Source organism: Lynx rufus, unplaced genomic scaffold, assembly GCF_022079265.1.
Source record: "Lynx rufus isolate CCGP_SWC_20201006 ecotype Redwood Valley unplaced genomic scaffold, mLynRuf1.p SCAF_4, whole genome shotgun sequence".
Classification (NCBI taxonomy): Eukaryota; Metazoa; Chordata; class Mammalia; order Carnivora; family Felidae; genus Lynx; species Lynx rufus.
In genome coordinates this window covers 165,430,730-165,502,593 of record NW_025814856.1, presented here as the reverse complement: position 1 = coordinate 165,502,593, position 71,864 = coordinate 165,430,730, and the positions used below count along the sequence as shown (strand labels likewise).

Sequence of the window (71,864 nt, the reverse complement as noted above, 5' to 3'; positions counted from 1 at the left end):
TGACTAATTTCTCTTAGCATAATACCCTCTAGTTCCACCCATGTTGTTGCAAATGGCAAGGTTTCATTCTTTTTGATTGCCAAGTAATATTCCAGTGTGTGTGTGTGTGTGTAACACATCTATGTAATACCGCATCTTCTTTACCCATTCATCAGTCAATGGACATTTGGGCTCTTTCCATACTTTGGCTATTGTCGATAGCACTGCTATTAACATTGGGATGCGGGTGCCCCTTTGAAACAGCACACCTGTATCCCTTGGATAAATACCTAGTAGTGCAGTTGCTGGGTCGTAGGGTAGTTCTATTTTTAGTTTTTTGAAGAACCTCCACACTGTTTTCCAGAGCGGTTGCTCCTGTTTGCATTCCCACCAGCAGTGCAAGAGGGTTCCCCTTTCTGCATCCTCGCCAACATCTGTTGCCTGAGTTGTTAATGTTAGCCATTCTGAAGGATGTGAGGTGGTATCTCATTGTGGTTTTAATTTGTATTTCCCTGATGATGAGTGATGTTGAGCATTTTCTCATGTGTCTGTTCACCATCTGGGTGTCTTCTTTGGAAAAGTGTCTTTTGCCCATTTCTTCACTGGATTATTTGGGGTTCTGCGGGGGAGGTGTTGAGTCTGATAAATTCTCTGTAGATTTTGGATCCTAACCCTTTATCTGATACGTCATTTGGAAATATCTTCTCCCATTCTGTCTGTTGCCTTTTAGTTTTGCTGATGTTTCCTTCGCCGTGCAGAAGATTTTTATCTTAATGAGGCCCCAGTAATTCATTTTTGCTTTTGTGTCCCTTGCCTCCGGAGACGTGTTGAGTAAGAAGTTGCTGCGGCAGAGGTCAAAGAGGTTTTTGCCTGCTTTCTCCTCTAGGATTTTGATGGCTTCCTGTCTTATGTTTAGGTCTTTCATCCATTTGAGTTTATTTTAGTGTGTGGTGTGAGAAAGTGGTCCAGGTTCATTCTTCTGCATGTTGCTGTCCAGTTTTCCCAACACCATTTGCTGAAGAGACTGTCTTTATTCCACTGGATATTCTTTTCTGCTTTGTCAAAGATTCGTTGGCCATATGTCTGTGGGTCCATTTCTGGGTTCTCTATTCTGTTCCATTGATCTATCTGTCTGTTTTTGTGCCGTACCATATTGTTGATGATTACAGCTTTGTAATACAGCTTGAAATCTGGAATTGTGATGCCTCCAGCTTTGGTTTTCTTTTTCAGGATTGCTTTGGCTATTTGGGGTCTTTTCTGGTTCCATACACATTTTAGGATTGTTTGTTCTAGCTTTGTGAAGAAAGAGCATGCAACTCTTGGTTTCAGGGTTGTGAGTTCAAGCCCCATGTTGGGTGCAGAGATTACTTAAAAATTAAAAAATCTTAGGGGCACCTGGGTGGCTCAGTCAGTTAAGCTTCCGACTCTTGATTTCAACTGAGGACATGATCCCAGGATCACGGGATCTAGCCCTGCATCAGAATCCACGCTGACCTCCACTGAGCATGGAGTCTGCTTAAGATTCTCTCTCTCTCTCTCATTCTCTCTCTCTCTCTCTCGGGCACCTGGGTGGCTCAGTTGGTTAAACACTGGACTTCAGCTCAGGTCATGATCTCAAGGTTCATGAATTTGAGCCCCAAAGGGGTGAACTTGCTTTGGGTGAGCCCTGCTTCTCTTCTCTCTCCCTCTCTACCTCTCAAGGGATTGTCCCTCTCTCCCTGTGTCTCCACCCATTGCTCACTTGTGCCCTCTCTCTCTCTCTCTCAAAAAAAAAAAAAGATTTTCTGTCTCTCTCTCTGCCCCTCTCTCCCACTCACACACTCTCGCTCTCAAAATAAATATATCTGAAAAAAAATTTTTTAATAAAATTCAAAAAAATCTAGAAGCTGACTATCATAAGAGGAGGGTATAAATTTGAAACACGGATGCCCATTGCTTTTGTAAAACTAATATATTTCGCTTTGTACAGGTTTGCACAGCTGATATTTGATGCCCGTTAATAGAAATTGTTCTCTCCCTTTCCTTTCTCTCCTTCCCTCACCCATCGTCCTCTTACCTCTTCTGTTTCCTGCAGTCACCAGTCCACTTACAAAAGGTTTTAACGTGTTAAAACATACTGATAATTAGCAAGACTTCTTAGCGTCCACTTCTTTGTTAAGCAGACCCGAAGACTGGAATTTTTCTGCCACTCATTAGCTGATGGACCCTGATCAACTCACACGTCCTTGCTGTCAACAGGAGTAGCTAGCTAGCAATGCCTCTCTTCTCCACCTAAAAGGATTATTGGAAGGGCAGGTGAGATAATAGACGTGAAAGTGCTCTGGTGAATTGAGCACAGCGATAGAAACAACAGGTGTTATTATTAATAATTCACGAACTGGAACGCTGACTTATAGACTCCCTAACCAGAGAGCAAATTGGTTCTTGGAATTTGTTTTTATTCCATTTATTCGTATGAGGCCATAGTTTTTACTAAAACTAGAAGTGGAGGGGTGGCTCATTCTCAACAAGTTGTTTGCACGTAAGACACTATAAATTGAAGACTTAATATGTCAACAGAGACAATTAACTCAAGGCTAAAGCCTATTGTACAACATCCAAAAAAAAAAGTTGGAACAGCAGGCTTTTAAGAATCTTCTCCATGGAAGCCTTTGGGAAGGTGCTGATTGCCGTGGGGAATCAACAGTCATTTAGCGGGATTATATGACATCAGTCTGAGTCATGCTAGTATGTAAAACTAGTATGAGGTCATTGTAAGTAATCAAATGGGTGGCTGGAGAAAGGTGCCATTCACTATTTATGACCTCAACCAGAAACAAAAGGACTGGATTTAGTTAATGGAAACCAAAGGCTTAATGAATCAGACTAAACAAGGAGGGCGGTGGTAATTGTGTCATTAAGGCCTTAATAGTGAGAATCTGTCTACTTCTTATGTTGGCCCGAAGGCAACTTTTCCAAAGGTGATCCTATGGTCATTAAAAGGCTTTCTGCTTTCAACTTGTAGAGCTCTTCTTATTGCAGTCACTGAAAAGTGGTTTCTGGGTTACTGAGAGTGTGTTCTGGGTCATTGGGAATGTTCATTATTGGTCTGCAAACATGATGGTAATGCCCATCAAATTCTCTCCCAATGGCAGGTGTCTGCTCGGCCGGTTGATGTGACTATAAAAAAAAAAAAAAACAACTAAACTAAAGCTGATTATACTGAATGGCTTCTGGAAACCAGTCTCCTTCTCTTAACTGGGCCATCACGTCAGACAAGCACACGAATTATTACAATTCAAAGAAGGGACCATAAAAGGAGCATAAAGGGCTGTGGGGGAGGGGAAGACGAAAGGACATTTTGTATACCTGATTGGTGGGCTCAAGGAACCGCTCTTTGGAAAGACGACTCTTCCAGCCACTTGGAGGGCAGCTCGAAGGAGACGAGAAGGGAAGGGGGTTGAGGGCTGGAAGTGGTGAGAATCTGAGAAGGCTGGTGTTGGAGCCGGGAGAGCAGGGATGGGTGAAAGAGAGCTTCTGCACAGCAAAGGGACTTAAAACTCTGGCTCCCAGTTTGAGTGTGCAGGAGAGAAGGGAAATAATTCGCCCAAATGAAGGAGTGAGGAGAAGGGCATGTCTGAGGTGGGAAAAGATGACTGGGGTTTGGGATGTGCCCCCCTGAAGTGGCACAGTTCCCAGGTAGAGAGAAGACGAAAAGGCAGGGACCTTGACCTGGACCACTGGGCACATCCCGACGGGGGAGGAGTAAAGAGCCCATGATTCAACAAGGGACCGTGGGAGGGTCCCAAGTCTGGGTTGCCAATTTCAGGATGTAGAGAGCGGGGAAGGCGGCCCGGGATGGGGTGACGGCGGTGTGGAACAGCAGGTCTCACCCAAGCAGGAGCATGTCCCAGGAAGGGCTGATCCGCAGAGAGGACTGGGCTCCGCCTCAGAATCTCTGATTCCGTGGGTCTGGACCCGGGACTAAAAGTTGCACTTCTAATCGGTTCTAAGGTGCCGGCCTGGGGCCCACACTTTGAAAACCACTGGTGTATAGAAGGCAGCGTAGGTTTTGGATCCAGAAAGACACGAGACCAGGGGTGCCTGGGTGGCTCAGTTGGTTGAGAGTCCAGTTTCGGCTCAGGTCGTGATCTCACAGCTCATGGGTTCCAACCCCACGTCGGGCTCACTGCTGTCAGCACAGAGCCGGCTTCGGATCCTCTGTCCCTCTCTCTCTCTCTCTGCCCCTCCACCACTCACACACGCACACACACTCTCTCTCTCTCAAAAATGAATAAACATTAAAAAAAAAAAAGGGGGGGGGGGCGCCTGGGTGGCTTGGTCGGTTAAGCGTCCGACTTCGGCTCAGGTCATGATCTCACGGTCCGTGAGTTCGAGCCCCGCATCGGGCTCTGTGCTGACAGCTCAGAGCCTGGAGCCTGTTTCCGATTCTGTGTCTCCCTCTCTCTGACCCTTCCCCGTTCATGCTCTGTCTCTCTCTGTCGCAAAAATAAATAAACGTTAAAAAAAAAAATTAAAAAAAAAAAAAGACATGAGACCAGTTTCCAGCTCAGTCACATCCCCTAGCATCTCTGAAAGCTTCAGTTTTCTCGAGTGGAAAATGAAGGAAAAAACTGCTTTTCTGGGAGAGTAAAGGGCGTGTGTGTAAAGAGTCTCCTAAGAGCGTCTGGCACGTAGCTGGTGTTCAGTGTAGGATCCCGCAGTCGGGTCGGTAGGAAGAAGACTGGACGGTGGGTCAGTAGGATGACAGGCAGGCGGATAGGCGGTCACGTGGGCGAGCAGAAACCTGCCAGACGCGGGCAGGGAGAGAAGAAATGACAAGGAGCACGAGGAAAGTTGGGATCCCAAGAAGATGGGGCAGAGTAGTTCCCCAGTCCGAAGAGTGACCAGCAAACAGGTGCGTTTGTACCTGGTGCCTCGCTTTGCCAGCAGGGTAACTGTCTCAAGAGACAGCCGAGGAGCGGGAATAAACATAGTCGCTGGACGGGATCCAGCGCGTGGTGATCAAACGAACCCCGGTGATGCGTGAGCCTTGCCATCCGGGTCCTGGGCCATCGTGACCACTACAGACCCTCCTCAGAAGACGCAGGCTCCTGGTCTCAGAGGCTGGGGCCGGGAGACAAAAGATGGGTCCAGAGACGCTTCCCCATTTTTCGGGCAAGCTGTGGGGCACCGCCTGGCCCCAGGAGCACAGCATGGGCAGGAAATGGGGGGAAGAGAAAAAGAGGCAAAGCAGTCAGTTCTATCAGAGGCGGGACCAGCTAACAGAATTTGCAGGTCCCCGTGCAAAACGGAAATGTATGAAGAACGCCAAGCGGGTGTCAGCAGTGACGCTCCGCGAGTGGGCGCACCGTCGTCACGGAGCCCTGTTTGCCCAGGTCACCCACCCGTGGAGCCAGCTGGGTTAGCACCGTCGCACCCTGGTACCCTCACCCTGGGAAAACAAGCGGCCTGTATTTGCAGACTTTGCAGCTCAGTTCACAGCTCTGGCAACGTCCCAGGGACGCCCCAGTTAGAATCCTGTAAATGCAAACCGGTGGCTTGGAGCCTGAAGGGGTCCTCAGGAGTGTCCGGGGGCTCCCACGACGTGTTAAAAATCGAGGACAGAGAATTCCTTTATAAGGGACGTGCCTTGGCCAGGGCTGCTGTGATCACGGGTCTTACCTGCCAGGCTCAGGACGGCGCGTGAGTTTGTGGACTTGGTTTGAATCCTGATCGTGAAAAGCCAAAAGTCCCCTGCTCGGGATCCGTTTTGTGACTAAGCTTTTACATCCACAGTGTTTATGCTGAACAGTAAACACACACTCCTACTCGGAAAGCCCCCTCTCCAAACTGACCATGACCGACCCCGTGTCCACACGCTGGGCAGTGTCTATACTCGCCACTAGGAGGCAGCGTTGTCTAGTTGGCTGTTCGTGAGGCCACAATACGAGGACTTTTTTTTTTTTTTCCCCATCTCAGTTCACTTGCCGGAGGACTTTGAACTTTTATCTTCCAGAAGTGAAGGGACGCCCTTAATTGTCTACTTCACAGCAATTGAAATGTATTAGTTTTGGGGGGGAGGGGGACCGCAAAAGAAAAAAGGAAAGGTTGTTTTCACAGCAGGGTGCCGTTTTTACCTGGATTACAGAAGCCATTCAATGTCAACCCACCGGGTCAAATTCTGGTTTCAAGAATCCGAAAGAGAGAGAATCTGAAAGAGATGACCGTGAATAACCGTCCTGGAACTAGAGAGGAGCTCGGATGTTTTTCTCCAGGTAAACTTGCTATGCAGTAAAGCCCCAGGCACTGGGTTTGACCCGAGGGAATTTTCCATTTGATTCCTACGGCCCGAGGCTCACCAGCTTTCCTCGGTTGGCAAAACAAAGTCCAAGCGATACCACAGAAGCGAGCAATGGCCCAGCGGTTCACCGACACTTGACACAGGCCTTGGACGATTCCACCCTCTCCAAGGCTACAGATCCCTCCAATCCTACTTCCGGAAGAAGCCCACAGTCCAAATCTTCTAGAAATGCTCATTGAGTGCCCAGGATGGGCTTAGAGCTCTATGTTAGTTTCTCTCTTCTTATAGGCTCTCGAAGAAGATAACTCCTATGCAGAAATAACTACGTGTGACGCTGTATTCGAGGAAGTGATACGCACAGGACAGTCCATGACAAAGGCTTTCCAGCTGGGGCAGGGAGAGATGCCTTCAGACAGAGGCAATCTGGCTTCACAAAAGGGTGGCACTTGGGAGAGGCCTTTCTCAGAACAGGGAGAGAAAAGTGCAGTTCGGGCTCAAGAGCAGTGGGTACGTGTCTAGAGGATGCGTCTAGAAAGATGAGTGGGTTACGAGATGTGGAGGTTAACGTCCAGGTGGCAAGCCAGTCACGATGTTTCTAAAAGAACTGAGAAGTGTCTTGTGGGAAGGTCTGTAGGAGAGAATGAACAAAACAGAAGCAAGGAAGCACTTTGTGAGAAAGTAGCCCAGAAATACAGAAGACGAAGCGCTGTTTGCCTGTGAACTCCCCCTCCCTCGCTCTGGGCTGTGTGACCTTGACCAGCTAGTTAACCCTGGGGAGCCTGTTGTTCATCTGTAACACAAGGTTAATATACAGATTACACAGATCATCTCTAGAAGGCACTCGTACGGGGGCCGAACTACTTACCAGTCACTGGTGAAGGTGAGGGCCTTGTGAAGAAATGGTAGCCCCCGCAGGTCAAAAACTAACCAGGGGCCAATCTGAATGAGCCGCGTGGTCTCCTGGCTCCGACCTGGGGTTCTTCCCTCTTGCACATACCCTGTGAACATTTGAAGTCCTAAAATATTTCCTGCAATCTTTGTATTTTGAACTTTATGTTAAAGCACGAGTTCGTTCGTAAATACAGTAACTCCGTTTTCAGAGTCATGAAAATAGTTAACCAATTTCCAATTAATAAAGATTTTAGGGGCACCTGAGTGGCTCAGGCGGTTAAGTGACTGACTCTTGGTTGCGGCTCAGGTCGTGATCTCATGGTTCCTGGGACGGAGCCCTGCGTCAGGCTCCCCGCTGACAGAATGCTGCCTGCTTGGGATTCTCTCTCTCCTTCTCTCCCTCTGCCCCTGCCTAACTCTCTCTCTCTCTCTCTCTCTCTCTCTCTCTCTCTCAAAATGAATAAACATTAAAACAATTATAATAAAAATTTTTTAAAAGATTTTATTTAGCTGGGATTTCAACTGCCTTTCAGTTGAACCCATTATTTTCATTTCAATAAGTGAATTTGATAGTATCTGTACACACGCAACACAATAAAATGTATTTAAATTTTTTTCCACTTTAGGAGACACAGTCTCTCTCTCTCTCTCTCTCTCTCTCTCTCTATATATATATATATATATATATTTAAAGCTATCTTGATTTTTAAAGTTTACTTTGGCAGCTACAAAAAAAAAATCACACGAAGATCTTATTTACGCAAGTGAAATTCAGATAATCGAGTTACATAAAGTCTTCAGGAGGTAACCATGTATAAGCCAATGCTATAATGGCAATAATACATGCTATATAATGGCATAATAATGCTAGGAGGGCAAGAGCAAACCAACCAACCTTCCACCAGCAGTGATGAACTTGTTTTATTTAACTCAAAGCAAGCTTACGACTCTGAATATTTTTCTTTGGCAAGAAATACGTATAATTCTTTTGGTTCTACAACACCACAGGAGGAATAAAGAAACTCAAAACATTTTGTCTGGGAATGCACCTTGGGCAGAGGGGCGGGTGGTGGGGGACAGAGAGGGTGGAAGAAAATAAGTAGAAAGACCGCTGTTACAAACCTTCACAGAACTGTCCCTGCAGGGAAGAGTTTTGCGCATTCTGTGAAGTTCTAGAAGCCAAAACCAAGACTTAACCACTTCTGAAATGACAGAAATTCCAGTTCAATTTTAGGTACAACTTTCTGTCAATTAGAGTGCTCAAAATGGATTTGATACGAAATTATGTTGTCATTGTATTAAATAAAAAGCATGTATTAAATAAAAGCATGTGGTCCTGGTTGAAGGAAGGGTACTACAATCGTATGAATATGTGTACGTGGGGCGCCTTGGATGGCTCCGGCGGTGAAACGTCTGACTCTTGGTTTCATCACTGTCTCACGGTTTGTGGGTTCGAGCACCGTGTTGGGCTCTGTGCTGACAGTGCTGAGCCTGCTTGGGATCCTCTCCCTGCCTCTCTCTCTCTCTCTCTCTCTCTCTCTGCCCCCCCCACTCTCTCTCTCCCTTTCTCTCAAAATAAATACATGAACTTAAAAAATATACGTGTATACAAAACCCTCCAGGTACAATACCTAGAAACTTCGTAACCGTTGTCACAGGGAGGGGAACTGAATGGATGGAGAATTAACCCGCTCAGCATACTTTTTTTGTTCTGCCTATGTTTTCATATACACCACAATGAAAATAAGGAAAACGTCTTAGTCATTTTTCTGATCTCGATAGAGCCTGAGCAGAATCTTGTCAACCAGTTGACAAGAATGCTTTAAAAAAGAATTCCTGGGGCGCCTAGGTGGCTCAGTCGGTTGAGCATCCAACTTCAGCTCAGGTCACGATCTCGTGGTCTGTGAGTTCGAGCCCCGCGTCAGGCTCTGGGCTGATGGCTCGGAGCCTGGACCCTGCTTCCGATTCTGTGTCCCCCTCTCTCTCTGTCCCTCCCCCATTCATGCTCTGTCTCTCTCTGTCTCAAAAATAAACGTTAAAAAAAAAAATTAAAAAAAAAAAAAGAATTCCTGCTTTGGGTGAAGACCAGTTCACGACAGAATCCCAAGTTCCCTTCTGACTTAGAGATGTAGGAACAGGTTCCTATGGTAGAGGCAGATGAGGCAGGAGATCCAGGGAAAGTGGGGCGGGGGGGGGGGGGTGGTCCTCATCCACTGTATTTCCTTCCAGGTTCCAGGATAGAAGGGGTGCTGGCCTCTCAGGTGCCCAACAATGCAGAACCAGCAGTGGTTATCAGAAGCAGAGGGAAGCTTGCAACCCAGTCTTGATTTTTCTTTTCCTCATGTTTTTCTGCTTGCATATTTAATCTCTCTTTTAGTGTGAAATCACCACAGTGGCAGATAGCATCAACAACCGTTATCCCTGTCCTGAGGTAGTTGTCAACCCAGGAGAGAAATAGAATCAACTCTGGGGAAATACCACCTGGGCTTTGCTCCTAGAGGCCGTAATTACCTCTGTCGGGAGAGGTATAGCATTCCACTTCCCTCAGCCGCAGAAACCGGAGTGAAATTCTCTTCCCCAGCATTCCTCTGGGCTAGTCCCGTTGAGAATGAGTCTGGCTCTCAACAACAAGGAAAGGAAAGCAGATTGCCCCAGCTATGATGTCTCCCCAGATCTTTCCAGCTGCCACTGCTTCTCCAGTTCTGCTGACCTCCCTGGGGCACTGTGGCCTACTGACGGCCACCGCCATTTTGCCTCCTCTGCTGACGTTCGTGCTGGCCCAGGCTTCCACTGACATAGTTAGTATTGATCCCTGACTTGAGAGGTCACCACCTTGCCTGCACCTTTAAACCAGTGCTCCCTGTACCACTGGTGGGACATATGGTTGTGTACAACCCCAGGTCATCGGGGAAGAAAAAACAAGTTTGGTCTTATTTGACGCAATACCTGATCACTTTAGGCTTTGCGTAAAGAGAAGTGTGCTTCAGGTAACGCATAACACGTAAATGCTGAGAACGAGATTGCCTTTTACAAAGGAGAATGTCTGCTCAACCTAATTTGGGGAATGTTTCTTTTATCTGCACTGTTTAGACTAACTATACAGTTTGGGAATCAACCAGATCTTTTCCTTTATCCTGTTTCGCACCTCCCTTGTTTCCCAGTTATTTAGAAAGTGCTTTAATAGCAATGAGTAAAGAAGCAGTAAATGACATTTTAAAAAATAAAAGCTTTTGTTTTGTTTTTACTATTAGCTTATCTGGTAAGGATAAAATCTGAACAAAGATCGAATTAGGTATCTTCTGAAAATGGCAGACTGGATAATGGGGAACAACTCTTTCACTGAAAGCTATTAGAAAAGCTGCTCAAACGGAGAAAAAAATTGTTTGAAGTCACTAGAGGAACTAACAGCACAGTAAAAAATTACAGGGCTGGGATCTAGAGAAGAATTAAATGCAAGGAGTGACATCCAGCATTAGGTCTACGATTCTCCCAGGGCATCTGTCAATTCCTTGAGAAGTAACCGAAAGATTGAAAAGCTGAGCATATATTTTTTGAGACTGTGAGGGAGACCTGTAGAGGAAACACCACACACACACACACACACACACACACTGCGTTGGGAAATGCAAGGGTTAGACCCTAGGAATAAGGATGAACTGAAGCTCAGCTCCAATTATCTAAGGCCTTTATTGGATTCATCTGATCTGGAATTGCTAGTGTCCCTACCCACCTGCCAAAAGCAAATACAAATCTTCTCTATCAAAAGATAATGTTAGATTAGATTCAAATTATTTCTGTGATAATTAATATACAGTGTCTTGCACACAATAAAAAGTAAATAGGTTTAGGAGGCGTCAGGTCAGTTGAAACCTAAAGAAACAAAAGGCAATAGAAAGATACCCATAAGGGATCAAAACAATGGAGTTCTTCTTACTCTAAGGTGTTAACATAACTATGCTGAATACGTTCTGATTAAAAGACAGTTCAGAAGATAATTGGAAACTGTAAGTCAGAACCAACTGAAAATCATAGGATTAAAAAAATAGTAACTGGGGCACCTGGGTGGTTCAGTTGGTTGAGCATCTGACTCTTGGTTTCGGATCAGGTCATAATCTCACGGTTTGTGAGATCAAGTCCTGCATCGGGTTCTTCACGGAGAACACGGAGTCTGCTTGGGATTCTCTCTCTCTCTCTGCCCTCCCCCTGCTTTCTCTCACTCTCCTCTCTCTCTCTCTCTCTCAAAATAAATAAACATTTAAAAATCAGTAACCAAAGTTAATACCTCAATATATAGGTGTAACCTCATATTAGACACAGCTAATGAGAGAATTAATAAATCAGAAGTTAGGTCAGGAAAAAATGTCTAGCGTGAAGCACTGAAGGACAAAAGGATAGAAACCATAGAAGAGAAAGTAAGAGGTAGAGGCAGAAGGACTAGAATATATGTTAATTGGAGGATGAGGGAGAGAAAATAGAGAATGGGAATGAAGATGAAGCAATGTTTGAAGAGATAATGTAGAGAATTTCCCAAAACTTATGAAAGATATCAAGCTACAGATACAACCATCCTCCTGAGCCCCAAGCAAGATGAATACAAAGAAACCTTCCTGCTTAGGTCCATCACAGTAGAACATCTGGAAACCAAAACCAAAGGGAAAAATATTAAGTGCAGTCAGAGGAAAAAAACTTTCGAAAGGACAGCACTAAGACTGGCAGCAGAATTCTCAACAGAAACAATGGAATCCAGAAGACATGAAAGACCTTTGAAGTGGTAAAAAAAAAAAAAAAAAAAAGAATTAGAAACCACCTGATAAAAATCAACATTTATTAATTCACTCAGCAGGTACGTATTGTGCATGGATTGTGTGCCAGGCACTGTTAGACTGTGGGCGTACAGCAATGTAAAGGTGCAGTGGTTGCCTCAAGAAAATCAATAATGGTACTCAACCCTTTACTCAAAGGCCTACCTGACTCAAGCTGTATGACATGCTCCCATCAGTAAGAGTGGTTTCCTTATGGAGTAACCTGAAGAAGGTGGGATTCAAGGGTACACATCAGAACTTGAAGGTTGTGTCATTTTAAAAGAACCTCCCAAATGATATACTCCCTCCCCTAATCCCCCGAAGGACTCGAGAATTACTGATGCATTGGACACAAGGTGCAAACATCTGCACTGTAATATAGTAAAGCCATAATCAATCAACTTACCCATTCGTTTAACGTCATGCTATGAGTACAAAGATAAGTAAGTCCCCTATATTTTGACCTCAAGATGCTTGTAGTCAATAGGAGAGACAGCCAAGAGAAATCAGTAATTACAATACAGTGTTTATTGTTTAATATTCTTTGGGAGGCAGAATAGAGGGAGTGTGATCTCTGAAATCAGACTGTATAACCCCTCTCTGTCTCACAATCTTGCTGTAAAGATAAAGGGAATATATGGAAAACATTTAGTACCATACAGTGGTTGGCATATTGAGTAACTGTCTAATAAATGTTGGCTATTTGATTAAAAGGGCCAGGGGGCGCCTGGGTGGCGCAGTCGGTTAAGCGTCCGGTCCGACTTCAGCCAGGTCACGATCTCGCGGTCCGGGAGTTCGAGCCCCGCGTCAGGCTCTGGGCTGATGGCTCAGAGCCTGGAGCCTGTTTCTGATTCTGTGTCTCCCTCTCTCTCTGCCCCTCCCCCGTTCATGCTCTGTCTCTCTCTGTCCCAAAAATAAATAAACGTTGAAAAAAAAAAATTAAAAAAAAAAAAAAAAAAAAAAAAAAAAAGGGCCAGAACCCAAATTTATGTCAATTAAGCAAAAAAAAAGTCGGGATTTTTATAAAGACACAGGCATATATCAAGGAACTTAAGGACAATAAGACCACAGTAAAGGACCCAAATGGAATGAAGAAAATTATTAGAAACTCACAAAATACTATCTCTCCTCTTTTCTCTCTACATTCCTCATTCTTTCAGCTATCCTTCTAAAACCTGGATTTCTTTTTTCCAATAACAAGGCCAACTGTGGCTGCCCCTTAGTTCCTGAATGTATGGTTTGTGGTCCAGCCATACACAGGGACTAAGTGACAGTCTTACAGATGCCACTTCTAAAAGTCTTGATTGAGACAGACACTCATGTATGACATGATTCATTTGGGGCAAGAGATGAAGCCAGGTAATAGAAACATGATTGGATAAAAATAATAATATAGTCTTTTTCATGTTCTTTCCTATGCCTTCAATTAAATCCTGCCTATGGTAGGCTTAGCATATTCTTAGTAATGGATGAATGCAGGTCAATGATATGAGCTAGTCAAGCTTCCCTTTCCCCAGCACATCTGGAAAGTAAGACTTCGCTTTAGGAGTACATAACAGACCTCCGATAAGCTCAAACTAGAATTTAAAGTATGGGGGCTGGTCGTCTGGAGAATTCCTCCAGATGCCCTATAGGCATGAATTGGTATGAAGAGAGGTCTAGGGGCTGGTAGGGGGATACGGTGCAACGTGCACGGATACCTGGAGAGAATGGGTGAAATGAGATAAAGAAGAAGGATGGCCAGGCATACTTTCCCAGCTGCTGTTGACTGAGGGGTAAGGTCTCAATGTGGCAGAGATGTACTCCCCAAAGGCTCTGGCTGGTGGAAGTCTGGCTGACAGGTATGGGGCTCTGAGGGCCAGGTGAGAGACTACAACACAATACTGGTGAGAGGTCCATCCACCAGTCTGCACTTTTGCCCTGCGAAGGTTCAGTGTGGCCCCCTGCAGAGGACAGGTGGATCCAGTCACGTTGTCATGCAATGAGGGCACAAGTAGCAGGCCAGGGCAAGATCCTCCACAAGAAATCTGGGCGGGAAGAGCCTAACTGGACCCATTTCTGACGATATGACACACACTAGTGGATCCCAGAAATGCCTTGGGGAAAAGCAGTGGGGAGGAGGGGTAAAAGGGGGGCAGGGATTTTATGAGCATGTGAAAATGGAGGCTCATCCTATTATGGCATTCATAGTGTTCCTCAGTTACACCCTGAGTGGAACCTGGGAACTTTGGCACGACATTAAAAATAATACTTTTTTGGGGCGCCTGGGTGGCGCAGTCGGTTAAGCGTCCGACTTCAGCCAGGTCACGATCTCGCGGTCCGTGAGTTCGAGCCCCGCGTCGGGCTCTGGGCTGATGGCTCAGAGCCTGGAGCCTGTTTCCGATTCTGTGTCTCCCTCTCTCTCTGCCCCTCTCCCGTTCATGCTCTGTCTCTCTCTGTCCCAAAAATAAATAAACGTTGAAAAAAAAAATTAAAAAAAAAAAATAATACTTTTTTGGAATGAAAATGTTTCAGACATAGGTTACTCTTTTACACACATATACAACATCAAGTGTAAAAAAAGTACCCCTTTTAAATTGGGTTATTAACTTTTTTGCTCTTGATTTTATGAGTTTTTGAAATATATTTTGGAGATTTACCAGTTGCTTGATGGTTTGCAAATATTTTCTTCCATTCTTTAGGTTGACTTTTCATTTCATTGCTTTCTTTGTTGTGCAGAAAATTTTTAGTTAGAGGTAATCCCACTTGTCTATTTTTGGTTTTGTTTCCTATGTTTTTGGTGTCATATCCAAGAAATCACTGCCACGACCAGTGTCATGAAGCTTTTAAAACAATGGGCTAAACTGAGAACAAACTGAGGGTTGATGGGGGGTGGGAGGGAGGGGAGGGTGGGTGATGGGTATTGAGGAGGGCACCTTTTGGGATGAGCACTGGGTGTTGTATGGAAACCAATTTGACAATAAATTTCATATATTGAAAAAAAAATTAAAAAAATAAATAAAACAATGGGCTAAAGACTTGAATAGACATTTCTTCAAAGACACACAAAAGGCCAATAGGTTCACAAAAAGATCAGCATCACTAATCATCAGGGAAATGCAAATCAAAATCACAATGAGACATTACCTCACAGCTGTCAGAGCATCTATTATCAAAAAAAAAAAAATAGGGGTGCCTTGGTGGCTCAGTTGGTTAAGTGTCCCACTCTTGATTTCCACTCAGGTCATGATCTCACAGTTCATGAGATTGAGCCCCGGCATCAGGCTCTGCACTCACAGCACAGAGTCAGCTTACGATTCTCTCTCTCTGCTCTCTCGGCTCCTTCCCACCCCCATGCTCAAGCTCTCTCTCAAAATAAATAAATAAACTTAAAAAAAAAAAAAGCACAGCAACAACCAAACCCAAAAGATAATAAATGTTGGCAGGGATGGGGGGAAAGGGAACTCTTATACACTGGTGGTGGGAATGCAAAACAGTGCAGCCACTATGGAAAACAGCGTGGAGATTCCTCAAAAAAATTAGAAATGGAACCACCATCTGATCCGGCAATCCCACTTCTGGGTATCTAATGGTTTTTAATGTTTATTTATTTTTGAAAGAGAGAGACAGACAGAGCATGAGCAGAGGAGGGGCAGAGAGAGAAGGAGACACAGAATCCAAAGCAGGCTCCAGGCTCTGACCTGTCAACAGAGCCCAATGCGGGGCGCGAACTCACGAACTGCAAGATCCTGACTTGAGCCCAAGTCAGATGCTTAACCGACTGAGCCACCAGGTGCCCCCACTTCTGGGTATTTATATGAAAGAAATGAAATCAGGAATTCAAACAGGTATTAGGCCTCCAATGTTCACTGAAGCATTATTCACAATAGTCAAGATGTGGAAACAACCTAAATGCCCAGAGATGGGTGAATGGATAAAGAGATGTGGTACGTACACACGGTGGAATATTTTTTTTAGGACTTTATTTTTAAGTAATTTCTACACCCAAGTGGGGCTCAAATTCACAACTGTGAGATCAAGAGCTGCATGCATGTGACTCTTGGTCTTGAGGTTGTGAGTTCGAGCCCCATGTTGGGTATAGAGATTACTAAAAAAATAAACTTAAAAAAATAAAAGAGTCGCATGCTCTACTGACTGAGCCAGCCAGGCGCCCCCACACAACGGGATTTTTATTATTCCGCCTTAAAAAAGAAGGAAATTCTGCATACGTGACAACATGGGTGAAACTTGAGGATATATTATGCTGAGTGAAAAAAGCCAGTCACAGAAAAGCAAATACTGCATGATTCCATTTATAGGAGGTACCTAAAATAGCCAAACTCATAAAAGCAGGGAGAACGGGGGTTGCCAGAGGCTAGAGGGAGGGGGGAAAGGTGAGTTGTTAATGGCATCAGGGGTCAGTTATGCAAGATGGGTAAATTCTAGAGCTAGGCTGTACAACATTGTACACTTAGCCATTTCAGAGAGTAGACCTCATGGTGTGTTATCGTAATACAATAAAAAACGTTTAAATTATACTTTTTCTTCGGCGCATTTTGAAGTTTCCACTTGCAACCATACTTTATTAAAATTAGAAGGGCGGAGATTCTAACCTCAAAGAGGTTATAGTCTTACTCGAGAGACATTAAAGGGCTTTTTTTTTTTTTTTTAAGTAGCCAGGTACACCGACTACTTAACCAGCAGTGAAACTGACGTCTCCTAGTCCCCTGTTTGCATTTCACATTTCTTGACTCTAATCCATGGTGTCACTGCGCTTCCCGTTCCGACTGACATCTCGGTGATGCACATTTTGGGTTGCAGCCTAAGGACATTTAGAAAGAGTTTAGTGCTGAGCGTAAGCTGAATATATTCCCAGAATTCCTGTGCTGATCAATTATTTATCCCTTACAAATGCTAAGATCAAATACGAAGAAAAGTTATGTACCCAAGCTTGACAGGAGGTTTTGGGAGACCGGCAGGGACAAAACACTTTTGAGTCCACAGTGGGTAAAAATGAGTTTCCCGATTCAGTTATACTTTGTCTACAACAAGGCAAAGAATATTCCTTTGTTGCCAGTAGTTAAAAATTAATTCGTAAATTCTGAGGAACTTGTAATTTACATGAAATGTTGCAGTCTTCGAGTTACTGGGATTTTTCTGATGTAACTAGTAAACATATTGTGATATTTGTCACCCTTTACCCTTCATTTTGGTTTTACTACAAAAGGTGATTTAAAAAAAACCACACACTAAATTGCCATCTTTTTGTCCGGAAACGTCTCATCCTTGTGCGCGTAGTGTTTTAAATAGGCTTTATTTTTTTGAAAATGCTGTCACATTTACAGGAAAATTGACAAGCTAAAGGTACCTGGCCCCGGGTTTAGCAACGATTAGCATCTTCCATTGCTATGGTGTATTTGTTACACTTAACTAGCCAATATTATCACTCGCCTCTTGTTTGTTTTCGATTTGTCATTTGCTTTCTTACCCTCCTCTCTCTGCCTTCAGTGGTGCCGGGTTCTGCCTCGGGCTCCACACCCGTGGCCCTCCCCGTGGCACTCTGTGCTTGCCGGAGCCTCTGACCACCCCTCTTCCTTTTCACCCAAACAACGCTGGGCTCCCATCTCCTCCATAACCCTGTAGGCAGCTCCCTCCTGCGAGGAGTGCTGTGAGATATCCCATGACGTGGAGTACCGTAATTATTAAGCCAATCCCAGTCATTTGTATTATTCTCCAAACAAAGCTGCAGTACTTAATCTTGCCACATATTTCTTTCTGTACCTGGGCTGGTATTTCCGAGGGATGGATCCTCAGAGGGGAATCGGTGGGTCCAAGGGTATGGGCTGTGCCCTTTTAAACCTTTTAGAAATCAGGATTTCACAGTAGTGAGTGTTTTACCGGTCCACTCGTTTTCCCATCTTATTCACAAACTATTAAACGCTTGGCTTAATCAAAAGATATCATATTTATGGGGCGCCCGGGTGGCTCAGCTGGTTAAGCATCCTACTTCAGCTCAGGTCATGATCTCGCGGTTTGTGAGTTCGAGCCCCATGTTGGGCTCTGTGCAGATCGTCTGTTTCCCTCTCTTTCTGGCCTTCCCCCGCTTTCTCTCTCTCTCTCTCTCTCTCAAAAATAAATAAACATTAAACAAATTTTTAAAAATATGTATCATATTTATGATAATTCCATGCTTTAAGAGACTTACTCATTTTTATAGACACCCTCCTCAGCCCTATTCACTTTTAAATTGTCTACCCACAGGGTTATATCTTTTTTTTTTTTCCTGCTCTGAAATTCTACTATTCTTAGGTCTAAGACATATCTGACTGCACCCATGTTTCCTCTAAGATAACGCGGTCATTTTCTGCTACTGCCTTTTCACATGGTCAGAGTTAAATTTTATGCAGCAGTTCCTCTCATTAAATATCTAAATTTGAGCACTTTAATCTCCACCAAAGGAGGTAAAGGACATATCTGAAGCTCTGCTTTCAACAGAATGAGGCTTCCATCAGCGAACAGACAGTCCAAACCTCTCTACGTTTCCTGTGCGGGTTTGCATCTCGTTTTGGGAAAACATGACTCATTTTCTCAGTGTGGCCTGGCGGTCTGTGGTCTGCCGTCCCTCCAACAAACCTCCATCGCCCTTCCCCCGTTTCTGCTTTGCCGAATGCTTCCCGCCGTCTTCCCCCCCGCTGCTGTGGGTATTTCCACAGTAGGCGTGCACATTTTGGAGAGAGTTCCAGTTCGCTTCTCTGTTTTTAGGCAGTACAACCTTGGATTGCAAGTGACTTGTTCTGCGAGTGTTCCGCAAGACGAGCAAGCATTGCTAATAAATTTTAGCTTGATAAAACAAGCGATGTCTTGCAATACGAGTAGTACGTGATTCCAAAAGCCACATGATCACAACTGAACCAATGGTTCTTCTCTCCCTCCCTCCCTCCCTCTCTCTCTCTCTTGCTCTCGCTCTCGTTCTCGCTCTCTGCAGGATTGTGGGTGATCGTCTTCCATGCTCGGATGCTCAGTCTCAGGCCGTGGTGTTGGGCAGAAATCAGTGATTTTTCAGAATGTTGGAAGGTGCCCACAACTGGCACTAAAGTATTTTTTGTCACTTCCAAGCACCTATGGACGGTCCTTTGCTTCATTCTAGGTCAGGCCGCCTGCAGATATAGACCCATTCCTCTACTGCCTTATTGCCAGTTACATTAAATACAATCTCTGACAAGAGTTTATTAACACTGCACGGTAGTCAACATCTTTTGGTGATGCTGAAAGTCGTCCTACACAATAACCCTCCCCACTCTTGTCTCCCTCACACCAGCCACGAAGGCTTTCAAAGGTAAGTGCAGGTTAATTTGTTTATTGTTCTTTATATTTTGTATTTGCTTTTTATTTTATATTATATTACAGGATTGTGATCATTCTTATATGAATGTTTGGGGTTGTGGAACAAATCGTCTGAATTTCCATTATTTCTTATGGGGAAATTCGAGCTTTGATATACAAGTGCTTTGGATTACAAACATGTTTCGGGGATGATTTATGCTTACAAACCAAGGTTTTTCTGTATGTGGGTCCTTGAAGCAGAGCGTATGCCTGTATTTCCTTATTCGTACCCCAAGTTTTATTTCCCTGATTCTCAGTGGCTTTTATAATAAGGTCAACCTCCATGTCCCCCATTTCAGAGTTCACTTTGCCCAGGCTCTGTTCATGGCCATGGGAACTATCGTAGCAAAACGGATTTGTTTAGACCCTGTTGTATCACCCCCACGATTACTGGGACCCCTGTTACTGCTGTTCTTGCTCCTGTATTATCGACATCTGAACTGGGCCGCCCTGAAACTTGCTTCTTTTCTGCTGTCCTGTCAGTTCCTCACACGAGGCTTCAAAACCACTGGTGACACCTCCTTAGCTTCCTTTTGGGCTTTCCAGTAATTGTGATTACCAAAAAGTGCACCTAAAGTTGAGGAGGAGAGCAACACACTCTGCGTTTGACATCATCAACCGTGGCCCCATTACTTCACTGTGAGGGATTTCCTTTTACTGCTCGCCATTCCTCTTCCGGTGTTAAGATGGTTTGCATGTTTTCATGGAGCAAAAGTAGATGTTTACTTGTTGAGGCACACTCTTTATTATGTAATTTTTGTACATATACCTAGACATTTGTGCACATATTGTGTTGTTGTTGTTTAAAGTCTTTATTTATTTTCAGAGAGAGAGAGAATCCGAAGCAGGCGCCTCTGACAGGGGGGCTCATCTCCGGAAGCGTGAGCTCATGACCCAAGCCGCAACTAAGAGTCGGACGCTTAACCGACTGAGCCACCCAGGTGCCCCACGTGCACATATTTTGAAATGTAATTATTAAATAATGATCGAATTAAAATGAAGTGTGAAATGTAGTCAACGGAACTCTTATCAGGAATTTTAGCAAACACTAAACCAGTGGTTGGCACACCGCGATCTAAGACTCCTGGGGATTGCCAAGACCTTTCAGGGGGTTCATGAAATCAAAACTATGTTCGTAAAAAATACTAAGATGTTATTTTCCTTTCTCTTTATGTTGGTATTCACACCGTGCTCACATTACAACAGATTAAATTCAGAAGTGGAAAGGAGATCCTAGCAGTCGTTTGATTAAGTCAACCATAAAAGAAATTTGCGAAAAAAAAGTAAAACAATGCTATTCCTTTCACCAAGTTTTAATTTAATTAAAGATTTTATTTTTTTCAGTAATCTCCACACCCAACTTGGGGTTCGAACTCAGAACTCTGAGGCTAAGAGTCTCATGCTCTACCAACTGAGCCAGCCAGGAGCCCCTCACCAATTTTTTATTTCTTTTATTTCTTTTATTCCTTTTTTCTTTATTTATTTTAGTTTTCTTAAATTTTATTTTTAGTTTACATCCAAATTAGTTAGCAAATAGTGCAACGATGTAGATTCCTTAATGCCCCTTACCCCTTTAGCCCATCCCCCCCCACAACCCCTCCAGAAACCCTCTGTTTGTTCTCCATATTTATGAGTCTCTTATGCTTTGTCCCCCTCCCTGTTTTTATATTATTTTTGTTTCCCTTCCCTTATGTTCATCTGTTTTGTCTCTTAATGTCCTCATATGAGTGAAGTCATATGATAATTGTCTTTCTCTGACTGACTAATTTCACTTAGCATAATACCCTCCAGTTCCATCTTTTTTATATTTTAAGTTTATTCATTTATTTTGAGAGAGAGCACAAGCAGGGAAGAGGCAGAGAGAAGAAGAGACAGAATCCCAAGTAGGTTCACACCATCAGCATAGAGCCTGATGTAGGGCTCAAACATAATGTGAGATTATGACCTGAGCTGAGATCAAGAGTCAGACACTTCACTGACTGCACCACCCAGGCACCCCACCAATTTTGTATCTTAGAAAATCCTTTTTAAAATATGTTGACATGTAATAGATTGAATAAAGATACATGTTTTTAATTCCTCAATTTAATTTGTAACATAGTAAATAATATTCGATATAACCTACATAAACAAAAGTTCTTTGGGGTCCTTAGTAACTTTTAAGAGTGGAAAGTGCTCCTGAGTCCCAAAATTCTGAGAGTTGCTGCTCGAAAATGATTATTTAAATTCAGTCTGCATAGTTTTCTTGGAACTTCCTTTGAATTTTTTTTTTTTTTACCTGAAACGGGGGAGAATTCTATCTACTATTTCCATCCTCAACTATATAGCAGGTTTTTATTCTAACAACTCTCCTCATATATGTCTATAAATATAAATAAAAAGGAAAAAGAAAAAAGGAATTGGAAACCCTATCTCATAAGACCCAAAAGAAACATACAGATGGCTAAAAAAAAAAAAAAAAAAAGCAGTCTCTGAGAAGTAAAAATTTCTTCTGGCACAAGCTGAGTGTAATTGTGTATAATTACACAATTATAACTGTGTGTAAAAATAATAAAATAAAGAAGATAATGTCATCCTTGTCCGTTCGCAGCATCCATTTCTCCAAAAGTCTTAACCTCATAGCCTTTTTCTACAGCTTTCCTGAAAAACTCAACATGCATACAGGTCGCCTATTAAAGTGGGTCGTTAAACAGCTTTTAGCTTATTCACGAGTTGTGCGTCCATCACACCATCGGTTTTAGAGCATTTTCATTGTTCCTAAAAGAAACCCTGTACCCATTAGCCCTCCCCAGCCAACACCCCCCCCACACACACACCTTCCAGCCCTAGGCGACCACGAATCTGCTTTCTGTCTCTACGTTCTCCTATTCTGGACGTTTCATGCATGTGGAATCATACAGTGTGTGTCCTTCGTGACTGGCTCCTTCCATTTAACATAATGTTTTTGAGGTTCGTACAGGTCATAGCACAAGTCAGCACTTCATTTCTTTTTCTTCCAAGTAACGTTTCGTTATGTGGGTATACCACATTTTAGTTATTCATCCATCAGTCGATGGGTATCTGGGTGGTTTCTATTTCATGGCTGTCATGAAAAATGTTGCTATGAACATTTATGTACAAGCGTTTGTATGTACGATGGTTTTTACTTCTCGGGGGTATAGACCCAGGAGTGGGTGTGCTGGGTCATAGGGTAACTCTCCATTTAAGATTTTGAGGATGGCCAGAATGTTTTCCACGGAGGCTGAGACATTTTACATTCCCTCCAGCTACACACGAATAATCCAATTTCTCTATGTCTTTACCAACGCTTGTTATTTATTTATTTGTTTATATTTTTCTAGCCATCCTGGTGGGTGTGAAGTGGCATCTCATTATGGTTTGATTTGCGGGAAGTCTTTTAATTGGGAAATGAATGTTGTCAACTGGTGAGTTCTAGTACCTTGGGCTTTAGATGGCCAGACTCCTCAAAGTGCTTATTCTAACGTGGATGCCGACCTCAATCTTTTCACCTCCTAAAGCAATTAAATTAAATTTAGGGCAATTTTATTTCCGTAGGTCTTCTGGTGAAACCGGTTATCTGTCGGCGTGGCTTAGAGAATTCACAGACGTCACTGGCAGTCACAAGGTCACCGCCCTGGGCTCTCTGTTGTCCCCAACGTGGTGTCTGTTGGGTGGTGCTGTGCAAAGTCAAGAGCACCGGCTTTAGGTGAGACCCAAGGTCAAAATGATCCCCAATTCTTCCCAGCTATGCAAACACTATTATGTAATTGATGCCATCTCTCCAGTGTCAGTTGTTCAAGTATAAAGCAGGGACGTCCCCATTGATGTAAAAGCAATATGCCATAAGGGTCAGAGACACAAGGTTTAGAGCAGTTCGGCCTGCATTGTGATCCAGTCCTGCAATTTCTTAGCTACGTGGCCTTGGGCAAGTTGCTTAACCTCTCTGATCCTTTGTTCCTTCACCTGGCACTTACCCATAGAACTGGAGTAAGGACTAAAGGAGAAACTATGTAAAGTGGCTGGCATATAGTATAACATTCAACAATTGTTAGTCAATCCTTCTGTTGAATGATACTATTGTCAAATTTAATAAGGTAAGGCAAAACTTGGAAAGTTGAATGATGTCAAGAGTTGAGGAAATGGAGAAAGAAATTTCGTCCACCAACCTAACAGAATTTAGGCGAGTTAATGTGTTCGTGACCCAGTCACCCCATTCCGAGGATATATTGCAGAAAAACTCTCACAAAAGATCTATGAGGGGACATACACAGAGAATATTCGTCAAAGTGCTGTGTGTGGGGGCAAGAATTGGAGACACTTATGGAGGACACGGACAAGCACAAGGTGTTGGGTACACAGTGGAGACCACCTTGCAGCAGTTAGACAGTATCACAGACAAATAGGAATAGAGACAGACCTTTAAAAAAGGGAAAAACTGAGTGTATCCACTGAGAATTAACTAGGAAAAGAGATAACACGTTAAGTAGTTTAAAACAGGGAGATTTTTTAAAAATTTATTTTAGAGAGAAAGAGCACGAACGGGGGAGAGAGGCAGAGGGAGAGAGAGTCTTAAGCAGGCTCCACGCTGTTAGAGCACAGCCCAGCTCCAGGCTCAATCCCATGACCCTGGGATCATGACCTGAGCCAAAGCCAAGAGTTGGATGCTTTACCAGCTGGGCCACCCAGGCGCCCCGAGAGAATTTAATATGAGGAATTCGTTACACAGGTGATGAAACAGTTAAGAAAACAAACGGGATAGGTGAGGCTCAGGCTTTTTAATGACAGGAAGTCTTCTCCACCCAGGGAGGTGAGAGGGACAAGGGGAGAAAGTGATGTGACCTAAGTCCAGGGGCTGAGGTCACTCTGCAGAAGCTGGAACTACGGCAGGGTTGTTCAGCGGAGACTGGAGCTCTGGAGAAGACACACTTGCTGTAGGAGATCCTAAAAAAGACAGAGAAGGCGCACCACCAGCTTCTCCCTTCTCCTCTCTTCCATCCTCCTATCTCCCCCCGGTGCTTTTACTTTGCAAAACAGAGCGGGGAAAGAACAGAGATGGATTTGAGAATCTCAGATCCCAGCCAGGACAAAGAATGAGCACAGTTATCTATGTGAATTACAAGTACATCCACGCTCCAACAAAACCACTTATCTGGTAAGGAGCCTACAAACTCAAGTACACAGATAGAGCACGGAGTAACTGCCTAGGCAGGGGTGAGATAAAGAGGAAGAAGCAAGGACAATGAACTACCTTGAGGTACACAAGGCAAGAAGAGGTTGAGGTGACGATGACTTTAGGGTAAGTGAACATGATACTCGGTTGACTGCTGGTTAATTCCCATGGAGAAAGGAATGAATGCTTAGGTTATGAACTATTAGCACTTTGGTGGACATGTTGATTCCCTTAATTGTAGAGAATCACAGAACATGGAGTTGTGAAAGGCCTTAAATCCTTTGCATCTTCTGAAGCAACTTAATGCGTTAGGAAGACTGTAGGCTTTATAGTCAGGTAAACCTGGGTTTACTGACCGGAGGACTGTATGATGGTTAAACTTCTCTGAGCCTCAACGTCCTTGCCTATGAAATGGGGGTATAATAAATACCTTGCGGGGTGCCGGGGTGGCTCAGTTAAGCATCCAACTCTTGATCTCAGCTCAGGTCTTGATCTCAGGGTCATGAGTTCAAGCTCTGCCTTGGGCTCTGTGCTGGGTGTGAACCTTACCTCAAAAATTACATACATACAGGGGCGCCTGGGTGGCGCAGTCGGTTAAGCGTCCGACTTCAGCCAGGTCACGATCTCGCGGTCCGTGAGTTCGAGCCCCGCGTCGGGCTCTGGGCTGATGGCTCGGAGCCTGGAGCCTGTTTCCGATTCTGTGTCTCCCTCTCTCTCTGCCCCTCCCCCGTTCATGCTCTGTCTCTCTCTGTCCCAAAAATAAATAAACGTTGAAAAAAAAAATTAAAAAAAAAAATTACATACATACATACATACATACATACATACCTTGCAAGAAAGGATTGGGAATCATACAGTAGAATAATAAACATAGTGTCTGCAACAGAGCTGACTTTTGATAAGTGGGAGCTATCATCTGATCCAAATCCCTCACCTTCCAGGGAAAGAAGTGGAGGGTACCATCTCATCGAAGTTAGAGGCATACCCAGAATCACAGACATAGGGCAGAGTTGAATATGGATCTCGAATCTCCATATTTAAAATCTATTCAAATGGATATAAGGGGTATATACCTAGGAGCGGAACTGGAGTTATGACTTTAGGAAAAATTCCTAGAAGAAGGATTGCTGTGTCAAAAAGTTAATAAAAAGTTTTGTTACATACTGGAAAATTCCCCTCCAAAAAGTCTGTACGTATTTGCATTTCTAACAGTAACTTATGAGAGCATCTTGAACATTCTTTTAAAAGAGAAGTGATACCTCTAGAACATTAGAACTGAGGTAATTTGGGGCACCTGGGTGGCTTAGTTGGTTGGGCGTCTGACTCCTGCTTTTGGCTCACGTCAGGATGTCATGGTCGTGGGATTGAGCCCTGCATCAGGAGTGTGGAGTGTGGAGCCTGCTTGGGATTCTCTCCTTCTGTCCCTCTGCTCCTCCCCAGCTTGTGTGTGTGCATGTGCTCGATCTCCAAAATAAAAACAAAAACAAAAACTGAGGAAATTTCATGGTCTGTGTGACCCAAGAGATCTCATTCATTATTTAAATCAATTAAGAGTTGGGTGTTCTGTGACTTGCAACCAAAAACATTCTAATTTATACCACGAGCAACTTTATTATTATTATCCCAAGAAATATCTCATAAGAATGTATTCCCTAGGCTTTTCAAAGAATAGATGGGTGAAAAAATATCTTTGCATGACACTTTTTCATTCCAGGAAACAGTTTTTCATCTTGATGTTAATGCCCAATGTTACTAGGTCTAGATTCTTGCCTCTTAGAACCCCAAAGTGGGCATTACTATTATCAGGACTAAATTTCTAGTTCCTTACGTCCTAGAGGTTAGGTCCAAAACTTTATCAAGAAAGTTTAACAAGGCATAAAAACTTGTAGGTCAGAATGAAAGCCATGTTCCTCTATTTTGGCTGAATCATGCCTCTATTTTGAATTACCGTCTTCCTGCCTTTCTCGATTACAATTATACTCCTGCTTTTCTGAGCTTTTGCTTTATCACTCAAAACCTTTCATATATCCTGTTACAGATTGTTTAGTGTGGGTCCCCGAGAACTGCAAAGAGCCTGGGATTTTACTCTTCCAGCAAGCTCATGAGTCAGTTTACCACAATTTCATGGATGCTGATAAAAGACGAAAGAGTCCAAGCCAGCAGACAAGAATACCAGCATCTCCTTACACTGGTTACAGAAGCCCCAGTAAAGCACAGGAATTGTGAAGAGGGTAGGGTAACATGTACACATGGCATAGGTTGCATTATAGGAGAGGAAATTTCAGCTCAGGGAACCCAAATATTTTATAATGGGCAGGAAGTAGCACTTTGCTCTTGAGGGAGACATTGTATCTATCTTCTGTAGCTGTTCATTACACGGATGCCTTGGATATCTTGCAGACTTAGAAAAATTAGACTTTGCATTTCTAAGACAGGAAATCCAGGACCCCAGTTCAAAAGGGATTATAGCTCAAGGCATCACTATCATCAATATGATCGGAATTGTATTAAGATTTGCGGACTTGGGGCGCCTGGGTGGCTCAGTCGGTTGAGTGTCCGACTTTGGCTCAGGTCATGAACTCACAGCTTGTGAGTTCGAGCCCCACGTTGGGCTCTGTGCTGACAGCTTAGAGCCTGGAGCCTGCTTCAGATTCCGTGTCTCCCTCTCTCTCTGCCCCTAACCCACTCGCATTCTGTCTCTGTATCTCTCTCAAAAATAAATAAACATTTAAAAAAAATTACTTTAAAAAAGATTTGCGGACTTGCCCTGGGGAGCAAATAAGTTGGCACATCTTCTACAAGGATGCATTTTCAATATATGTCTACATATTTTTAGAAATTCACTATCTTGTTTCTTTGTGTGGGAGTGGGTGGGGAGAAGGCAGTTATCACATTAACTAAACCTACACATGGTAACTCTTCTGTTACCCAAGCGTGTCTTTTATGGAGCCTGTTTCACTGTCTTTCCAAGTGTTTTTTCTTCCCAACCACATACAGGATCCCAGTTGAAAAGATTGCAGTTAAAAATGGTTTTTCTTCCATCTCGTATTCTTGTGATATTTTAGTACATAGAGAAGTTTCAGCAGCCTTCACGATGTGCCACTCTGGACGTCTGCCGGACAGGCTCATCTCTTAATCTGGCCCTAATCACCACCATCACGGTAAACAAGGGATGTATACTGAGTATTGTATCTTTGGCACTGTGTTAAGTGATGATCTAAGAAAGATAGGGAGGTAGGAAGGGAATCGCTATTTTCTGTTAGATGCTGTACTAGCCGTTTTCAGCACAGTTTTTCATCATCACAACGCAGTGATAACTATGGTCCAGAGTGATAAGCAGTGTGTATCATGGTAATGAATGACAAAACCAGATTTAAAATTCTAGGTGTATCTGATACCAAAATCCATGATGATTTTAGAAAATTTATCTTGGAATTCAAGAAAATTGTAACTCAGGGAGAAAAGCTCTGTGCAACAAAAGAATCATACTAATATAGGTTGTGCATTAAATGTGACTATAGACAGTAAGTGTCACTGGAAAATTCTCCCGGTTAAGGTAATTACCACCATAGTCCACGGTGGTATAGTACTTTGGTCAATCACCGGTGCTCTGTGTTCGGCATGAACTGAGAATGGGTTTTGGAGGAAGGCTTTTGGGAGAGCCTGTAGATGGTAACATTAATTCAGGCAGTCAACTTAGGTGCACACTTTGCTTTTCACAAGAGGAATTCAACTGGAGGCTGGATTCGTACTACCTTGCTTTCTACTTCAGAGAAAAACAAAACCCCTCAGCCTTGACCTTCCTCAACCTCTTTGAGCTTCCTACCCCAGAATATAGCTGCATCTGCACCCATTTTTGAGCCTAGTCTCTGCTCACAGTGAAAGAGCATTCTTTCTCCGATGGCGTCTTTAACCAGTATGTTTCTACAGCTCTTTCCTGTCACATACATTTTTTTTTATTTTTAATTTTTATTTTAGAGAGAGAATGGAAGAGGGGCAGAGAGAGAGAGAGAGAGAGAAGGAGAGAATCCCAAGCAGGCTCCTTGCTTAGCACAGAGCCTGATGTGGGGGTCAATCCCACCACCCTGGGATAATGACCTGAGCTGGAGTCTAGAGTCTGGCACTTAACCAACTGAGCCACGCAGACACCCCATTTCCTGTCAGCATTTAAATGTGCCCCAGGCTTTGCCTTCTTAACGACTCTTCCTCGATTTCTTCTTGTTACTATGTATCTCCTTCCTTCACAACCAAGTTTTTTATTTATTATTTTTTAAAATTTTTATTTATTTTTGAGATAGAGAGAGTCAGAAACAGAGCATAAGCAGGGGAGGGGCGGAGAGAGAGAGAGAGAGAGAGAGAATCCGAAGCAGGCTCCAGGCTCCAAGTTGTCAGCACAGAGCCTGATGCAGGGCTCGAACTCACAGACCATGAGATCATGGACTGAGCCGAAGTTGGACGCCCAGTCGACTGAGCCACCCAGGTGCCCCAGTCTTATTTATTAAAAAAATTTTTTTTAATGTTTTTATTTTATTTTTGAGAGACAGAGTGCAAGCAGGGGAGGGGCGGAGAGAGAGGGAGACACAGAATCCAAAGTGGGCTCCAGGCTCTGAGCTGTCAGCACAGAACCTGACTAGGGCTCGAACTCATGAACTAGGAGATCATGATCTGAGCGGAAGTCAAACGCTTAACCACCTGAGCCACCCAGGTGCCCCGCAACCAAGTTTCTTTGAAGAACAGTTTGCATTCATGCTCTTCCTTTCCTAGTTCTCATTAATTTGTTGACTCAGCACAATCTGTTCACCAAAGTAATGTGGGCCAAAATTGTGCCTCAGTTTCCTCATCTGTATTACACGGGGATAATAGTAACTACCTCATTGGACTGTGTGGATTTAACTAATTATTAAATATAAAGCACTTAGGACACATACTAAGCATTGTTAACTGTTAACTGTAATTACTATTATTATAATTATTTAATTACAAAGATTCTCTCAAAGTTAGTGTACTTTTTTTTCAGAATTAACCATGAATCACATGTACAGCCAGCCAGAGGCTTTTAACCCACAAATGGACAAAAAGCCCTACCTGCTCAGTTACTGCTTTGTTTATGGGAAAGAGAGAGAGAGAGAGAGAAGGAAGAAGAAAGTAAAGAGAAAGAAAAAAGGAAAGAAAGAAAGGAGAAAGAAAAAGAAAGAGAGAAAGAAAGAGAGAAAGAAAGAGAGAAAGAAAGAAAGAAAGAAAGAAAGAAAGAAAGAAAGAAAGAAAGAAAGAAAGAAAGAAAAGAAAGAGAAAGAAAGAACATGCTGCCACTTTTACCCACTAAAGAGGAACTGAAGTTGATGAGAAGAAAAAACCGCCAGCCGCCTCCCGGTCTCCTTGGAGACGCGGTCTGAAACCACCTGAGCGGGGGACGCCCATAAGCCTTACTGCGCATGCCCACCGCCTTCCCGGTGGAGGGCGGGTGCAGTGCGCATGCCCGCGTCCGGGTCAGCGGGTCAGCGCGTCTGACTGGCTGCGGGGCCGCGGGGACTCGCGGTAAATGGCGCTGGTGGCGCGAAAGTTGAGTGTCGGGTGCGCAGAGCTTTCGGGGCGATGTGTAGCGACTTCCACAGGGCTGAGTCTGGGACGCAGGTGAGAGGCACCGGGATGGGAAACGAGAGAGCCGTGAACCAGGGCCGCGGGCGGGCGAGGGAGGCGGCGCGGGCGTCCTGGCCCGGGGTGGGGGTGGCGGGGAGGGAGAGCCGCGCTAGACTCCGGCGCTGGGGCCGCCCCCGCCCACCCTTGCCCTTGGAGCCAGGCCTCAGGGCCTGGGAGTCCCGCGAGCGGACCCGGAGGAGGACACCCCCGCCCCGCGTGCACGGATAGGTGTGAATGCTTGGTCTCCGCCCGGCAGCTTGACGGTCCGCACCTGTCGCACGTTCGCTGCGCTTGGAGGTGGCGAGCCGGGCGGGGGAGGCTAGGAGGGCTTGCCGCCTGGAGCAGTTATGGAAGTTTCTCTAGGACAGGCGGCTTTTTCTGGAGGTTGCTTCACCTTGCCCCCTAGTCTCTGCGTCTCTGCCTCCGGCTTCCATCCCTCGCTGCCCCATTTTGCAGTTCCAGCCTGAGTACCTCCGCACCCGCGCCAGCCATTTGATGCCCTGCAAGAATGGCCTCAGGAATTGCACCGAGAAGTATCAGGTGCTTACTGTGTGTCAACCGCTGGTCAGGGCATCCGAGTAAGAAACAGAAGAAACCACTTCTGCCGTTGAACTAGCGAGAGAGGCCGACTTAAAAAAAAACAATTGCAGTATGTGCAGTAAAGCGTGCTATTAGAAGGGCAGGCATCGCGAAGACCAGTCCAGGAGGAGGAGATGACTGGGATTTTATGAACCATGTGAAGTTGGTTTGGCAAGAGGGGGTGGCATTCAAAGCAGAGACTAGCTGTGACGTGGGTTGTGCGTTAAGTTAAGCAAGCACACGGCTCATTTGCGGGGACTGCGGGTAGTGGCGTGTGGTTGTATCGCTGCTGCGGGAGAACAGGGTTGGAAAGTAAGTCCTGAGACGGAGACAGGTGGATCATAGGTTAGGGAGAGAAGCAGTACCCTCAGGTGAAGGGCCCCACAATATTTAGGCTTTTCAGGCCAGTGGGGGTTCGCTGTTGCAACTACTCCGCCCTGCAGTTCTAATGTGAAGGTTTCCATGGAGACGTACACAAATTTGCTTGGCTGTGTTCCAATAAAACTTACTTGTAAACTTTCGGATTGGTCTGCTGGGCCCTACTTTGCTGATCCCCGCTCCGTAAGAGTGGAGCCGCTGCTTGTATAAGAACCACTACCGTTAGAGCCTATTTTTAAAAAATGTTATCTATTTGAGAGAGAGAGACAGCAAGCCTGAGCAGAGGAGGGGCAGGAAGAGAGAGACTCCCAAGCAGACTCCGTGCTGCCAGCACAGAGCCGGAAACGGGGTTCCATCTCAGGAACTGAGATCATGACCTGACCCGAAATCAAGAGTCAGACGCTTAACTGACCGAGCCACCCAGGTGCCCCCAAACCTTACTTATTTTAAATGATCATTTGAAACCAGGGTTAAACTCAGATGACTTTTGCCATGAGAACAAGCCTAGTATCCAAAAAATGGGAGGCCTGCCATGTCTGTATGGAGGTCGTGAGCCAGGTTGCCTGGCACCTGTTACTTTGTGGAGTAGGAAGGGGTAGAGGGGAGAGTGGGGAGCTAGGCAGCAGGTGCTACTTGATTCTTTTTCCTTTTTGTTCACAACACCAGCTAAGTGAGTCTCTTTTCCTTTAAGCGTTTTTGGGCACTCTGTGGCCAGTGCTTAATTTATTTGAGCACTGTTTTCTCCCTTTGCACTTTATGGATTCTACTCACAGGCGTTGCGTTGAGGAAGATCTCTGAAGTCACAAGCCATCCCAAGAAACTGAAGCACTACTTTAAAATTTTATTTATTTATTCATTCATTTATTTTTTTGCTTAAGATGTTTATTGATTTACTTTGAGAGAGCGCGCACACGAGCAGGGGAAGGACAGAGAGAGAGAGAGGGAGAGGGAGAATCCCAAGCAGGCTCCACGTTGTCAGCACGGAGCCCAACGTGGGGCTCGATCTCAAACTGAAATCATGACCTGAGCCAAAATCAAGAGTCGGACTGAGCCACCGACTGACTGCCTGAGCCACCGGGCATCCCATACTTTAAAATTTTAATTCACTACAATTACAACTTTAAAAAATAGCCAACCATTCCCACATTTTGTGAGTAGTAGGGAAAAGACGTTTCATACAGGGTCTTCCAAGAAAATAAAGTTGCAAAAAATATTTTAACAGATTCTAGAGATGGAATTAATAGTGGGCCAGATGGTGTGAATGGAAAACTTATAATGAACCCTTGATTTATTTTTTGTTCGGTTTTATTTATTTAAGTAATCTCTGCACCTAACGTGGGGCTCATATTCAAGCACCTGAGATCAACAGTTGCACGCTCTTCTGAATGAGCCAACCAGGCGCCCCACTGAACCCTTGATTTAAGGACAAAGCATTTGACTACAATGTAAAAGAAAATAATTCATTTTTTACTTTGCCTACTGTTAGTCTTTATTCTTTTACCCTGTTTATTCTTTTTTTTTTTAATGGTTGTTTTTTTTTTTTTTTTTTTTTTTTTTTTTGGAGAGAAAGAGTGCGCATATGTGAGCGAGCAACCTTGAGGTCATGACCTGAGCCGGAATCAAGAGTCTCAACCGACTCAATCAAGGGTCAACCGACTGAGCCACCCAGGCGCCCCCTACCCTGTTTATTCTTCTTAACACTTACACACCTGACATTTTATATTGATTTAAGGGTCATGAGAACAGACTTTGTTGTCTGTTGAGTTTACTCCTTTAGTCCCAGTGTTTGAAACAATATTTAGCCCAGAGTAGGCACTCAGCAATTGTTGCTTCGGTGGATAAATTTCCTGTCTTTCTCCTCTTCCCTCTCCCCTCTTTCTGCCTTGCTTCTTCATGTGTCATTGAGAAAAAAATTTTCACAGGAGCTCCCTTATTCTTTCCTGTTGTCTTTTCGTTACTGATTTCTAGTTTCCTTCCATCATTGTCAGCGAACATACTCTGTATGATTTCAGTTCTTTTAAATTGGTTGAGGTTTGTTTTATGGTCCAGGCTGTGATCTGTCTTGGTGAATGTTCCATGGGCCCTTGAAAAAAAAAATGTATGTTCTGCTATTGTTGGGTGGAACGTTCTATTTATATGAGTTAGATCTTGTATTGTTCAGATCTTCTATCCGTGCTGATTTTCTAAGTTTATCAGTTGCTGAGAGGGGACTGTTGAAGCCCCAACTGTAATTGTGGGTTTGTCAGTTTCTCTTTTCATCTGCATTAGTTTTGTTTCGTGTATTTTGAGATTCTGGTAGACATGTACACATTTAGGATCATATGTCTTCCTGGGCGATCAAGCCTTCTATTCATCCTGCAATTTACCTCTATCTCTAATAATTTTCTTCATTCTGAAGTCTATTTATCAGTTATTAATGTAGCAATTCCTGCTTATTCATGAAGTCTGTCTTGATAATCTATGTACTATTTCTCTGAATTCCCTCCTTAAAATAAAAAATATTTCTGCTTCTAAGAAAGTGCAACTTCTGCACTTAGGTTACAGATTCCTTCCATCCCATTCCTCCTCAGGGACCTCACTGCTGCAGAGGTTCCCACTCTTGTGGTGGTTTTTCTGTCTTCTGGATTTTTAATCTTCTTCTCCACCAATCATTTCCATCAGCATCCTAACATAAAACGTTAACAACAAAGCAGAAAACCTCCCTAGATGTTCATGCCCCAGCCAGCCCCAGCCAGCCCCATCCCGCCCCAGCCCCCTCAGCACAGCAAAGAATTTGTGCTCTGTGTCTGTACTTCCTTATCTCCCATTCACTCTTTAGCCCACCGATCAGGCTTCTGTCTCCCAGTGTACCACTGAAGGTTATCAGGCCAACTGTTTTGGCAAATGCTCATTTCTGAGTGCTCTCTCCTTTTAGACTGAAGTATAGGAACACGGCAGAATGGGTACTACCAATCGACAAACTGTCGGGAGGGATGAAGGAGATGATCCATGCCTTTCTAGTATCTGCTCTTAAAATAACCCATTAGGAAATCTCTCCTTCCTTGGGGAAGAGAACGAGGAGGTGGGAGAATATGCCAGAAGCGTTTCTCCAGCAGAGTTCCTCACATGCAAGGTGAGGATAGTATTCTGCCAACATTAAGCTCCCATAATTTTGATTCTGTTTCCTTTCTGGGACCTTGCATATATTTGATTTTTTTATCTAAATGACAATTTGAAGCAGTTTGGCATAACTTCCTGATGAGGTCTGAAGAATGCACTTAATGGAATTACTAATTTGTGGAATGTCATAAATTTAAAATTTAGTTCTTACAAATCAGCTAGAGGTTAATGCTGCTTACACAACTGTCAGAATGGCTAAAGTCAACAACACAGGAAATAAAGGGGGCTGGCGAGGGTGTGGAGAAAGGGGGACCCTCGTGCACTGTGGATGGGGAATGCGAACTGTGGGAAACAGTATGGAGGTTCCTCAAAAACTTAAAAATATAACTACCTTATGATCTAGCAGTAGCACTACTGGGTATTTTCCCAAAGAATACAAGAATGCTAATTCAAAGAGATACATGCACCCCTATGTTTACAGCAGCATTGTTTACGATACCCAAGACCGAAGCAGCCCAGGTGTGCGCTGACTGATGAGTGGATCAAGAATGTGTGTGTGCACACAATGGCATGTTATTCAGCCGTAAAGAATGAAATCTTGCCATTTGCAACAACATGGATGGAGCTTGAGAGTATAACGCTAAGCTAAATAAGAGAAAGAAATACTGTGTGATTTCACTCACATGTGCAATTTAAGAAACAAAACAAATGAGCAAAGGAAAACGAGAGACAAACCAAGAAACAGACTCTTAACTGCAGACAACAAATTTCCGGTTACCAGAGAGGAGGTGGGGGGGAGGTGGGTGACACAGGTGATGGGGGGATCAGGGAGTGCCCTTGTCCTGGTGAGCACAGGGTCATGTATAGAAGTGTTGAATTACTATATTGTACACCTGAAACTAGTATAATGCTGTGTGTTAACTAACTGGAATTAAAAACTTAGGAAGAAAAAAGAGGGCGCTTGGGTGGCTCAGTCGGTTAAGCGTTTGACTGGCTCAAGTCATGATCTTGTGGTTCATGAGTTTGAGCTGTCAGCATAGAGCCCCTTTCGGATCCTCTGTCCCCGCACTCTCTGCTCCGCCCCAAAAGAAACACTAAAAAAATATATATTTAAAAAGAAAAAAAAAAAGCTTAAATTCTCAGGTGTATATATGGAAAATTTTGCTTGACTTTATTTTTCCTTTTCTTATAGGATAATTGCTTTTAAAAAATATCAATTAGAACAGCACCAGCTCTTCATGGAATATACTTAGAAATGATGGGACTTAACAATATAGTAAATTATTCAGCAGTTGTCTTTGCTGTATAATCTAGACAAAAGCTTGATTAAAGAGCCAGGCCTCGTACTCTGCCCTGAAGGACCGTTGAATTTTCAAAGTGGCGACGGAGTCTCGTTTCACCTGGGAAAAGAAATTGGTCCTCTAATTTGTGGGATGGCGTAATGGCCCAGTTTTGCATCCGTCACATGTATGTTCACGTTCCTGCTTTCCGTTGCTTCCTTATTCCAACTCTTCTCTTACTTTCGCTATGTTATAAACATTTTTGCCTGAATTTCCTCTACGTGTAAGTAGTAAAACTAAGGATTGTATTCAGTTTTTAGGTAGAAGTCTAGGCCTGTTATGGAGCAGGGGTGGGAATATTTGGAACCAAATATTTGGAATATTTGGTTTAGAATGATTACTTCTTTAGGTAGCCTTTTTTTTTTTTTTAATTTTTCTGATGTTTATTCATTTTTAGAGACAGCGAGAGAGAGAGACACGGAACATGAGTGGGGGAGGGGCAGAGAGAGAGGGAGACAGAATCTGAAGCAGGCTCCAGGCTCCGAGCTGTCAGCGCAGGGCTCGAATCCAGGAACTGTGAGATCCTGACCTGCCAAGGACGCTTAACTGACTGAGCCACCCAGGCGCCCTTTCGGTAGCCTTTTATACTTAACTGGTTTGAAACCCTACTGCAGACATTTAATTAGAAAAGGTCGGGGGAAATGAGCCTTTATCCAAATGCTTCATACATGTATGGATTTACCTTAATGTCATTCATTTCTGGTTACTTTGATCTTAAGTTGTTCTTTCAGCTCTTTATTTTTTTTTAATGTTTGTTTATTTTAAAGAGAGAGCTAAGAGTGCAAGCAAGGAACGGTCAGAGAGGGAGACAATTCGAAGCAGGTTCCAGGCTCTGAGCTGTTAGCACAGAGCCTGATGCTGGGCTCGAAGTCGGGAACCGTGAGGTCATGACCTGAAGGAGCCAAACCCACTCAGCCAACTGAGGCACCCAGGCACCCCAATTCTTTCTGCTCTTTAAACACATCTGTATGGGGGGCACCTGGGTGACTCAGTTGGTTAAGCATCCAGCTCTTAGTTTCAGCTCAGATCATGATCTCACGGCTCCTGAGTTTGAGCCCCGCATTGGGCCCTGTGCTGACAGTGCAGAGCCTGCTTGGGATTCTCTCACTGTCCCTCCCTCTCTGCCCCTCCCTGCTCGCTCTCTCTCTGTCTAAAATAAATAAAAACTTTAGAGAAATAAAATTAAAACATCTATATGGTAGGTATTCTGCTTATCAGGTATTGAAGATTCTAGGTTCTGATGAGTGTGTCTGAAATGGACTTTGGTTAGTATGAAGAGCTTTGATGATAGGCATAGAATACTCATGGACTTTGGTAGAAGTTTATAGACAGTCCTAATACAAAAATGGAAATAGTTTATGAGGCTTACGGGGCGCCTTGGGTGTCTCGGTCAGTTAAGCATCTGACTCTAGATTTCTTTGGCTCAGGTCATGATCTCAGAAGCCCCACGTAGGGCTTCACTGGGCTTAGGATTCTCTCTCCCTCTCTCTCTTTGGCCTTCCAGCATGTGCTCTCGTGTTCTCTCTGTGTCTTTAAAAATAAACATTAAACAATTGAAAAAAAATAGTTTGAGGTTATTTACACTCCGTCCTTCCCAAGCCTGCCTACCTATACCTTTTTCACCTTTAATTTAATAGGCAACTACTGAGTTTCTGCCGAACATAAAGCATTTGGACTACGTGGTGAGCCGAAATAGATTCTTTTCCTCTTGAGCTTTTATATCCAGATGAGGGAGACAGGCTGGTAATGTTTCATAGAAGGAAGCAGCCTTGAAGAATGTGTATTATTTTCACCTGTTCAGTAGTCTAGGCTTTAGAAATTTAATTGGGAGAATAGGGCAAGGACATTCCATGCAGAAAGACAAAAAAAAATTTTTTTCTGTATCATTTTGCATTTAAGAGAACTATAAATAAATTTGCATGTACATTTTGCATTTAAGAGAACTATAAATAAATCTCTCATTCAACATTAAAGTTGCCTCCCACACAAGAAAACTGGCCAGAAGACTGAAGAAAAAGGCTGACAAGTCCAGCTTGTTGTGAAATGGCTTGTTTAGGGGACTTACTGATGACGCCCTTCTCAGGCACAAGAGGAGTGAATCTCCCGGCAAAGTCACCTCCCTTAAGACTTGCTTTTCTAGCCCTGGAGGTTGGGAGTCCTGCTGAGGGACCACCCAAGAGGAGAATGTTTAATGTATGTGTTATAGATCTCCAGGGCAGATGGAGGAAGTTATGCCCCAAGGGTGTACTTAAGGGTGTGGTTAAACCAAAGGAAAGAATGTTGGGAGGGTGCTGTGCTCCGGGAGGTTCCCGGTCGCTGACTGGTCCTCAGGGTGATTTCTCCAAGATGGCTGGTTAGTCTGGTTCAAACACCTTCGCGGCGCCCTGCATTTCTCTTGTAGCACCTACAGTACTTTATGGCACTTTTGTAACCTTTTGACTTTCTCCTATTAAGTTCTTTGAAGACAGGAACTGTGTCTGCTACGGCTTTGTGTCCCCAACACCTTACTCAGTTCCTGGGACACACTTGACTTGGCTGAGGTGTTTACCAACGGGTACAATTGAGTACTGTGCCCCTTGCAGGCTCGATACTTGTTATGGTAATAATGCTGCTGTTGAAAGCATTTAGGGCTCCTTGTTAGCGTCGGAGAGGGAGTACTGAACGGAGATGGCTTAAAGAGGCCAGGTGATTGCCTAGATGGGGTCTCCGACTGGTTTGATCTGCCTAGTAGGTCCAAAAAGTATTTCATCTCTGTACTCAGATTTTATTAGACTCCGCGATACTGACTCTGAGGCGCTGTAGCACACAATTCCAGGCTTTGGGAGCCAAAAAGTCTCTTTTTTTTTTTTTTTCCAACGTTTTTATTTATTTTTGGGACAGAGACAGAGCATGAACGGGGGAGGGACAGAGAGAGAGGGAGACACAGAATCAGAAACAGGCTCCAGGCTCCGAGCCATCAGCCCAGAGCCTGACGCGGGGCTCGAACTCACGGATCGCGAGATCGTGACCTGGCTGAAGTCGGACGCTTAACCGACTGCGCCACCCAGGCGCCCCCCAAAAAGTCTCTTAAATCTTGGCTCTGGCAAATACTAGTTTTCTCATCTGAAAAATAGAATGATAACAAACAGAGGTAATGTAACAAAAGAGATAATGTATATAAATTATGTACTACTGATACACAGTAAGCACAGATAGTAGCTATTATTGGTTAACTATTGTTATGATAATAAAACCTGGCATATATTGATTTGCAAGCCAAATGTCAAATCTGTCAATTAACAATATTAGTCAAACTGCCAGATAGATTCAAGTTGTTGTGTCCACCGTGCATTCTTTCCCAAATAGGAAATTAGGCCTCAGTAAGATTGCTGAGGGAATCAAGAGAAATAGTTGAATTATCTTCATGGCTCCCATCACCATGCTCTGATTGCCCAGTGTGTTAATCTTCCCTGAAAGGATTGAAGTGTCATTTCTAGCAGAACTTACTTGCGTTCCCTTTACCCTGGACACTTACACTCTTTTTGCCCTTCTGAATACCTTGCTTCTTTCTAACTCCTTAACTCTGGACATCGTTAATTTTGATTTTATAATGGATTTATGTCAGTTTGTAGGGTGTTTTCTGCCTAGGTTTGGATGATGTCTCGTCCCATAAAATGGCTTCTATAAATTGTTAATATTACTTGTATTTGTATTGCATTTATAAGGGTAAATCTCTTTCCAAGTTCTGAGCGGTAATTTCCCTATACTCTGCTTTGGCATTGTAAAACATTATTTTGAATATTTTCGATAGTGGAAAGTTTTCATCTTTGAACATGAATTTGATTTTTAAAAATTTTTTAATGTCTATTTATTTTTGAGAGAGAGGGAGAGAGAGAGAGAGAGAGGCGCAGAGAGGCAGAGAGAAAGGGAGACACAGAATCAGAAGCAGGCTCCGGGCTCCCGATTGAGCAGCAAAGAGCCCGAGGCGGGGCTTGAACTCACAAACCGGTGAGATCATGACCTGAGCTGGAGTCAGCCACTTAACCGACTGAGCCACCCAGGCGCCCCGAAAAAATGAATTTGATTTTTTAATAACAGTGGAAATCAGATGCAAACTGGCTAATGTAGCCAATTTGGTAAGAGGGGTAATACCATCTTTGCCCATGAGTCATGCCAATATAAAGCTTTCTTGAATACTTTCTTACAAGGAATTCTCAGAGGCGAGAACTCTGAAATATTTTAAGCAATGATAATAAGTAAATATTCTCTGCATAACTTCCTAAGTTAATCGTTCTGATGAGCATGTTAGTCATTTGTATACATACAGTTGTTTTATGTGTTCCATATTGTCCATGAAAGTTTCTCTTATTCTATTTTTTTTTTTAATGTTTATTCTTGAGAGAAAGCGTGAGCAGGGCAGGGACAGAGAGACAGAGGGAGACCCAGAAACCCAAGCAGGTTCCAGGCTCTGAGCTGTGAGCACAGAGCCTTATGCAGGGCTCCAACTCAAGAACTGCGAGATCATGATCTGAGCCGAAGTCGGATGCTTAACCCACTGAGCCACCCAGTTGCCCCATTTCTGTCTTACTCTTCAGGCAGGACTCTCAGTTTTCTAACTCCGTGGTTCTTGTACTTTTTGGTTTTAGGAGTGCATTGCACATTTAAAAATCACCAAGGACTGGGGTCCCCGGGTTGCTCAGTTAACATGTCTGACTTCCACCCAGGTCATGATCTCACGGTTCATGAGTTCAAGTCCTGAGTCTGTCTCTGCTGTCAGCAAGGAGCCTGAAATGTGGTGAGGAGTGACGGCATTTTATGTGTCTGTAAATCTCTTTAATGTCCGGCTTAATGAAAGTTAAACGGATTTTCATCTCTTCTGCGTCCGGTCTATTACTGTGTGTTTGGTTAAAGTACATGATGACTGGGCTCTCACAGGTTCATAGTTGGAAAAAGGAGGAGTATTTGAAGGTCTTTCCAGATAATTATGGATTTTCTTCTTTGATGCCAAAGTACCAAAACTTGACCAGTAGTAGTTTCCTAAAAGCTCATTGCAACATAGAATATAAAATGTGTATCAGGGAATTCTTCATACATTAAAACCATTGATTGGCCTTATGCTCGGAGTGAATCTTTTACCCAGAAATGATCTGACATCATGCCCTGGTCATTTGGAAATAACCGCTTCAGTGGATTACACAGACCTTTCAAGGACTGATGTGTTGAATGATTGTTTTAAAAACCACATTGAAACACTGGTGACTTCAAAAAGGACCATAAGTGTTGGGAAGCCAGCTGTCACGGTCATGGTGGTGGATAAGTTTTCCAAAATTTAAATTTTATCATTGGCAACAAATACTGTCAGCTTTCTTAAGGCGACTGGCTTCCTTTCTAATGTCTGCCAAGTACCAAAGTCTGTATAATCGTATTTTGTCTTTTCTTCCTTTCAAATACAAGGGTAGTCTATGAAAAAAGCATCCAACTCAAATAATCCACAAAACTAAGTGATTTTTCTAGAGAAGAAAACAATTGTATTTCAGTTTGGAGCAGAAGTCCTTTATCTGTGTGTGAAGCTGGGCCTTTGCTGCAGACACAAACCACAAAGTCTCGGGCCCCTGAGACTGCACCCGCCCTGACACGACTTGCAGGTTTGGGGTTCCCCAAGACCACCTTTAGGTGTAGCAGCTGGCTGGAAGGACTCAGAACTCACTGAGAGCTGTTACATTCATGGTTATGGATTACTGCAGGGAAAGGATGCAGATTTGAAAGCAGCCCAGGGAGATGTCACGGATCAAAGTCTAGGGGAATTCCTGATGCACACCCTCCCGGTTGTCCTCTCCTCGTGCGCTTGCGGCCAGTGCCTAGTCCTCCCAGCAACATGTGTGACAGTCTGGGGCTCTCTCCCTAGATGCAGGCGAGCAGCTGACCTCACTGTCCAGCCCCTCTGATACCTGAGGTCAAGTTGACCCAAAGCCCCACCCTAAGTCACACTTTGAGACTATCTGATGGGGCATAAGGCCCGAGGTAAAGACGCTTCTATCTGGAAGGATATTCCTAGAGGCTTAGGGATGACCTCCCAGGAGCCAAGGGCAAAGGCCAGACCTCTCTTTGGTCAAGGTTAAGTTCTTTACTGCTAGCGTGCTGCCCCTGTCATCACAATAATTTTTAAAGTACCCAGGGGTCATGATTTAATGGAACTAACACTTTTTGCCGCCTCATCAAAGGCATTCTTAGGTAAAACTAGTGTTGCTTGTTTTGAGGGTTTTTCCTGTGAGTGGTTGGACAGCAAAGTCTCTGCGGCCAGGCTGTCTTCTCCATCCCTGCAGTCTGCATCTTACCTGCTATGGTGCAGGGTATGTAAGAGAAACTCAGGAAGTAGTTGCTAAATTAACATAGAGAACCCTTTGCTTGGTGAAGAGTGAATGCTTTTGTTCCCATTTGTGATCTGCTCTTTTTTGTCTTTTGTTGTATGGAAGATTTGTCAAATCTGTGCTGATTCCTTAGAAACTTGAGAATCCACTTTGATTACATTTCCCTCTTTGGCATTTAACCCAGTCACAGTTCTGCTTGCCGTCTTCCTAACTACTTGGTGTGGGCACACCTCCTCCAGATGAGTGTGACAGACTCCAGCCTTCTCCAGAGCTGCTTGTACTCTCAAATCCATCCCTTGTAGCCACCAGGATAATCTGATGATATGATAAGCAGATGATGATAGCTGGGACCCACACGGTGCTTCCTCTATGCCAAGCACTTTTTTTTTTTTTTTTTTTTTTTTGTAACACCCTGACTCCTCAACAACCTGGGCTGGGAGATAGCTGTTACCACTTTCCTGATGAGAAGGCCCCAGCCCAGAGAAAGGGGCTAACAGGTCTGGTTCTGAAGTCCCAACTGTTCTAGAATGCTTCTCACTTCGCAGCTTAAAATCCCTTGCTCTTGTCTCAAAACCAGAGAACAGGCTCCTAAACATGGCATCTGCGGCCTTCTGTGATCTGACTTTTGCTCCTTTAGGACTTTATTAATCTCCTGTCTGTTTCATGTTACCAGCTACAAGCTGTAGCGGTCCCACATCTGTGTACAGTTCACCTACCAGCAAAGTGTTCCTTATCGCCTCCGCGCCTCTGCACCCTGGCTGATGCACTTGCGCTCGGTACCTGCCCGAGCTCTCTTCACCTAATGAATTCAGGCGGGAGCGCCTCAAGTGCGTTTTTTCTCACTTTCGCCTTTGCCCCCTCCTCCACTAGACGAGGAATTGGCAGTATCTTGGGCAGACACATTAAAAGCTGGTATCTGTCTAACGCGTGTGGTAAGTTTACTGAGAAAGGAAATTATGACACGTAAGAAAGGTAAATACTTGGCAGTTAGCAGTTGGTCCTATATCCCAAACTATACTGGCGGCTCCTTTGAAGACAGGGCCTCGTTTTATACCATCCGATATTTGGTACATAAAGAATGAAGTGTTTTCGGAGCACCTGGGTGGCCCAGTCGGTTAAGTGTCCAGCTCTTGGTTTCGGCCCAGGTCATGATCTCACGGTTCCTGGGATGGAGCCCTGAGCCTCCTTGGGATTTTCTGTCTCCCCCGTCTCTCCCTTACTGGTGCACGCACGCACCACCCCCGCCCCTTACTTGTGCACGCACGCTTGCTCTCTCTCTCTTTCCCAAAATAAATAAATAAAGTTAAAAAATGAATTATTTTCTGAGTAAATGACACAATTTTTCTCCTAAATTGTATTTGCTATTTCTTTTTTTTTTTTATTTTTTTTTTTTTAACGTTTATTTATTTTTGAGACAGAGAGAGACAGAGCATGAACGGGGGAGGGTCAGAGAGAGGGAGACACAGAATCCGAAACAGGCTCCAGGCTCTGAGCTGTCAGCGCAGAGCCTGACGCGGGGCTCAAACTCCCGGACCGCAAGATCATGACCTGAGCTGAAGTCGGACGCTCAACCGACTGAGCCACCCAGGCGCCCCTGTATTTGCTATTTCATAATTTCCTTTAAATCCTCAAAATTAAGTGAGTTTTTTTATAGACTTTTGGAAAATTATATAATGTAGATTTCTAGGATTTTATATTTTTAGATAATGAGTTTTCTTTCTCTTTTTTTTCTTTTGCAAGCTCCTTGCCCGACTTGAAGGTAGAAGTTCCTTGAAAGAAATAGAACCGTATCTATTTGCTGATGAAGATTCATCTGTCCATGGTAAAAACAATCTCCAACCAAAATAGTGGCATAAATTGTCTTCTAAAACGTGTATTTTCCCCACATATATTCATTTGTGCGTACATACCCCTAGCAAGTGGATATATGGATTAAACCGTAAAATTAAAAAGTGAGAATTAGCTCACGACAGAACACTTTCAAGTCTTTGTTATCTGTGTCAGAGATGGAGTTTGACTCATCTTTGGTAAATCTTGAGAATCAGTATTGAGCTCTCTTATCCCGACACACATTATTTGTGGGAGTTTTGTTATTACTGTATTTTTTAATTCTTTAGAACTTTGAGAATCACAGGAAAGTCCTTTGGTACCCCAATGTCTGGTGATATTTCTACAGAAGGGAAAAGACGTACCCACTCTTCCCACAGCACGTCTACACTAGGGACACTTAGAAAAAAGGTTCTGTGCTTGGGTCGTTTTTCTCTTTTAATGTACGAGCTTTGTAGAGCTATAATTCACCCGTTTAAGTGTAGAACTTAATGATTTGTTGTATTCTAGTATTCAATTATGTACCTGTGACCACACTTGATTTTAGATTATTTTCATCACCCCAGAAAGAAACCCATGCCTATTGAGCAGTCACTGCCCACCTCCTCCCATGTCCCTCAGCCCTAGGCAACATTTTTGGACTACTTTTGGACTCTAGGTTAGCCCTTTCTGTATATTTCATATAATGGAATTATACAGTATGTGTTCTTTTGTGAATGGCTCTGTCACTTGGCATCATCCTTCCAGGTTGTGTCATAGTGTGGCATGTGTCAGTAGTTCTGTTTACTGTTGAGTAAAATCCTGTTGTGTGGGGTATGCCACGTTTTGTGTATCCGTTCATCAGCTGATGGACATTGGGTTGTTTCTGCTTTTTGGTCTTATGTGTAATGCTGCTGTGATTATTTGTGTACAGGTTTTTCTGTGGATATGTGTTTTCAGTTCTCATGGATAATACCTACCGGAAGGATTGTTAGGTTCATGTGGCAACTTTTTGTGGAACTGCCAGGCTGTCTCCCAAAGCAGCTGCCACCGGTGGTGAAGTTTAGAATAGTTCCAGTTTTCCCACATCCTGCAAACAAAGGTTATTATTCTCTGTGTTTTTAGTTATAACCTTCCTAGTGAGTATGAAATGATATCTCGTTGTGGTCTTGATTTACATTCCCTGACAGCTAGTGACATTAAGCCTCTTTGCATGTGCTAATTGGCAATTTGTATGTGTAATTTGGAGAAATGTCATATCTTTTGCCCATTAAAACAATGGGTTGTGTTTTTATTATTGACTTATATAAAAAGTTGATCTTGATGGTGTCCATTGAAGCACAAAGTTATTAATTTTGGTGAAGTCCAGTTTATTTATTTTATCTTTTCTTGCTCATGCTTTTGGTACCGTAGCTAGGAGGTCATTGGCTAATCCAAGGTCAAGAAGATTTACAGCTTTTTTGTTACTTATTTCTGTTTTCATTCTTTTCTGATCGGAGAACACGCTTCTGTGATTCAGTTTTTTAATTGATTTGAGATTTGTTTTATTGCAGAAGAAATTTGGTTTATCTTGAAGAATGTTAGATGTGCACTTGTGTATATTCTGCTGTAGTTGGATTGTTTTCATGATGTTTTGGAGTGCTGGTTGGTTTTTAGTGCTGTTTAAGTCTTCTGTTTCCTTGCTGATCTTCTGCCTAATTTTCTATCCATTACTGAAAGTGTGTATTGACGTTTCGAACTATTACTGTTGACCTGTTTATTTCTGCCTTTATTTCTCAGTGTTGCTTCATATATTTGGGGGCTTCATGTACTCTTGGGCACTTGTATGTTTGTTATCATACCCTATTGATGGATTGATTCATTTATCATTATAAAATGTTCTTTGTCACCTCACCCCCGTTAGGGTGGCTACTGTAAAAAATAAATAAGTAAGTACGTAAATAAATAAATAAATAAGTGTTGATGAGGATGTGGAGAAATTAGAACCCTTGTGCACCGTTGATGAAATTGTAAAATGGTGCAACCACTGTGGAAAACAGTATGGAGTTTGCTCAAAAGATCAAAAATAGAACTTCCATACGATCCACCAATTCCACTTGTGGGTACACCTCCAAGAGAACTGAAAGCCGAGTGTCGAAGATATTTGCATACCTGTGTTCATAGCAATACCGTTCCCAGTGGCTAAGAGGTAGAAGAGACCCAGGTGCTCACCGACAGTGAATGGATAAGCACAATGTAGTCTGCGCAAATCACAGAATATTATTCAGCCTGAAAAAGGAGGGACATCCTGTCACATGCTACTGCATGGAGAAACCAGGAGGACGTGCCAAGTCAAATAAACCAATCACAAAAAGAAAAACGCTGCGTGACTTCACGTATATGAGGTATCTAAAGCAGGCAAATCCATAGAAACAAAAAGTAGAATGGTAGTTACCGGGGGCTGGGGAGAAAGGAGGAAAAGGGGAGTTGTTTAATGGGTACATAGTTTCAGTTTTGCACCATGGAAAAGTTCTGGAGATGTTTCACAACAATGTGAAACACTTAAAAACTGTTGAGATGCTCCCGTCGCCTGGGTGACTCAGTCGGTTAAGCATCTGACTTTGGTTCAGGTCATGATCTCACAGTTTGTGGGTTCGAGCCCAGCATCAGGCTCTGTGTGGACAGCTCAGAGCCTGGATCCTACTTCAGATTCTGTGTCTCCCTCTCTCTCTGTCCTTACCCCACTCGATCTCTCTCTCTCTCTCTGTCAAAAGTAAACGTTGAAAAAATGGTTAAGAGAGTAAATTTTATGCTGTCTTTTAACACAATGGAAAACAAAAATGCTTGTCTCTAATAACAATTATTTTTAAAAAAAATTTTTTTTTTTTTCAACGTTTATTTATTTTTGGGACAGAGAGAGACAGAGCATGAACAGGGGAGGGGCAGAGAGAGAGGCAGACACAGAATCGGAAACAGGCTCCAGGCTCTGAGCCATCAGCCCAGAGCCCGACGCGGGGCTCGAACTCACAGACCGCGAGATCGTGACCTGGCTGAAGTCGGACGCTCAACCGACTGCGCCACCCAGGCGCCCCTCTAATAACAATTATTAAAGTGTGTTTTGTCTGATAGTAGTATAGCCACATTAGCTACTAGTTAACTGTTTATATGGTATATCTTTTTCTATCCTTTTATTGTCTATTTGTGACTTGGTAAAGTGTGTCTTTTTTGCTTCTCTTCCACCTTTACTGTCTTCTTTTGTGTTAAATATTTTCTAGGGGCACCTGGGTGGCTCAGTCAGTTAAGCGTCCAACTTCAGCTCAGGTCATGCTCTCACGGTTTGTGAGTTCAAGCCCCGCGTCCCGTTCTGTGCTGACAGCTCAGAGCCTGGACCCTGCTTTGGATTCTGTGTCTCCTTCTTTTTCTGCCCCTCCCCTGCTCACCCTCTGTCTTTCTCTCTCTCTCTCTCTCTCAAAAATAAATAAACATTAAAAAAATTAAAAATAAAGTATTTTCTAGCATACCATTGTTATTCCCAGTCATTACTTTTATTTTTTTGAGTTATTTTCCTAATGGCTGCTCTGAGGATTACCATTAATCCTTAATATCTTAATTTAAAATAATTTAATTTAAATTAATACCACCTTAATTTCAGTATTTTATAAATGCTTTGATGTATAGCTCCATTTCCTCCCCTTCCTTTGTGCTGTTACAAATTACATATTTATACATTGTATGTCCATAAACACATCTAAACTTATTTAATTAAAATAAAATTATTACTTATTGCAATAAATTAAAAAACCATTACAGCAAAGAAATTAAAATGCATTATAACAAATAAATAAGTAAATTTATTACTTAGTGTAATTGTTTCTTAGATAAGAGAAAATAAGTTACAATTCTAAAACATATTTATACAGTCTTTCATATTTACGTATGTAGGTGCATTGACCTGTTTTGAATTAATCCATTTGGATTCAAGTTGTCTACTGTCCTTTCGTTCAGACTAGAAGGCTCCCTTTACTGTTCCTTGTAGAACAGATCTGTTAGCAAACAATTTTCTAAACTATCAATAATAAAAGACAAATTTTTTTTTTTTTTTTTTTTACGTTTATTTATTTTTGGGACAGAGAGAGACAGACCATGAACGGGGGAGGGGCAGAGAGAGAGGGAGACACAGAATCGGAAACAGGCTCCAGGCTTTGAGCCATCAGCCCAGAGCCTGACGCGGGGCTCGAACTCTCAGACCGCGAGATCGTGACCTGGCTGAAGTCGGACGCTTAACCGACTGCGCCACCCAGGCGCCCCAATAAAAGACAAATTTTGATCAAACATGTTAGAAAATGGGACTTTCTCTTCTATCAGGAAAGATGTTATTAACTTGGACCTTACGAAATTGACATTAAAACATGGGTTCTCGAGGTGCCTGGGTGGTTCAGTCGGTTAAGCGTCCAACTTCACTCAGGTCATGATCTCACAGTCCGTGAGTTCGAGCCCCGTGTCGGGCTCTGTGCTGACAGCTCAGAGCCTGGAGCCTGTTTCAGATTCTGTGTCTCCCTCTCTGTCTGACCCTCCCCTGTTCATGCTCTGTCTCTCTCTGTCTCAAAAATAAATAAACATTAAAAAAAAATTAAAAAAACAAAACAAAACATGGGTTCTCAGCACCACTTACGCATTTGAATATTACATTTGTAGAAACTTTTTTTTTTCAATTTTTAAATTAAAAAAATTTTTGTTTTATTTTAGAGAGCGTGAGCAGGGGAGAAGGGCAGAGGGAGAGACGGTAGAATCTTAAGCAGGCTCCACAGCCGGTGCAGAGCCCGATGTAGGGCTCGATCCCATGACCCTGGAATCATGACCTGAGCTGCAACTAAGAGTCAGATGCTCAACCAGTTGAGCCACGCAGGCGCCCCTAGGTTTGTAGAAACTTTAGAAACACTGTCATGTTCAGTCACTGACAGAAGAGCTTACTTAAAACCGCCATGTATGTGATAGCTGTAAACTAGTTAGATGAACACTCCCTGGAGCATTGGCACACTCAGGCCTGGTATCATAAGGGTCATTTATCAATAAAGGTAGTTTATCAGAAACTGTACAGGGAAGCTCAAGTCGAAGCAGTAAGAGATCTGGGATTATAGAAATCTCCGATGCTGTTGGAAACATTTTTAAATGTTTTTTTGTAGTAACTTAGTGCTATATACCAACTCATTACCTCTTCAGTACTGTAATGATTGTAATCTGCAAATTCAACATATTTGTTATACAATTAGTAGATTGGTACCAAGACGATGTATTTTTTTGCCTTTTCTTTTTTATCCTTATTTTGAAGGATCTTTAGATTCATAAACTCACTCCGACAGTCTGTTACCGAGATCCTTTACAGCGTTCTATTTGTGAGAGCAACTATCAAGGCCAAACCATCCAGATTTTCTGATTTCGTTTAATTTGTCAAGTGCCAAATGGTAGAGATGTTTTTTGGTGTGTGTATGTGTTCTGGGGGGTTTTGGTTTTTTTGGTGTTTTACTGCAAGTTGTCATTCCCAATACTTGGAGTGGACAAGGTTATGATTTCTTTTGTAACAGCTCTCAGGAATAGTTGAGATAGTGACTTCAAATATAGCTAAAAGGACTGTGTCCCCTGTGTAGAACATAATTTTGGGGAGCACCTGGGGATGATGAGGGGTGCCTGCGTGGCGCAGTTGGTTAAGAATTTTGCTTTGGCTCAGGTCATGATCTCATGGTTTATGAGTTCAAACCCCACCTCGGGCTCTCTGCTGTCAGTACAGAGCCTACTTTGGATCATCTGTCCTCCTCTCTCTTTGCCTCTCCGCCACTTGTGTGCTCCCTCCCTCCCTCCCTCCCTCTCCATCTCTCCGTCTTTCCCTCTCAAAAATAAAAATGAATATTAAAAAAAAGTTTGGCATTGTTAAAAAAAAAAGATAATGCTTGAATATTATTTTTGATGTGATTAGACAGTAAATGTTTATAAAACCAGGGAAATTGACATCAGTTGATCATTAAATATATTTGTAGGGAATCTACAACCTTAATGATAATATTTATGTGTAATTTGCAAGTTTGCAAGTTTTATTTCCTTAGTTGTTATAAATGACCTTTTTATTTGCTTTGCTATTCTGTAAAAGAAGAGTGTTTTTATATAACTGTTAATAATCTCCTAAGCAAGGATTTCGCCTTAAGCTTTGTCTCATTTCAGTCATGCCGAACCAAGGATCTAAGGAGTCCGTATTCCACGTCTTGTATTTCCTAGTAATGTGTGCATTTAGCAAACCTTGTTAAACCGTGTAAGTAAGTGTCCTCAAAGACTTACTCCTTTGAGTTATGCTGAAAGAGGTTTCTGAGCACCAGCTGCTGTCCAAGAAAATATTTGGCAAGGTTTTCTATTCTGAGAATTCCAGAACTATGCAGAGACAGTTCACAGTTACCCTCTGCCAGTGTCCTGTATTCCTATCCCCTGTGGGGTCTCTTTCCCCCACCTTTTAAAAAAATTTTTTAAAAATGTTTATTTATTTTTGAGAGAGAGACACACACACACACAGTGTGAGTAGGGGAGGGGTAGAGAGAGGGAGACGCAGAATCTGAAGCAGACTCCAGGCTCTGAGCCCGACGCAGGGCTCGAGCTCACAAACAGTGAGATCAGACCTGAGCCAAAGTCAGGGATGCTTAACTGACTGAGCGCCCCGGGGTCTCTTTCCTTTTGCTTCGGAATATGTTGCCTTTCTCTCTCAACTTCCGTTGTTTTCATTTGACTCTCCGGTCTCATGAAACTGCTACTGAATATTTTTACTTTTTAAAGAAAAAAAAATTTTTTTTTTTAATTTTTTTTTTCCAACGTTTATTTATTTTTAAGACAGAGAGAGACAGAGCATGAACGGGGGAGGGGCAGAGAGAGAGGGAGACACAGAATCGGAAACAGGCTCCAGGCTCCGAGCCATCAGCCCAGAGCCCGACGCGGGGCTCGAACCCATGGACCGCGAGATCGTGACCTGGCTGAAGTCGGACGCCTAACCGACTGCGCCACCCAGGCGCCCCAAAAAAAAATTTTTTTTAATGTTTATTCATTTTTGAGAGACACAGCGTGAGCAGGGGAGGGGCAGAGAGAGAGAGGGAGACACAGAATCCAAAGCGGGCTCCAGGCTCTGAGCTGTCAGCACAGAGCCTGACCTGGGGCTCGAACCCACAGATTGTGAGATCACGACCTGTGCTGAAGTCGGACACTTCACCGACTGAGCCACCCAGGTGCCCCAAATATTTTTACTTTTTAAATGAATGTAAACTGTCGTATTTTTCCCCTAATTCCTCGCATGTCCCTGCCTTCCTGCAGCCTGATTCCTTGTCCTTGCTGCACTCCTGGAGCACCCTTCTATCTGTCTTGCAACTGTCTGGTTTTGAAGTTTGGTTCATAATGTAATGTTTATATTAAACGTGCTTTTGCAAACTACACCTTTACTGCTGTCAGGTAATTGTCCAGGACCAATTCAGCGACCTGTTCCTGAACTCCCCTCTGCCATTTTTTTTACTTTTAGAACTTTTGTGCTGCATTTACTAGGATTTAGAACTGTTTCGTTTTCTTGAAACCTTTTGTGCTCTGTGTCATTCTCCTCCTAATTTTTCTATTAACTTTCTGTTTTATATGTCTTCATGCCAACTCCTCTAACCGTGGATGTATCCCAGTAATTGGGTTTTTGGCCTCTTTTCTTTTGGTTCACTCTCATCTACAAGGAGAGAGAGCTTTTTGTTCTCTGTGTCTCTGTGGCTTACTCAGATTGGTATGTCAGCCTCTTATTACTGTCTTAAATCTTAAATCCTAGTGGTTGTAAGACCTTTTTATTTTGTGACACCTAGTGAACGTAGCATTTTGAAAGCTGAATTCTGTTAGGATATTTATGTGATTGCGTGAATTAAAAACCCTGCTTTGCTTGTGTGGGTGCTTCCAGGCCTGTCTCTGAGAAGAACCTGTAAATCGCTACCTTAGCCTTGCTCTTGCCTTCTGAATAAGCGAAGGAGGCTGAGTGGCAGCCGTGCCTGGGCCAGGGACAGTCGGCAGGAGGCTGGACTAGCACTGGACGCTCTGTTCCTGTTCTTGTCTCCTGTGTTCGTCTCTTGTGTCGAGCCTTGGGCCTGGGCCTTTACACCTGCCGGGTTCTGGTGACCAGTGTCTCCCTACCAGACTTGCTTCCTTTCCTAATGCCATCTTCCAAGGTTGACATTTGGGCCTTTAACCCTCACCAGATCGGGACTTCCATTTTCATTTTTTAGGTGTCTCTCAAGAAGTTCTCCAAAAGAAAGTAATCTGATGAAATGCATTCAAAAGGTACTGTGTTTTGTGCCGGAGATAGAATAGACAAGTCCCAGCCTTAAAGTAGCGTACAGGAAATACGGTGACGTAAATAGTCAAAACTTGGATAGCGTGATAACCGTGGTGATGGAGGGTTATAAAGTTCGCTTTCTTACCTCACAGAATTGCTGTTAGGATCAAACGAAATATCACGAATTGTGCCTTTTTATCTGTGAAGTGCGGCAGAAAGGTTGGTGGCCGTCGGGCGGCCTCTTCCGCCTTCTCTTCTGGGGAAAGGACAAGGGAAGGTTCAGCGCAGTCTGGTGCTTGGTTTCCCCACCATGTTTCTCTGTGGTTCGTTGTATCCTACAAGCCGTTTCGGGTGAATCTTGCTTAACTGTGTTCTCGACGTTCCTTCACTACCGTTGAGATCTATTCCGTGTTAATGTTTCGTCTAGTGGCTGTAGTCTGTTCTCTGTCTGTAATGTAGGGCAGTAAAAAGCTTTATTTGGGAGTAAGGGCAGGATTTCAGCTTAGCTCCTAAGTCATATAGTAGGAGAGAGTATTGAATAGGATTTTAGTCACTGTGTTAACATTCAGCAAGAGCATTGGTGAACGATTGTTGTTGTGAAAATAGTTGTGTTCCTTGAGTCTGGAATCTTGGCAGGGTGGATGGGTGAGGGGGAATCTTTTTAATTTAAATTTTGAATTGCAAGTTGCGTGTAAGTTTATAGTACAAACTGGCTGAAGTTTTATGCTACCTTAAATATGGTATACTGGTAATATGCTAGATTTTTTTACACACTTTTTGTGAATGTTCCAATTTACAATAGTTGGTAGTAATAATAGGAAATAAAGTAACCAGATTCTCAGACTGTGTAGTTTGCTTGGGGCTTAAGAATCTACTTTTTATTTTATTTTATTTTATTTTTTAATGTTTGTTCATCTGTGAGAGACAGAGATAGAGCATGAGCGGGTGAGGGGCAGAGAGCGAGGGAGACCAGAATCCAAAGCAGGCTCCAGGCTCTGAGCCATCAGCACAGAGCCCGATGCGGGGCTGGAACTCACAAACCGCGAGATCATGACCGAAGCCCAAGTCGGATGCTTAACCGACTGAGCCACCCAGATGCCCCAGGAATCTACATTTTTAACACAGTGTTTCCAATTATGTGGTTCAACCATAAATTACACAAACTAGCCAGAATTGGAAGGCCATTGTTCAGAGTGGATTTTGAAAAGCTCTGGAGGGCAGGACCGTTTCCCTGAGTGTTTAATTTCCTCACTGAAAGAGAGTTATTGGAACCTATATAGAAAAGGATTTGGAATCTTTAAAGTCCAGAGTGGTTTACTTAATTCAGAATGCTAGGAAAATAATTTACAGTGCAGATGTCATGCCAGCCGATACCGTTTCAAGAAATTCACGTAGCAAAGAATAACTGATGGCATTTGGGAATGTGGAGGGGCGTTTTCAGTTGAGGGAGGCTATTTAGGCCTGAGGGCCGTGGACCCTTCTAGCTCCACATGCACAGAACCGCACGCGGGAACTGTTCTCCCGTGACGCCGGGACTGTTCTAGCTGCACGTGACCTGATGGAGACTCAGCGTCCTCACATCACAAGTGGTATGGAGGCAGGCCCCGCGTAGCCGGCGTGGGCTCCGTATTGTCCTCAGGGCCTTGGGCACCTCCTCTCCTCCTGCCTGCCGAGCTCGGGGTACCCCCTTCACCCTCACTGCCTCGCCTCCAGCGGAGGGAGCAGCAGGGCAGAGGTGGCAGGCACCTGCACGAGCCAAGCGGAGCTTAGGAACCCAACAGAAATCTACTCGGGTCTCAGCGGCCACAACTGCGATACCTGCTGACCCCTTTGCCGGCGATGCTGAGAAAAGTCGTTTCTAAATTGGGCATGCTGCCTTTCTCCGCCCCGTAAACCGAGGTTTTACGCTTACGGGAGAGGAGCCCACGGATATTGGGTAATCAGCTACCGGAAAGGGCGTGTGCCGTAGTGATCAATAGATTTTTGAAAGACCCTCGGTCTGTGGCACTTTATCCTTCACTCCGTGGTGTCACCAATTCCAGGGCTCGTGAATGGGGACCCACAGGAGGTCTCCTTCGGCGCCTGTCAGCCTTGTCTTTCTGGTTTTCACGTTTCCTTGATGCTAATTAGTAGCCAGCTGCTTTCTCAGAGGCGAAATGTAATGATTAATTTCCTTACTGATGTGTGTTTGCTCATATGGATCCATTTGGGCACGTGGATTTAGATTTTCTTTCACATTCCGGCAAACGTCTTTTTAAACATTGGTGCAGATTTTCATCTTGTAGCCTTTTGTGCTGCTGCCTTTTTTTTGACTGGCGTTTTTAAATTTTACACAGGTGACATTCTTGAATTTCATGGTCCAGAGGGAACCGGAAAAACAGAAATGCTTTATCACTTGACAGCGCGGTGTGTGCTTCCAAAATCGGAAGGCGGGCTGGAAGTAGAAGTCTTGTTTATTGATACAGATTATCGCTTTGACATGCTCCGGCTCGTTACGATTCTGGAGCGCAGACTGTCCGGCGGGTCCGGCGGGTCCGGCGGGTCTGAAGACGCGGTGAAGCGGTGCCTCGGAAGGCTCTTTGTGGTCAGCTGTGGCAGCAGCACGCACCTGCTCCTCACCCTGCACTCCCTAGAAAGCACCGTCTGTGGCCACCCTTCCCTCTGCCTTCTGATCTTGGATAGCCTGTCCGCCTTTTACTGGATAGACCGCGCCAACGGAGGGGAGAGCGTTAACTCCCAGGAGTCCGCTCTGAGGAAGTGTTCTCAATTCTTAGAGAAACTTGCACACGAGTATCGCTTAGTTGTTTTTGCAACCACACAAAGCCTAATGCAGAAAGCCTCCGCCTGGACCGAAGGGCCTTCCTCGGCCGAAGCGGACTACAGGCCCTATCTCTGTAAGGCGTGGCAGCGGGTGGTAAAGCACAGACTGTTTTTCTCCAGACCAGAGGATTTGAAAACCAGCAACCGGTTTTCTTTAGTTTCACATAATTTAAAAAGTAACAGTTTTAAAAAGCATGTTTTTATTATTGGAGAAAGTGGCATTGAGTTTTGTTGATACGTATCACAAAATGGTGTTTTCCGGGATATTATACAAAATTGAAAAAGTCTTAATGGGCTAAAATGATTTGATTATAAGGTATAAAACTCTGGGAGAATTAATGTAAATGTTTCTATACAGAATGGATTTTTTTGTTCCAGAATAGATTTCTTTCTTTTCTTTTCTTTTTTTTTTTTTTTTTCAACATTTATTTATTTTTTTTGGGACAGAGAGAGACAGAGCATGAACGGGGGAGGGGCAGAGAGAGAGGGAGACACAGAATCGGAAACAGGCTCCAGGCTCCGAGCCATCAGCCCAGAGCCCGACGCGGGGCTCGAACTCACGGACCGCGAGATCGTGACCTGGCTGAAGTCGGACGCTTAACTGACTGCGCCACCCAGGCGCCCCTTTCTTTTCTTTTTTTAATGCTTTATTTACTTATTTTGAGAGAGAGAGAGAGAGAGGAGAGGGAGAATCCCAAGCAGGCTCTGCACCATCAGCATGGAGCCCTACGCAGGGCTTGGTCCCACGACCGTGTGATCACGACCTGAGACAAAACCAAAAGTCAGATGCTCAACCGACTGAGCCACCCAGGTGCCCCCAGAATGGATTTCTTAAACTAGTACAGTAAAACCTTACACTATTCCGTTCTTAGGTTGTTGAAGAAAAATCAAGTGCTGGTAATAATTGAAGTGTATATTAAACTTGTTTTAAAACTAAATAAGTAGTCTACACATTGCAGCGTAAATAAAATGAACTTCCATACGTTTGTGTCACACTTTCTGGAACTTAGTTAAGTACTTAATTTGTTTAGGAAGGTTTAACTGCGTTTCTGATTTCTCCTACGTAACTCCTTTAGGAAGCTGTGACTTTGGAAAATGTTTCTGTAGAGCTGCTATTTCTGCAAAGGGGATGGAGGCAGGGAGCCACAGGAGCCTGCACCCCAACAACTGGAAAGTCAGAGCGTTTTCATCTGACTTAGACTGAGTCCAAGATGGAGTGGCATTCTGCTTGGGTTTTTATATAATTTTTTAAAATTTTATTCCCTAAGTTTTACTTATTTATTTTGAGAGAGAGCGAGAGTGTGTCCCAAGCAGGCTCCACCCCGTCAGCGCAGAGTCCGACTCGGGGCTCCACCCCAGGAACGGTGAGACCGCGACCTGAGCCGAAATCAAGAGTCGGATGCGCAGATGACTGACTGAGCCGCGTAGGCGCCCCTGTCTAGGTTTTTAACTACAGGGAAATAATCTACCCATTCCAGGAATTCTGTGTAAAGGTGGTTTTGAAATTTTCATCTCCTCCTTGTTAAGAGGTTGACAAATGCTAAGACGATTTTAGAGCTGTGTGCTACTAGTATGTTCTTACCCATTTAGGATAGTCTAGCTATTTCCAGTGGAGAGCTGGACAGGGCTGTCTATACTTTGATCAAGGAATGGCCAGAATGGGGCCAGAATGGAGGGCCTGCGTCTCAGGGGTACACAGTGTATTGTGGAGAGGAAGAAAATCTTAGAACCTCTACTTCTGCAGTTTAAGCTAAGAAAAGATTAAATTATATCAATAGTTGATACTCAGACTCATCGGTCTGTATGTCAGGTTGTCTGTCGTATACGTCTCTGAGGAATCCTGTGGGAAGAGTGGGAAGAATTGATGGTGGTGTTTTTGTGTGTGTATTCATTTAGGTGTTACCTCCTTAGTTAGAAACTAAGTGTGAATTAACTTACCCAACAAAGATTCTTTTTAAGGGTTTAAAAAGAACCTTGCAAAGAAGCAGATTAGAGGGCGCATTCTTCCTAACAGGGGTGGCAGGCATTAGCATACGCTGCCTGAGCCCTGCCCCTGTGCCCGGGCTTCCGCTGGTGTCCCTGCACTTTCCGGAACCCAAGGGGCTCTGGAGGTGTCTCCTGGCTACCAGAGCCTGCTGGGCTGCATGCGGGCTGGGCCGGGCAGTCCTGAACCAGTGAACGCCCAACTTCCTTGGCCTTCAGATGAGAGCACACAAAGGCTTTCTGAGAGTGGCCCCAGCAGGATTGGTTCCCAGTTGCCTACAGCAGCCATCCGTGCGTGCTTCCCTGGCACTGCACTCTCATGGGGCCTCCTGGGATGGTCTCCCTAATCAACGACAAATCCTGGTCCGGGAGCTACTTCTATTGTGGGTCGAGGGGAAACCAAGCCGTCAGCAGACAATAAAAAGTTGTCAGACCAACAGCACGTCTAGGCCCAGTATTTGCTCTCCAGCCACACGGTGAAATTGAAAACGATGGCAGTCTAATTGGTAATCTGGTTAATTACACTGGGCCCCATTCCTGCCATTTACACCCCCACACCCATACGCCTGCAATATTATTTGACCACTAATGAACTTCCAAACGTTTTAAAATACGACATATTTGATCCCTAGTTTCATCCTTTTTCACTTCATATTTTTGTGTTTTTTATTACATGCAATACATGTTACACGTAAGTAATTTATAAATATTGGTATGTTGGAGGAATATGCTTACTTTTCCCTCAGATAAGTGTGTGATCAGTAGGATTGAAGATCTCTTGCTCTACAGTACTTCTCTTTTTAGCTGTTAGGAAAAGATAGGAAAATTCTGTTACCTTCCCTGTCAAACTCTGGGTGTATGCGTTACAATCGTATACAAAAAAACTTAGCAATTCTTAGCAGAATTCTATCCTTAGAATGTGATAGTTTCCATTTCTCCTCTATATAAATGAAGTATTAACTTAATGGACTGTTATTCACAGATTTATAACTTATTCTTCGGGAACATGATTAAAAAATAATGAACTTTTATATTAACTTAAATTATCAATTATATATTAATGTGTCAGACCAAAGACTTAGTTATCTTAAAAAGATTTGTTATCTGACATGTTGGAAGGAATTAAGAACCCTGGTTAATAAAAAATTCTTTTAAACTAAAAGTTATACCAATGGGATTTCTTGAACAGTACAGAAATTTAATACTTATAAAAAGAATGAGGCTGACAGGGGAAGAAGGTACACAGATAGCAGATACTGGCGTGCTGGTCAGAACCAGAAGAATAATGGGAGTGAAGGATAACAAATCCTAGAGTATTTATTCCATTTGCCGGTAAAAACAAGGGTGAACTTCTCAGGATCTTTGTGAGACTCCAGTAAAAGAAAACTGCATATGAAAGGTATTGCAGACTTTCATCTGATAAATGCTACACAAAATTAAGGTAGTGTTTACCTTCACGCTTCCCTTGTGTAAGGTTTTCAGCGTTCAGGTATTAAATGTTGTATTAATACCATTCCAAAACATTTTAAGCAGACTACTCTGCTGTATGGATTATCCAAGAATGAAATGAAATAGACACTTTCAGATGAACAAAAACTGAACGTTTACCACTACACTATAGGAATTCACTAAAGGAATTAAAAAAATTTTTTTTTAACATTTATTTATTTTTGAGAGACTAAGAGAGACAGAATGTGAGCAGGGGAGGGACAGAGAGAGAGGGAGACACAGAATCCGAAGCAGGCTCCAGGCTCTGAGCTGTCAGCACAGAGCCAGACGTGGGGCTTGAATTCACGAACCACGAGATCATGACTTGAACCAAAGTCGGGCGCTTTACCGACTTAGTCACCCACCTGCCCCCTAAAGGAATTTCTAAAAGATAAATTTTAAGAAAGGGAAATATTATCACAGGTCTGAGATGTAAAGAGTAACAGCAGAGAAAATAGCAAGCACTTGAGCAAATCTAAATAAATACTGATAGTGTAAACAATGTCATTTGTGGGGGGAAGGGAACTATGTAAAGTCAAATGTCGGGGTATCCTGTTTAGTGTAATGCGTGTAAAGTAGGTAATTGAAATTGTATCAGTCTAAATACCTGGTATTATTTTATGTTTTGAGGATTTTTTTTTCTTTTTCTTTTTTTTCAAGGGTGAGAGCTTGAGCAGGGGAGGGGCACAGGGAGAGAATCCCAAGCAGTCTCCAGGCCCAGTGTGGAGCTCCATGCAAGGTTCATTTGCACCGTGAGATCATGACCTGAGCTGAAACTAAGAGTTTCGCACTCAATGGACTGAGCCACCCAGGAGCCCCTACGGGATTTTTTTTTCAACTTCAGTTAAATTCACATTGTGTCCCTCAACTAATTACCTTTTATGAAAACGGGACACTCCTGCAGATTCTACTGACCTTCAAAAGATAAGTTATTAGGAATTATTTCATGCTCAAGCTTTTTGAAAAGTGGTAAAATGGGCAAATTAGTAGAAAAATACAGCTTATTAAAGTCTGCATAAGGAGACATTTTAAAAGCCTCAAGAGTCTATCACTATTAAACAATTGGATCAGAAATTTAAGATGTAAGGAAACTCCAGGCTTTGATAGTTTCTCCAATGAGTTTTATCAAGCATTTGAAGGAAGAATGGTGTCAATTTTATTTGAAACTCTTACAGAGAATAATAGAAAAAAGAGGGTCAGATTCCAGTTCATTTAATCAGGCTACCAACACTTTGATGCAAAACTGGACAGAGACGTATGAGAGGGAAATTACAAGCCCTTCTTACTGATGGACATATATGCAAAAATACTGAACACAATCAACAATCCAATGAGATATAAATAGGATACTACATGACCAAGTTGGATTTATCCCAAGAACACAAGATGGGTTTAGCATTTGAAAATCAATATAATTCACCATACAAACTGGATTAAAGGGAAAAAATAAGATCATATCAAACAATGTAGAAGAAGTATTTGATAGGATTCAGTATCTTCATGATAATAAATCAATGTCAATTTCACAGATATAAAAAATAGTATATCAGTAGACACAGAAAAACTTTAACGTATCTTTTCATCATATTGATACCATAGAAGATAATTTTCCTTGAGCTGATAAAGGTGTCTACAAAAAATCCCATAGTAAACATTACTAATAGTGAAATAAAAGCATTCCCTTTAAAATCAACAAAACAGGGGGCTCAGTCAGCTTGATTACGGCTCAGGTCACGATCTCACGGGGTTCCTGAGTTCGAGCCCCACGTCAGGCTCTGTGCTGACAGCATAGAGCCTGCTTGGGATTTTCTATTGTCTCTCGGCCCCGCCCCTGCTCACACTTGCATGTTGTCTCTCTGTCAAAAATAAACATTAAAAAATGTTTAAAATCTGTCACATGTATTCAACATTGCACTGAAAGTGTCAGCACAGTAAGGCAAGGAAAATGAATAAAAGACATAAGAAACAAAACTCACAAGATGGTACAATTGTACAGCATGGAAACTTAAAATCGTCTATAAACCTATTAGCAAATTTGCTAAAGAATCAACATTTAAATTTTTCTAAATACCAGCAGAATTAGAAAAATAGAGTTTAAAAAATATACAATTTCAACCATAACTAGAAATATGAGATTCCTAGAAATCTCACAAAAATCGGCATGACACTGGGTAAAATTATAATGCTGTATTGAAAGATGTTTGGTGGGTGCCTGGGTGGCTGCGTCGAGCATCCAACTCTTGATTTTAGCTTAGGTCATGATCCCTGGGTTGTGGGATCGAGTCTCACATCAGGCTCCTTGCTGACCATGGAGCCTGATTAAGGTTCTCTTCCCGTCTCTCTGCCCCTCTCTTACGCTCACACACTCTCTCTGTCTCTCTCTAAAGTAAAAAATAAAAATAAATTTTAAAAAAAGTGTTTTTTGCTTTTAAATTGGTTCTTTGCTACTGAACAACGTTATTTATTTATTTATTTTTTATTTATGAGAGTGCACACATGTGCTCATTATGGGGAGGGGTGCGGGGGGGGGGGGCACAGAGGATCTTAAGTAGACTCCTTGCCTGACACGGGGCTCCATCCTACAACCCTGGGGTCATGACTGTAGCTGAAACCAAGAGTTGGAATCTCAACCGACTGAGCCACCCAGGTGCCCCAGAAGAACCTTTAAAGAAAACCTAAATAAGTGGGGAGAGTGTGTTCATAGATTGAGAGACTGAGTAATTTACAGATGTCAGTTCTGCGATGGATAAATCCATCCAGCGTTATTTCTGTCAAAATCCCCAACAAAGTATTTGGTTTTGTTTTCATTTTGGAATTTGGCAATCTGATTCTTAAATTTAACATAGCAAGACGTCAAAAATAGCCAAGACCCTCAGATCAGGTCTTCCGGGAGACAAGAGGCCGAGATGTGGTTGGAAGTGTAAAATGTGGAAGAGGAGAGGCCTCCAGGTGGAGATGCAGGTCTGACACAGGTGAGCAGAGGAAGAGGATGGGCAGAATGAACCTCAGACCGGCAGCACAACTCCGAGAACGTCTTGGCCCGACCGACGGGGAGCTCCAGTGCAGAGTCCCACGTCAGGCAGAAATGGCCCCGCCGTGGCTACTTGCCTTGGAAGAGCATGATCTCAGCTCAAATGCTGCTGCAGACCCAGAAGGTGCCTTAGCTGAGGCTGTCAGCTCACTCTGGCATATCCCCTCTCCAAGGGTGGTCTGAGCGGTCACTTCTGAGACTGTTCTCAAAGAAGACAGAGGTAGCAAGATTTACCCTATTGTACGGAAAGATGTTAAATAGCTAAAGTAATCATACTTTAAAGTTTATTTATTTTGAGAGAGAGAGGAGAGAGAGAGAGAGGGAGTCTGAAGCAGGCTCCACATGGTCAGCACAGAGCCCGATGTGGGGCTTGAACTCCCGAACTGTGAGATCATGACCTGAGCTGAAGTCAACAATCGGACACTCAACCGACTGAGCCACTCAGGCGCTCCTGTAGCTAAAGTAATTAAAGTTGTGTACGAGGATAAACAGGTAAACCAGAAGGAACTCAGGAGCAAACCCACCCCTTTATGGAGTTTGATAAATGTCAAAAGTAGCAAACCATTGTGGAAAAAATAGACTGGTCAAGTTGTAGCAAGAATAGATGATACACATGGGAAAAAAAGCTGGATCCTTACATAATATTTGAAAAAAAAAGCATTCCAATGATTAAAGACGTAAATGTAAAGGCAAAAAATTAAAAGCCAGAGGAGACTATATATGGGAATATATTTGTGATATTGTACAGAAGTACTTCACACATAAAAACTAATTGTAAAGGAGATAAATTGACATTGACTTTCAATTTTTCTCTGACAAAAGATAAAGCGAAAAGCTACAAACAGTATATTTGCAGTTCATGTGAGCACACTCAATATCCAAAACAAATTATATACACACGCATATGAATATACATATATACATGTATATATTTTTTCTATTCATTAGCTTTTTTTTTTTTTTAAGTTTTTGTTTTTGTTTTTGAGAGAGAATCCCAAGCAGGCTCTGTGCTGTCAGAGCAGAGCTGGATGTGGGGCCCAGTCTCGTGAACTGTGAAACCATGACTCAAGCTGAAATCAAGAGTCAGACACTTAACTGACTGAGCCACCCAGGTGCCCCAATAATTTAACTTTTCTCATTCATTTTATGTACATAACACTGTGCGAACATATGATATATACACAAAGCAATGAGGAAAAATTAACGGATAGGAAAATGGGCAAAACTTTGGAGGCATTTCATAGAAGAAACAGGAGTGACGAAAAAACATAAAATGAGGTTCAATCTCCTTGGTAATTTGAAACACAAATTAACTCAGTGAGATGTCATTTCGTACATAGTTGGAGGGCAGAAACTTGAAGGCCGACAGTCCCACGCAGTGATGGCTTGCTGCAGTTCAGTGCTGGTGGAGATGTGAAATCCTGGTGGTACAGCCCTCGGGAACCAACTTACTATTATTTTTACCAAGTTAAGCACACACACCCCATTGCTCTGGTATATGTCCTGGAGAAGTTGTGGTTTCTGTGCATCGGGAGAGATGTCTAAATATCTTAGCATTGTGTGTAACAGCAGAAGCCAGAACCCGCTAAAACATCCACTCACCATAGCATGGATAAAACAGACGATACTCCTACTAAGAAGCACTCAGTGGGGCGCCTCGGTGGCTTAGTCGGTTAAGCATCCGACTTCAGCTCAGGTCATGATCTCCCAGTTCGTGAGTTTGAGCCCCGCGTTGGGCTCTGTGCTGACAGCTCGGGGCCTGGAGCCTGCTTTGGAGTTTGTGTCTCCCTCTCTGTCTCTCTGCCCCTCCCCTGCTCATACTCTGTCTCTCTCAAAGCAAATAAACATTAAAAATTAAAAAAAAAAAAGCACTCAGCATAGTTCAAATTGAATGCACTACTGTGGAGTGCACAAACGAGATAAATCTTTAAACATAATGTTGAGGGGCGCCTGGGTGGTGCAGTCGGTTAAGCGTCCGACTTCAGCCAGGTCACGATCTCGCGGTCCGTGAGTTCGAGCCCCGCGTCAGGCTCTGGGCTGATGGCTCGGAGCCTGGAGCCTGTTTCCGATTCTGTGTCTCCCTCTCTCTCTGCCCCTCCCCCGTTCATGCTCTGTCTCTCTCTGTCCCAAAAATAAATAAACGTTGAAAAAAAAATTTTTTTTAAAAACATAATGTTGAACTTTCTTAAAATATTGCCAGCGAATACATTCGGTATAATACCTGTTCTTTGATAGCTTGAAATATAATTCACATACCGTAAAATTCACCCATTTAAGGTATACATTTTTGTGGTTTTAGTGTGTTCAGAGTTAATTTAATTTTAGAAAATTTTCATCACCCCCCAAAAAACCCCATACCCCTCTCTCCTCAGCCCCTAGTGACCACCAATCTACTTTGTGTCTCCACACATTTCCCTGTTCTGGGTGTCTCACATAAGTGGAATCACACAATATGTGGCCTTTTGTGAGACTTCTTTCACTTAGCATCATGTTTTCAAGACTCATGCATGTTGCAACATGTCAGTACTTAGTCTCTTTGTATTACTGTATAATATTCCATTGTGAGAATATACTACTTAAAAAATCTTTATCATTTATGGACATTTGGATTGTTTCCAATTTGGGGCTATTATGAATGATGCTTCTGTGGACACTCATAAGTTTTAACGCGGACTTCCTTTCTAGAATGAGGTTCAAGGGTGCCTGGGCAACTGCTGAGTCAGTTAAGCATCCGACTCCAGCTCAGGTCACGGTCTCACAGTTCGTGGGTTCGGGCCTCGTGTTGGGCTCTGTCTGGACAGCTTGGAGCCTGGAGCCTTCTTCGGATTCGGTGTCCCCCCACTTTCTTCCCCTCCCCCTCTCACACTCTGTCTCTTCCTTTCAGAAAAAAATAAACATTGAAAAAAAAATTTTAATAAAATAAGGTTCAAAGATAAGCATAAACTGTGTGCTAAAATTAGAAAGAAAAGGCAGGAAAGGGAAGCAAAAATAATATAAAAACAAGGAGGGGGCAAAACATAGGAGTCTCTTAAACATAGAGAACAAACAGCGTTCCTGGAGGGGTTGTGGGTTCCTGGAGGGATGGGCTAAATGGTTAAGGGGCATTAAGAAAGACACTTGGGATGAGTACGGGATGTTATACACAGGGGATGAATCCCTGGAATCTACTGAAATCATCATTGCACTACATGCTAACTAACTTGGATGAAATCAATCAGTCAATCCACAAATAGAAAGAAAGAAAGGCAGGAGACGGCCGAATGAGATTTGGGGATGTTCTAATCCGTTCATGAAGGTTCATTTCTAATATACCTCAACTCATTATTGTGTGTTATGGTAATCCTAACATATGGGACGGTAATCGTAACACAGACACACAGACACAGGTGCTTTGGCCTCCACATTTTGTAAAAGTTGGATGATGGAATGTGGGAGGGTCGCTGGCCTCTGAAATCTGCAAGTAGGTTTTGATTTCTTAGGGAGCCCTGGGTTCTTGTTTTTCACGTGAACCCTTCCCACTGTGCTCACACTTTCAGATGTGTTCAGCTCTTGAGCGTGTTTTGGGTTCCGGTGGGTAAATCGGCATGTTTGTGGGCTGCCTGCTTCGGCTTCCACGTCACCTGTTTACTAGGTGCACAGACCTACCCCCTCCCACCAGCTTTCTAGCCTCAAAAATTGTGTTGCTGTTGTCTTCTCTCCTCCTTCCTTTGTATGGGTTTTTATCAACCCAGCCCCCTTTCCTGACAGTGGAGTCAGATTTCAGGAGAATTAAGAGGTAAATGGGTATGTTCAGCTGCTGGGGTTATCCAGAAATTTTATACTTTAAACTGAGTCGAGGTTTCCTGTTCCTTGTAGCTAGGACCATCCTGATCTGACGTGCTATCAAGAATATTTTCCCATAGAGGGGTGCATGGGGGTGCTCAGTCAGTTAAGCTTCTGACTTTGTTTCAGATCATGATCTCATGGTTCGTGGGTTCCAGCCCTGCATTGGGCTCCGTGCTGACAGCTTGGAGCCTGGAGCCTGCTTCAGATTCTGTGTCTCCCTCACTCTCTGCCCCTCCCCGGCTCGGAGTTTCTCTCTCTCTCTCTCTCTCTCTCTCTCTCTCTCTCAAAAATGAATAAATCTCAAATAATTAAAAAAAAATGTTTTCCCATAGAAATAGTCTACAGTATGAGATTTAATGGCTATACAGCCTTCCCTTTTATAGATATTTATTAATCATTCCTGCATGTTTCAGTGGTTTCCAGTTTCCCAATTACTTTTCAAAAATAGAACATAGAAATACATTTGCTGCCACTTTTTCAGGGTATCAGATTTCTCAAGAAGGTTTATACTAATTTATATTAATCCCTTCAGTGGAAGAGGGTCTTAGCATCTCCACCTCCATAACAACAGGATACTTAACTTATTTACATCTTATGCTTTATTATTATATAATTATAATTTCTAATTATATTCATTTGAACAAGAAATAAATCGGTCATAATCCCACCATCCAGAATCTGGGAGTATATCATTCTGGACCATTCTCTATACATGTATCCACATTGTTTTTGAGATAGCATTTTGGCTTTTGTTTTGTTTTGTTTTGTCTTCTTACTGTACATAGTGTTTTATACTTGGTCACGATGTGCTGTGGACACCTTTCCACATCAGTATATTGATCTAATCACCTTCAAAGCCCTGTGCATCATAGTTTGCTGAACCCACTCCTATCGAGGGACATTTTTGTGTATATATTTTTCTAAATCCTTATACATACAGCTTTGTAGTAGTCCAGTTCTTTCCTTTAGATGAATAAAGAGATACTGCTCGGTTAAAGGATGTCTACTTTTTTGAGTTCTCAACATGTTAACATGTACGCCGAAGGCTGGGGAAAGCAGCAGAGCCGATGACAAAGGTGAGGCTTTGGCAGTATCTTGCTCTCCCGCGTAATTCAGTTCCCGGACTTCTAACGTGTGTGCACCGATGAATTAACATTTTGCCTTAGTATGGCAAAATTTGTAATCTATAATTTCAAATTCTTGCTAAGCTAAAGAGGAAGGCACTGACCACACGTATATGAGTAGTTAAGTAACATAGAGATAAAATTTCAACTGTGATGGGGACAGCAAAATGCTCTGCCCTCTGTGTGAGTGTAACAAATCATTCAACATTAGGAAGTTTGCATCTGTTTGATGTAGGTATGTCTAAATTAAGAATATGGGTTAATATTTATAGTGTCCTTCGCCTGATGTATTGTATTCCATTGTATCTAAAGTCTTGAATTGACATGAATTAACCTATACATCTTTAAGTATATGCAAAATTATATTTTATATGAGCCTATAATAAATGACCATATTACAATTCAGAAGCTGAAAAGTGTAGTGAGAGTTGCCATGGGAACGTTAATGTGATAGTCCCTTGCTTCCATTTAAATTTCATTTTTAATATTGCATTAATATTTTTGCATTTAATGGATAGATATTTGAATTAATATTGAAGTGCTCTCTCTAATATAAATAAAATATAAGAAATGAAAATGTGATTTTTCTTCCAGTGAACAAATGAACATATAATCCAAGATCTTGTAGAAATAACAGCACTTGAGCTTTAAATTATTAGATTCCATTCATTTATTTTAAAGTTTCTTAAAGGATCTCTTTTAAAAGATTAAGAAATACTTATGGATGGTCACATAATTCATATCTTTACATTTCAAATATGGCCCAGAATTTCCTGAAGTCTTCCTCTCCGTGACTTAGTTTATTCTTTTGTGTTTTTTCCGACCAGATGACCTCTGAGGTCTCTCCTACCTCTATAAGTCTATGTTAGTATACGAATTATTTATAGGGTGATATGCTTCGTCTCACTTAAAATTCTAACTGCATTATCAAATAGAGGTTTGTCTATTCAAGTTCATTGTAGAAAAATCTAACTGATGCCAGAGAGCCAGGTATTTTTTTTATTACAGAGGATTCTTGACTATACAAGAATATTCATTTGGATTAAATTAAATATTCATTTAAATAAGTATTCATTTTTTAAAAAGCCACATAACTAGGTAGCTCAGTTGGTTAAGCATCTGACTCTTGCTCTCAGCTCAGGTCTTAGTCTCAGGGTTGTGAGTTCGAACTCCACCTTGGGCTCCATGCTGGGCATGAAGCCTACTTAAAAAGAAAAGAATATTCATACAAAGGATTATGCGAATAGTGCATTTAAAATGGAAGTAAATGTATAAAAGTTATAGACAATGGAATCTGTGATTGGAAGGAGCCCTTAGGTATCAGGAGTCTTAGAATCTTTCTGATGCCCTATAGTCAAGTGGGTCTGTGGCTGTATGCAAATCATTTAGTCGCTTATGTATGAAACAGAACGACCAAATTAGGATCACTGGGCCTCTTTGTAACTCACTCATGTGCTCCCTGCACGAAATTTGGAGATTTTTGAATTGACATTCAGAACTTTAATTCATAAGTTTAAAATATTGGCCAAAGGTTTGATTTTTGACATTAATATTTTAAAATAAAAATTTATGAAATATATGCCATGAAATAAGCATATCATAGCAATTTGATAGTACCCATTTAAAAAAATGTTTTTAAATATTTATTTATTGTTGAGAGAGCACGAGCAGGGGAGGGGCAGAGAGAGAGGGAGACACAGAATCCGAAGCAGGCTCCGGGCTCTGAGCTGTCGGCACAGAGCCCGACGCGGGGCTCGAACCCACGGACCATGAGATCATGACCTGAGCTGAAACCGCGACAGAGGCTCAACCGACTGAGCCACCCAGGCGCCACCCACGTCCATGTTCTTTTATAATTGGTCCAATGTCATCTACATTAAAAAGATCTGCATACTACTGTCTTCTGATGTTGGGCCTCTGCCGTTACCTTTGGAGAGCCTCTTCTGAGTATCAGAAGAATTACTCAATTTGGAACAGACCCAAGAGGTTACTGGGTGCTCTTCAGGTGTGCCACCGAGCTTGCACCTTTGACTGTCTATGGACCGGGTCGTTTGACAGCTGTGTAGGACCAGAGGTCAGCTTGTAGATTCTTGTCTGAAATTTTGCAAATAATTTCCGTCTAGTGGGAAAGATAACTCCAGAGATTGTAGCTTATGGCCCCGTGGGACATTAACTAGTTTTAAATATAACCTAATACTCTTATCCTAACGCTCCTCTGTTAAATTGTTATAAGTACCTAACTCCTCACATTCTCACTTGGACCCACTCTTGCCATTTCCCTCATTAACTAATGAGCTGAATAAAATCTTTGGGCACATGTTCGTTTACATACTTACATGTGAGCCTGACATGGGGCTCAAACCCACGAACTATGAGATCATGACCTGAGCCAAAGTTGGATGCGTAACCAACCTGAGCCACCCAGGCACCCGAATGTTCATTTTATATTTGTATGAGGTCATGTTTTTAATATTTTGAAAGTTAGTTTTTGGCATAGTGTTAGAGGCCCCTTCTCTTTTGGCCTCCAAGCAAATTAGGTTGATTGGCAAACAAAAAAATACTTTGCTAGTAATAAAAATAATGCAACTGGGACTCAAATCCCAGCCTCCCTTCTTTCTTGCACTGTTGGATACTTTTCTCTGTTTGTAACCTAGAGAAGAGGAGCTAGAGAGAATTGTTCATTTCGTTAATCCATCTGCCAACTACATTTGTACAGCCCTGTTTGTGAAGAACATGGCCCTGGGGGGACACTGCGAGCAGACAGTAAAAGGGGGATGTTGATGCCTGGTTTCATGTTACTGTTTTCAACTGGAACTCTGCTTGGCCCAAGAAGGGCGGAAGAAATTCACAAGGATAATGAAATGAAGCTAATACGTTAGCATTTTGCCAGATGAACAGACTCCATTGCAGCTTAGCTAAGTAATCATCCACAAATGAATGTTTGCTTGACTGGATGGTTAGTAAGGCTAGTCTAGTGAGATTGACGGAGTTGGACCTTGGAATCGGATCTCTGATACGAGAGTCCCACGCAAATGTTTCTTTTGGGAAAAGCACCATGAGAGCATTGGATGGGGGAGAGTCTTTCACTCAGGATGGTAATTCATTCTATCATTTTGTTCAACTTATTTTGAGCTTCAACATCCAGCTCAAATCTTACCCGCTGTGAAGCTCCCCTGATCCTTTAAGGCCAAAGTCAACTTCTGCACACATGTCTGTGTCCCTCGGTTGAGACTTCTCTACCATCTTGGCCATTAGTTTTACGTGCGTCTCTTTTTCTTTGGGTCTGGACTCTAATTCCTGGGGAACAAGTTTTGTGTCCTATACTGTTATATCTCAGTGTTTATTATATAGTAGCTATTCAGTAATCAGTAACTGTTGGTTGGTTCATAGGGGAGCAGATTACTCTTGGCCAGTATCGGTAGAAAAGTTAGTATAGGGGCGCCTGGGTGGCTCAGTCGGCTAAGTGTCTGACTTCGGCTCAGGGCACGATCTCGCAGTTCATGAGTTCAAGCCCCACAACGGGCTCTGTGCTGACAGCTCGGAGCCTGGAGCCTGTTTCAGATTCTGTGTCTCCCTCTCTCTCTGGCCCTTCCCCTCTCGACCTCTGTCTCTCTCTCTCTCTTTCAAAAATAAATAAACATTAAAAAAAAAAAAAAAGGTAGGATAGCCTGACTTTTTAAAAAAGATAATCAGCTTCATTGGCACATAATGAAATTGACATCTAAGTAGTGACTGCAGCTTCTGTACAGCGTGTTTTCAGCTATCTACACCCATTATTGTTTTCCTTATACAACACGATGATTAAAGCTTAAAGTGTTTGTGTAACAGAAAGCTTCTGAAATTACTCTTGAATTTTCAATGTGGCATTTAAATTTGCTTCATCTAATGAAGAGCAAGATGTGCACAGGGAAAGAACAAATCTAATTCCATATAATAACGTGTGTTTTACATTTGGTTGAATGAAACATTTATTAAAGCAACATGTCCCTTTTTCATGACAGCTAGTTGGAGTCTAAAAATGTTTAGAATATTAGAGTCTAACAGGATGCTGTTGGGATTGCCTCCTATGTTGAAAATACCCTATCTCCCAATCGCAAAATTAAGGTTTTGTAAAAATATACACGTGTCTTACCTAACACATGTCTTGGTACCTTGCTCATAGGAGTTTATTAAACATTCCTTGACTGAGTCATTAGGATAAGCTGTAAACTAAAAAAGGAACAGCATATATCACCACCTTATCCTATGTGATCATAAGTCCTGTTCCAAATAATTCTAAGTCCAACTACACTTTAGGGTGTCTATTAAGAGAGCCCTAGGGGCACCTGGGTGGCTCAGTTGGTTAAGCGTTGACTTTGGCTGAGGTCATGATCTCCTGATTTGTGAGTCTGAGCCCTGCGTCATGCTCTGTGCTGACAGCTCAGAGCCTGGAGCCTGCTTCAGATTCTGTGTCTCCCTCTCTTTCTGACCCTCCCCTAATGGTTCTCTCTCTCTCTCTCTCTCTCTCTCTCTCTCTCTCTCTCTCTCTCTCTCTCAAAAACAAATAAAACATTTTTTAAAAAGAGAGACAGTCCTAGATAGGGGTGTGTGGATGGCTCAGTCGGTTAAGTAGCCAACTTTGGCTCAGGTCATGATCTCTCACGGTTAGTGAGTTCGAGCCCCACGTCCGGCTCTGTGCTGACAGCTCAGAGCCTGGAGCCTGCTTCTGATTCTGTGTCTCCCCACTCTGTGCCCCTCCCCTGCTCATGCTCTCTCTGTCTCTTGATAATAAACGTTAAAAAAAATTAAATAAGAGATATTTTTAAGAGTCCTACATAAAGCAAGACCATGTGGCATAGAAAAATAAAACTCTTGATGTTTTTACCAGTGTTTCTCAAGCTTTTATGTGCATACAAATTACCAATTTTTTTTAAATATATGTTTTAATTCTATGAGTTTGGGGTAGGGTCTGAGATTCTGTATTTCTAACAAGCCCCCAGGTAGTCCTTTTGATGTTGGTCTGGGATTGCACTTTGATAATCATTGCCTTAGAGAATTTGGGATTTTCAGACTTCTCTGTGCTACCCTAAAATCTACGCTATTCCTGAAACTTTTTTTTCTTTATCTCCATTTTCTAGCCCCTAGAGCCATTGTGCCTTCTCTCTACCAGGTATCCCTGTTATTTCAACGCAAAATAAGACTCAGCCTCCTTTTTTCCCAATAAGAAGCTATTTGTGATGGGAAAATGGGGCAAGACTAGGAAGTCAAGTATCACATGTGAATCCACTGCATTTGAGAGTATTCAAACCAAAAAATGTTGGCTCTTTTACGTTAGAAGCAAGGATTTGCCTGTAACCCATAGTGGAACTCAATAGTAGTTATAGAGATGAAACTCCAGGCTGAAATTCTATCCCGTTATAAGGTTTTATTCTTTGGAAAAATGGAACTTGGAGGAGGATACCAACTTACTACGGCACAGTACCAATGGAAAACCTCCTGATGCCCTTTAAAATTCTGGCTCCAAATGTAAATTTCAAATATGTTTTAACGTGACATAGTGAAGAAAAACACAAAGTCTTCAGCTAAATACTTTCTAGCTTAGATGCAGGCTTAATTTAATGTCAGGTGAGCGGCTC

General features: G+C 42.9%; 1 protein-coding gene and 1 long non-coding RNA gene across 2 annotated transcripts; both read left to right on the top strand.

The window, feature by feature from the left end:
- Positions 1-19,116: 19,116 nt before the first annotated feature.
- Positions 19,117-20,330, top strand: LOC124525126 (uncharacterized). The gene is made up of 2 exons (XR_006965388.1): positions 19,117-19,270; positions 20,144-20,330. It is a non-coding gene; the product is annotated as an uncharacterized LOC124525126 (long non-coding RNA).
- Positions 20,331-30,034: 9,704 nt separating this feature from the next.
- Positions 30,035-55,168, top strand: XRCC2 (X-ray repair cross complementing 2). Its single transcript, XM_047096526.1, has 3 exons — positions 30,035-30,118; positions 43,608-43,689; positions 54,315-55,168. The coding sequence occupies exons 1-3, from the start codon at positions 30,080-30,082 to the stop codon at positions 55,031-55,033; spliced, it is 840 nt and encodes a 279-aa protein (XP_046952482.1). The 5' UTR covers positions 30,035-30,079; the 3' UTR covers positions 55,034-55,168.
- The last annotated feature ends 16,696 nt before the right edge of the window (positions 55,169-71,864 follow it).

What these genes read in the sequence shown, in the direction of transcription:
- XRCC2 (XM_047096526.1), top strand. Translation starts at nt 30,080, where the DNA reads ATGTGTAGCGACTTCCACAGGGCTGAGTCTGGGACGCAG. An exon ending in GGGCTGAGTCTGGGACGCAG is followed by an intron (nt 30,119 to 43,607) that starts GTGAGAGGCACC and finishes TTCTTTTGCAAG; the next exon opens with CTCCTTGCCCGACTTGAAGG. An exon ending in TGAAGATTCATCTGTCCATG is followed by an intron (nt 43,690 to 54,314) that starts GTAAAAACAATC and finishes AATTTTACACAG; the next exon opens with GTGACATTCTTGAATTTCAT.